The sequence below is a fragment of the Miscanthus floridulus genome, chromosome 3 (assembly GCF_019320115.1).
Source record: "Miscanthus floridulus cultivar M001 chromosome 3, ASM1932011v1, whole genome shotgun sequence".
Taxonomy (NCBI): domain Eukaryota; kingdom Viridiplantae; phylum Streptophyta; class Magnoliopsida; order Poales; family Poaceae; genus Miscanthus; species Miscanthus floridulus.
The window spans coordinates 5,791,059-5,863,147 of NC_089582.1; the positions used below are offsets into that span (position 1 = coordinate 5,791,059).

Consider the following 72,089-nt stretch of genomic DNA (forward strand, 5'->3'; position numbering starts at 1 on the left):
GCAGATCATGCAGGCCGTAGAAACAACAATAGACTCGATGACCCTAACTCATTACTAATATCAGTGGGCCATGAGGCAGAATCATGCGAGCCGTAATACAATAACAAGATCATGGGGCTAACATATCTTTCAACTTATCTCTACTTCAATGATCTCGTAATGTGAACTGTTTGTGAAAGCACTCGATATCGGCTAAACAGCCAATTCAGGCATAGCGCACAGTTAAGGTCATGCCTTCTCAGGAACGGGTCTACCAACCAACAATCCCCACTCTATGGTGCCAACAGTGGGGTGAGAGGCAGAATCCCATAGGCCATGATGATGGGCCATGGAACGGTTTTCATTAACTAATAGATCTACTCAAGATTGAACATGCCTTAACCGCATGCTATGCACGATTAAGATTGACACAAAATAGCCGATAAAAACATAACTCATTGCTTAAGATGTAGATTAGATCAGTTTTAGATTAGCAAACGATGAGTTAAACAAGATATAAGGCCGATCCAGATCAATCTCAATCGGGCAGAGTGATATTGTTGTAATTACATAAACAATGAAAGCAATAAGCAATATCGGTAACTTAATGAATCTACCAAAGACTGCCATGCTAAGGTAGAGCCGATAACTTGACCTTGATCTAATTCAAGCAGTGGGGTGTGAGGCAGAATCACACAGGCCATACTTGAATTAGACAAGAGTCGATAACTAGCCTATACCAGAGTCGCAGTGGGGGTCGACCGGATTGATGCAGCCATACGAACAGAGGTATAAACCATGACGGTACTTACAGACAAGCAGTGGAGGTCAACCGGATCGATGCAGCCATACTTGCTGAAGAACTAGCCGAGATCTACTCTACTCCCGCTCCTAAGGGGTGGCCAGAGCCGAAAAAAGTAATTGACTTTGTATTTGATTGGTTGATACTTTACAATAGCCGAGGTTTGGTATTTATACCCAGAGCCTAAACATGAATCCTACTCAAGCACGATTTGTTACAAACTTTAGCATAAAATGAAAACATTCCTAATTTAAGAGGACTCTAATCTTTCCCTTTTTGTAGAGTCCAACACGTTTTCGTCCTGGCGTCGAGCGTAGCCTCTGTCGTTATCTGCTAGCGCTGTCCGAAGGAAGCCAATTCCTAGATTTTGCATCTAATTCAGTAGTTTCTGATCCGCCCGCAACTGATCCCTTGATGATACGATCCTGGGAGCTTCTGGGTCCCTATGACTCTCCTTCCAAATTTTGGTGTAAACAAGTACTTTCTCTTTTGACACAACCACGTTGGGATGTTGTACATGGTCAAGATCACTGGCCAAGTGCTGTGGTCGCTCATCCTCTCATTGAAGCGATTCATTCCATCGGTGCTCAAGACAAACCGTACATTCCTTGGGTCATCGTTGAATTTTTTGTGCTTCTCATCGATCATTTGCCACTGACTACAATCAGCCGGGTATGCAATCTTATCATCATCCACCTTGCGCTCATCATCCCACCATGTTTCTTTAGGGTTTAGGAAGATACATCTCAAGCGGTCGGTCACTGGTAGGTACCACATTACCAAGACATGAATTCTTCTCTGCTTTGCATCATTGCCTAATGGAGTGTCCTCTAGGGGCTGAGATTCTTGTACCACCTTTTTTGTACCCTTCTTATTCCTCTTTTTCCCCGTGGAGGCTTCGTCCCCACCGTAAAGGTCATTGTTCTTGTACCAGTTGGCCCCACACCAGGGACATTTATCCAATGACTTGAATGTTTCGCCATGAAAAGGATACAGTGGTTCGGGCATGCATGGATTTTTTCAACCCCCATTGTCAATGGACTTATGACCTTCTTCACTTGGTATGTGTTGGCGGGAACTAAGTTTGGTTGTGGTAGCACCCATGACAGGAGACGCAATAGATAATTGAAACTACAGTCTAACCAGCCGTACTTAGCCTTCAGGATAAGTAGCTCAAGCACAAAACGTAGCAATGTCCAATGTGTCGGACAACCCTTTTCAACATCATACATAGTCTCCTTCGATGCTTTTGTCACCCTTTCCAAATTTTCTAGACCTTTTAGGCTCTTTAGTAAAATCTCTGGTCCAAGGACCCGAATCATTTCCTCCAAATCATCTTCATCACCAACACGTGCCCCCCAGCATTATTGGCACCACCTTCATCATTACCATCCCTACCACCAGCATCACCACCTGTTCATTGCCAAACTTAGGATCCATTTGTACATCAAGCTCTTCTGAGTATTGGGACAAGTATTCTAGGGTTCCGGCGTCGTCTTCTTCATCATCGTCGTCATTATCAACAACCATTGTTTCACCATGATGAATCCACACTGTGTAGTCCTCAATAAATACTCGCACAATCAAATGTTCTCTACTGATACTCATATCTGTCCATGCCATAAGGTTCTTGCAATCTTTGCAGGGACAAATAATTGTATCCTTATTCTCTGTCAACGTCGCTGCATGCTTCTCTGCGGCTTCAATAAATTTATCCACCTCTTCACGGAAACCTGCCTTGAACCTTAACGAACCATACATCCAAGACTTCTTGTACTCCATCTTTTAAAACACAACAATCAAAGAAAATACATTAAAGGACTACTAATTCAGATATATATGTAAAGGAATCAAATTAATAATTAATTACTTGACAATAATTCTATATACTTTAGATATATATAAATATAAATATAAAATAAAATTACATGAAGCATATCAAACACACACCATGGTAGAGGGTAATTAATTAATGACCTATTTATCAATAAATAATTAAAAATATATATTTATTAATTAAAATAAATAATTTCAAAGACAACAATTTGCAACAATTAATATTTTACCCACTACCTTTCATGCAAACCCTATTCCAATTTCATGAAACATAAATTTACAAAATTAAAATAAAAAAAAACCTAGATCTAGATCTAAATCTAAATCTACATGTACATGAAACATACATGAAACTAGGGTGTAATCTCAACTAAAATCAAGCAAGATCGACTAATAAATGGTGTAGTCTCATTTATCTAACTAATTTACACTAATAGCTTCAAAACTAGAGTCTAATTTGCTTCATACAAAGCTTAAGCACCATAGAAGAGAGAGAAAAACAAAACTCTAATTACGATCACTAATCAACCACTAAAAATTCAAATAAAGGCTTGGAATAGCATATTCTTACCTTGTACAACCTCTCCACCAAAGTATTTGAGATCAAACCCTCCCCCTTAGTATAGCAATTTTTGGGAAGAGCCCAAGGCCTCCCAACCTTTTTTGCTTGGGTTGGAGAGAGTGGCCCGAGGTGAAAGAAGGTGGCTGCTATATATACAATAGGCATTTGTAGGGGCGGCTGGTGATTCAGCCGCCCCCCTAAAAATGGACACAGCAGGGGCGGCTGGTAATAGTCGCCTCTACATACCAGCCGCCCCTACAAATCGACGCATTTGTAGGGGCGGCTCGTATTACCAGCCGCCCCTACTGTGCCATTTGTAGGGGCGGCTGCTGTGCTGGAGTCCGAGCACGCCACTATAGGGGCTGCTCCAATGCCAGCCGTCCGTAAAAAAAAAGCCCCATTGCTACAAATTGTTTTTCACGTAGTGAAGCATCCTTTTGTAAACTCAAATCCACTTAATTAAAATCCATGACTTTTTACAGAGTGGGAAATTCATGGCAGATATTATTTGAATAATAACTCATTTAGTTATTCACGGAGGGTTTTCCATCCCTAAATGTACCTTTCCCTTGCTTCCAAATTAGGCCTCAGGGAGATGCCTGACGATAAGGTTACAAATGGTGTAGTGACGAAGTGAACAGCCAGACTCCAGGCACCTGTATCACTTGTAAACTAGTAATATGACATAATAATGGAGTAGCGTCCATGTACCTGTATCACTTGTAAACTAGTAATGTAGTAGCTCCTACCTTTGGCTCGAAGCACTGGCGGAGCGTGACAAATAGTTAATAGATGGGGTCAATATCAGATACATAACGTCTACAAGTGGTTATGGAAATACATATGTAAGCCTAAGCACAAAGTGTTCTTCTGTCTCAAAGACAGGCTAAGCACTAGGAACACCCTGAAAAGAAAAAAACATGCATTTGGATTCCTACAACTGTGTCTTATGTCTACAAGATACTGAAGAAATGTGCCAACATCTCTTTCTGCGTGCAGTGCCCATTCCCAAAGCAATGCTGGGATCTGATACAGGTGATGGATATCCCTCTAAATGAAAATTTACCAGAGATCTCGGACTATCTCAAAGACATACTACATTCGCAATTCTTCATGGCAGCCATTGTGCTCATTTGCTGGACAATCTGGACAGTCAGAAATGACCTAATCTTCAAAGGAATTCAACCAACTATGGCACATGCTAGAAGAATGTTTTCTTCGGAGATGCTCTTGCTTTCGCATAGAGTTAAGTCAAATCTTGCCCATCAGTAGGATCAATGGATTCAAACCTTGGTGTAATTCGTAGGCAAAACCTTATTTTCTTTATTTCTTTCTTTGTCTCTTTGAGGCTTTTTTTAACCTTTGGACGACTTTTGTTTTTTAATTCATGCCATGTCTGGGTTTGTTTTTCTACATAGCATCAACACGAGCGTTGAGTAGTGAGCAGCTAGTCGCTGTTCAGTCCCGCTGCAGACGAGGTCTAGACAACCTGTAGTCCTTCAGCTGCACCTGCAGTCCTGGTTTCATGCAGTTTTAGGTGCAGAGATGCAACACCTTTGCAGTTATCAGTCTTGCAGTCCCATTGTCTCAGCTAAGGATGAAAACGGAACGAAAATATCCCGAACCAAACCGCATTGTTTTCTATATTTAATCCGATCGAATCCGCATTTTCTTGTCCGACTTTACCGTTTTCGCTTTCGCATTTCAGATGTTTAGTATTTCAAATGTAAAAGTAGAAAACGGTTTAGACATTTTTCGACTGTTTTCTATTTTTCTACTTTTAATTTGAAATATTCTGAATTAAAAATTCGGTTTAAACCGAATTTGGCCAACTGCACAGGTCATACAGCCCAATTACAGGTTGTTCACCATACTGCTGCGTTCTTTCTACTGGTGGCCAGCTGCCCTCTCTTATACACGGTGCCCAGCCTCATCTCTCTTCACCTCACGAGATGGTGCTAAATGTCAGGAAACCAACAGCATCTACACGAAAGCCCACCTGGGCCATAGCCCATCACGCTCATCGGTTTAACCCCCACCTGCAAAGTCAATCATTTGATAGTTTTTGCATCAGCCGAATAAATCTTTGTTACTCAAAAGAAAAATCTGAATAAATCTTTAAAATAAAATACTACATCTATTCTAAAAAGATTAATAAAATTATTCTGACTCAGTTCGAGTTCATGTTTCTATAATATGCACTTGTTAATTATTATATGCACTTGAACTTGATCATGTATGCACTTAGTCATGCACTTGGTCTACGGGTCGGTATTCCGTATTGAGTTTTCGTATATCGACCGTGTTCGACATAAATCCGCTCGAATTGGTTCGTCTTCGAAATTCTCGATAATTCGTAAGTTCACGTTCGTTTTCGTGTCCGGTTTTACCATTTTCGCTTTCGTTTTCGTATTTCAAATGTAAAAGTAGAAAACAATTTAGGAGTTTTTCGACCGTTTCCGACCGTTTTCATCCTTAGTTTCAGCAGCCTCATCATCAATCAAGCGTATACTACTACAAACTTCTCTCAGACAAAGAGGTGCGGGAGCCCACTTTTGCCCCAGTGGGCTCAGCCCTTGGCTCAAAGCCTAAAAGCATCGAGTGTATAAGTCCTACATTTGAAATCATAAGTCGTTTTGCCTTTTCTGGATTTATAGTTTTTTTTCAATATGTCTAAATATAACATATATTTAGATGCATAACAAATTTATGTACCAGAAAAGCCAAAATGACTTATAATTTGGAATGGAGCGAATAGTAGTTAGGATTACGACTCTCATCTCATGTGCGCACTTCCTCCTCCGCTAACAATGTATATGGTCGAAAAAATAAATAAATGTGATCGACGTGGCGATAAGTGCACTCACTAGGAGAATCATCAGCAAGACATCGAGGTACTTGGAACTGACAGTGAGCGCCACACTTCTCACTGTTGCCACCATCATCAGATACAAGCTGAAAACGATGGTGGAGAAGAACAAGAATCCCGCGGTCTTGGCTGCTTCGTATTTGTTTAGCCCCAAAGGGAAGTGCCCGCTGATGGTAATGAACATGGTGATCATGCTATCCAAGTTGAGGATAAGGGACGACAAGTCGAACATGAAGTCAAGATCTTGACTGATCGCTGTGTCGTCGTCCATGCTTTTTTGCCACAGTCCTGCAGGCCATATGTTGCATTGAAGGAGGATGGCTACAATCTTATTAGCAAGACCAAGAGAATAGGGTATCCGTAGTCCTTGTCGAATGAGACGAATATGACAAATGTCATCAGCAACAGATGGAACGATGATATATATACCAAAGCCCTTCCCCACCTTGGTTTCATCCTCCACGAAACCAAGTCAGCAATGATGGCCACGAAGAAGGCAGCTGAGGTGGCGATCTTGACGACAGTGTCTCCGGTGGAGTATAATTCTGAAGAAAAAAGGAACCCGCTGAATGTGGAAATGGCGAACCCGATAGCTTGCTGCGAGTATTTGGAGCAACGCTCCTGCTGCTCCACTATGTGATCGTATGTGGTCAGTATTTTTAATCTCAACATTCCGTACAAAACTTTGTAGTTCTGCAGCCCTGTAGGGGCTTTGGGAATTAATAAAATGCTTAGGCTTTCAAAATGGTTGCCAATTGGCCATACCAACAGCCAACTTCATTACAAATTAAAGACTACTGATGAGCTTGTGAGAAATTGGCTATTTTTGTGTCAAATGGACAAGAAACAGGTTGCAAGCAAACGTGTTGGCGCCAAGGACAGAATATCAAACTTTTTTGAAAGGATTACAAGATAGAGGAGTGTGTGTCACAAATGTTTTTGTTCTTTGACAAACATATATTGGACTGGGAGTTGCAACATTGCCAGAAGAGATAAGAAGAGGAGAAGAAAGATAGTTGGTTTGCCGATATTGTACGTCAAATCTGGCAAATTGATCGGCCGGGAGATATTGCTTGCTGGAAGAGAAGATGGAGAACAGGGAAGATGGTTCCTGCTCTGCTATATCTAGGAGTTGCTTGGACACCCTATGATTATAATAATCAGTTTTAAATAATCAAATTTTGATCCAAACAGGATTATTATAGGACGATGGATTATTATAATCACATGCCCTGAGTACCATAATTCCATAATCCAAGTGAGACCATGTTTTAGGGGATTATGGATATACTGAAAGTCTAACTTGGGCCCCAATTGATTGTTCAACTTGCCAAACTAGAGAAAAATATAGGAATTTCTCGCTTCAACAAACCATAACTAATCACCATAATCTAGGGACCCAAACAAGCTGATTGTTATAAACTTATAATCTATAATCCTAATTAAAATAATCATACGCATAATCAGGATTATAATATCGAGCTGAGATCCAAACAGGCCCTTTGTTTCTTTCAGTGATGATAGACTAGGTGTACATGTTGATTGAGTTGTGTAGTGCCCTAACTTTGAACTTGTTATTGGGCTAGAAGTGTCTGAGTTATTAACTACTGAGATGGCCTTATAACGCCATAAACGGTTGTGTTCATGCACGTGTCTTTTTTTTTTTGCTTAATACTTGGGATGAAATTCTGAAAGCCAAAGAGAGAGGGAGTGAGAGGGAGAGGGATAGTGAGTTAGTGAGAGAGAGACAGAGGGAGGTATACAAAGTGCAAATACAGTGTATATGTAAAACATGTGCAAATATAGTATATAATCAAATGCATGGAGAACAAGATCCCACCTTGCGAACCACATGAACCATCCGTTGGATGCGCTTGATGTGGTTAACAAGAACTCGAAGGCTCTTACTGGAGCTTTGGAGCAGTAGTTGCTGCGCCTACTGAACCCAAAGGAGAAGCTTGTGCTCACGGCCTGCTGAACAAGGGCTGACCATAACATTTCCGCCATGGTAGGCGGGTATGTTCAGTACAGTCCTGTCTTCTCCGCCTGCTGAGCATGAGATCCGACCGGACATGTAGGAGACTGTAAGGGTCCTCTTGGGAGAGGGAGCGGCGGCTATGGAGCAGGAGGGCTGCGGCTAGGGTTTGGGCGGCGCGGGGAGAGGGGCGGCAGGTGCAGAGAGGGAGAGAGGAGAGGTAGGGAAGGAGCAATCGCTCTTCTATTGCTTGATTAGATTGATTACATCCCCCTTGTATTTATAGTCCCTAATGGACATGTATCCCAAGCAACTATATGAGAGATCCTTGTAGATAGGATTCTCCCTTCCATAACTAATCAAACTCTAACATGGTAACTATCCAAACTCTATTACGATAACTCATTACGGAAGATGACAACGGCGAGGGCGACGGCGCCCCTCCCTAGCGCGCGTGGCCCCTCTAGGGTACGCTGGGGTTCTCCGGCGCCCCTCCTTGGGCCCTGCTCGGCTATCTCTAGGCTGGGGGGTCTCATCAGACGTATGACAGAGACAAATAAAACGAGCAACTTTAGTTTGACGAATAAATGAACTATACTTGCAGTGATATATGTGGCATGCAAGCGTAGCCCTTACCTTATTTTTCCTCTAGATCCATTGCTGTAGCCACCCGCTTGTAGCTTCTAGTAGTTCATGCCGATGACATCCTTGCTAGTATATATAGAGAAGGAATGAAGGGGCCCAGATATGGTGAGATCAATAACAGAGAGGTATTCAAAAAAATTAAATGGAGGCAGCTGATCCATCATTTTGAGCTCAATGTGTGGACAAGTTGAAATGGGCGGCTCCAATGTGTGATCAAGAACATACCTAGAAAGGTCAAGGAAATGAAGTGCAGAGGATGGTTCTATTCCTAGGAAGCTGCCGTGTAAGTTCTGAACGCTATGTAAAGCTTGTGATGGTTGTTGACCACTTGGCGGTCGGTGTTGGATGTAGCCCCATCACATTCACAGGCACCGCACACTACGTAAAAAATGATTTTTAGCAATGGTTCGAATTTTTTGTAGGGGTGGCTGGTGATGGAGCTGCCCCTACAGTGGCGTGCTCAGGTGCCCAGACACCAGCCGCCCCTATTAATGGAACAGCAGAGGCGGCTGGTGATACGAGCCGACCCTACAAATGGGGTCTAATTTGTAGGGGCGGCTCAATCACCGGCCGCCCTTGGAGTTGCTATTTGTAGGGACGGCTGGTGATTGAGCCACCCCTACAAATGCCCCCGTATATATAGCTCTGATTTGTAGGGGCGGCTCAATCACCAGCCGCCCCTATAAATGACCCACATATAAAACAGCTGCAGTACCTTCTTCCTCCTTGGGTCACTCACTCCAACCCATGAAAGAAAGGTGGGGAGGCCTTGGGCACCTCCCAAAAATTGCTCTACTAAGGGGGAAGGTTTTGGTCTCAAATCCTTTGGTGGAGAGGTTGTAGAAGGTAAGAAAATGCTATCCCAAAAATTATTCTCAAGTAATTATTAATTTGATTTATTTTTATATATATTTGAATAAGTAGTCCTTTAATGTTTGTTTTGTTGTTGTTGTAAAAGATGGAGTACAGGAACTCTTGGATGTATGGTTCGTTAATGTTCAAGGCAGGTTTTCGTGAAGAGGTGGATAAATTTATTGAAGCTGCAAAGAAGGATGCAACCACATTAAAAGAGAATAAGGATACAATTATTTGCCCCTGTAAAGATTGCAAGAACCGTATGGCATGGACAGATGTGACTATCATCAGATCACATTTGATTATGCGAGGATTTGTTGAGGACTACATAGTGTAGATTTATCATGGTGAAACGGTTATTGTTATTGACAAGGATGAGGAGGAATATGACGACGAAACCATAGAATCCCTGTCCCAATATTCAGCAGAGCTTGATGCACGAATGGATTTCGAGTTTGGCAATGAACAAGGTGGTGATGCTGGTGGTTGGGATGGTAACGATGAAGGTGGTGCCAATAATGATGGTGGAGCACGTGTCGGGGATGAAGATGATTTGGAGCACATGATTTGAGCCCTTGGACCAGAGATTTTACTAAATAGCCCGAAAGGTCTAGAAAATTTGGAAAGGGTGAAAATTTGGACCAGAGATTGTGTATGGTGTTGAAAAGGGCTGTCCGAGACATTGGACATTGCTACGTTTTGTGCTTGAGCTACTCACCCTAAAGGCTAAGTACGGCTGGTCAGACTGTAGTTTCAATGATCTATTTCATCTCCTGTCATGGGTGCTGCCACAACCAAACTTAGTTCCCGTCAACACATACCAAGCGAAGAAGGTCATAAGTCCATTGACAATGGGGTTTGAAAAAAATCCATGCATGCCCCAACCACTGTATACTTTTTCGTGGCAAAACGTTCAAGTCACTGGATAAATGTCCCCGGTGTGGGGCCAGCCGGTACAAGAACAATGGCCTTTACGGTGGGGACGAAGCCTCCACGGGAAAAAAGAGGAATAAGAAGGGTACAAAAAAGGTGGTACAAGAATCTTAGCCCCCAGAGGACACTCCATTAGGCAACGATGCAAAGCAGAGAAGAATTCCTGCCTTGGTAATGTGGTACCTGCCAGTGACCGACCGCTTGAGACGTGTCTTCATAAACCCTAAAGAAGCCGCACTCATGACATGGTTGGATGATGAGCACAAGGTGGATGATGATAAGATTGCACACCCTGCTGATTGTAGTCAGTGGCAAAGGTTTGATGAGAAGCACAAAGAATTCAGCGATGACCCAAGGAATGTATGGTTTGGCTTGAGCACCGATGGAATGAATCCCTTCAATGAGAGGATGAGCGACCATAGCACATGGCTAGTGATCTTGACCATGTACAACATCCCAACATGGTTGTGTCAGAAGAGAAAGTACCTTCTCCTCACTATTTTTATTTCTGGCCCTAAACAACCATGCATTGATATAGACGTGTTCCTCGAGCCTTTGATGCAAGAAATGGAGAGGCTATGGAGGCATGGGGAGCAGATGTACGATGCATTCCGAAAGGAGGACTTCATATGTAGAGCAATAATATTTGTTACTACCAATGATTACCCCGCGCTGTTTGCTTTGTCTGGATAGATCAAAGGAAAGACGGGATGCTTGGTTTGCTTGGATGGTACTACATGGGTGTACCTGGATGCATCCAAGAAGATAGTTTACCTAAGGAACCGACACTTCTTAAAGACAAGTCACAAGTACCACAGCAAATTGTTCTTTAGCTTTTATGACAACGCCCCGGAGATTGAACCCCCTCCGGAGAGACGTCATAACGGAGAACACGTGTATAGAGTGGTGAAAACATACGCATTGTCTATAGAAAGAAGAATCCGGATGGAACGAACAGAGATAGAAACACACCTCCAGTCGAAGGAGTACCTTTCAAGAAACAATCGATCTTCTTTCAGTATCTGTCTTATTGGCCAGACTTGGAGGTCCCCCATGCCATTGATGCTATGCACGTACAGAAGAATGTCTTTGAGAGCCTCATTGCTACCTTGATGGACACAGACAAGTCAAAGGATGGTCTGAAAGCACGGAAAGACATGGTGCAGCTAAACGTGATGCCACAGCTTCACCCGGTACCTGAGGCTAATGGAAAATACACTCTGCCCGCGGCGTGCTTCAACCTAACACCAGACGAGAAGAGAGCTATATGCACTTTCCTGAGGGGGATCAAAGTCCCGACTGGGTTTTCAGCAAATATGAAGAAGCTAGTGTTGATGAAGGACTTGTCAATAACACACTGCAAGGCTCACGATTGCCATGTGATGCTGACAGTGTTTCTACCTATTGCAATCAGGGCTATAAAGCCAGAGTTCTTGAAAATGGCCATCACCCGCATGTGCTACTTCTTTTTGAAGATCTCACAGAAGATGATTGGCAAGCAAGAGCTGAGTGACCTACATGAATTTGTGGTGGAGACACAAAACCAACTGGAGATGTGTTTACCTTCTGCTTTTTTTGATATAATGCCGCATCTCATGATTCACATTGTTCATTAGATACAGGCGCTGGGCCCTTGCTACTTGCATGAAATGTGGTCCTACGAGCGGTTCATGTCGGTTCTAAGTCGATACATGCATAATCGAGCATACCCAGAGGGCTCCATGATAGAGGGTTATAGTATTGAAGAAGTCATCAAGTGCTGTCAAGAGTACCTAAAAGTATAGAAAGGGATTGGTAAACCCGATTCTCATCACAAGGGTAGGCTAGCTAGGAGGGGCACTAGTGGTAGAAAAGTGTTCATCGACCATGATTACAAAGAGGTGAGTCGGGCGCATTACAGTGTCTTACAGAGTACACAACTGATGCAACCGTACATTGATGAACACTTGGCTATCATTATGGCAGAGAGAAATGGCTGTTCGGATGATTGGGTCATGAAACAACATAAGCAACGACTAACTACATGGTTGAAGGACCAAAACATACCGCCTGGAGAAACCATATACTCTATTACCATCAGTAGGTTGGTGGAGGGGCCATCGAGACAAGTGACATCTTGGAATGCTTATGACATCAATGGGTATACGTACTATACCTACGCAAAGGATAGTAAATATGTGAACCAAAACAATGTCGTTCGAATAGAGGCTCTCGATGGATTGGGGCGAAAGATCCAATACTTTGGCATCATTGAAGAGATATGGGAACTTGACTATGGAAGGGATATAATGGTGGCCCTGTTTCGATGCCGCTGGATCAAACAACACCAACTGAACGAGATCGAATTGAGAGTCCTGGACCTCTAGAATCTAGGCTACCAAGATGACCCTTGGGTGCTCGCTTCACGTGTCGCACAAGTTTTCTATATGTCTGACCCACAAAGTAACCTCCCCCCGAAGAAGAAGACAAAGCACGTGGTTGCCTCCAGGAAACAGCACATTATTGGACTTGATGGCATGGACGATGTTGAAGCTTACAATAACTATGATGAGATGCCGCTATTCACAGACTTTCCTAAGAAGATCAGTGTTGTGGAAAGAACCTCCCCCAAAGACATTGCCATGGGAACAAAAAGGTGTCAAGGGAAAAGTTGTTACAGCGGGCTAGCTAGTTGTTGAACGTGGAGTGTTTGTGTAAGTGTGTGTTTGTAAGACTTCATTTATGCATACATGTGAGACTATATATTTATGAATGTGTGTGAGACTACATTTATGCATGTGTGTGAGACTACCCTTTGCAACATCCAGATGACTCTATTTGAACATCCACTCTATTACTACTAAAACTTTATGAAATCAGTTAACACTTTATGAAATGATGAAATGACCAAAATAAAAGTAGGAGATTTAGTCATGTGTGTTGATTTGGTCATTCTTTTCATTTGACAAAGTTTGAGTACTTCAAATTTTCAAATTTTAAAAAATGACAAGTTCGAACGAGATTTTCAACCATTAAATGATTTCAGCTGAAAAAGTGATGAATACCAAAGTTGTATAACTCATCAAGATCTAGAACTTTTATTTTGATCATTTCTTCATCTGACAAAGTGATATTAAACATTGTTCACAAATCAACATGTTTCTCATATAATTCAGGAAACTATGAGTAATATGTGAATTTATGAACAATGTTTACTAATACTTTGTCACATGAAGAAGTGACCAAAATAAAAGTTGTAGATAGTGATGAGTTCAACAACTTTTATGTTCACGACTTTTATTGTTGAAATCATTTAAGGTTTCAAAATCTAGTTTGAAGTTGCCATTTATTGAAATTCAAAATTTCAACTGTTTAAATTTGGTCAAATGAAAATATGATCAAAATAAAAGTTGTACATATTGATGAGTTCTACAACTTTGGTATTCATGAGTTTTTCATCTGAAATCATTTACTTTTTCAAAATATTGTTTCAAGTTGAAATTATTTGAATTTCAAAATTTGAATCGTTCAAACAAAGTCACATGACAAGATGACCAAAATAAAAGTTGTACATGTTGATGAGTTATACAACGTTTATGTTTACAATATTTCATTTTATTTCATTTAATGTCATAAAATTATAGTCAAAGTTTTAAAATTCAAATTTTTAATTTTTGTTTTTTTGTTTTCTATATTATTTTGACTACAATTGTTTATATATATATTTATTCATATATAGAATAATACAAAATATTATATTTGTGCATATACACAATTGTTTTTATATTACTTTGTGTTTTTATGATATAAAAAATACAGAATTAATAATTTAAAAAAATAAAAAATATTTGTAGGGGCGGCTGGATCAGGAACCGCCCCTATAAATCATCCCAACTATAAATTCAAGGGCGCACGGGTGTTGTCTGTTGTTGGGCGCTCTCTTCTTCCTCCGACGCTGTCAGGCTGCCCCGCCGACGCCGCCTCCCGAACCTGTCCCGACGTCGGCCCGCGCCCCTTCCCCGCACCCGCGCGCCCCATCTCCGCACCCGCGCGCCCCCTCCCCGCACCCGCGTCCCCACCCCGCACCCGCGCACCTGCTCCTCCCAGCCCAAGGGTTTCCGACCGGCCGATGGCGATAGTTTTCGACCTTGAGGTGCCGCGGCGCACCCGTGCACCCCCTCCCCGCACCCGCGCGCCTGCTCCCCGCCCTAGGGTTTCCAACAGTGGGCGGCCTCCACGCACCTCCACTGGCGGGCGGCCTCCGCGCACCTCCACTGGCGGGTGGCCTCCGCGCACCTCCACCGGCGGCTGGCGGCGCGCCCCCTCCAACGGCTGGGCGAACCCCGCCCCACTTCGCCACCTCTTCACCGGCGACCATCACCCACCAGGTATGCCCACTCCCTTCTCTCCCCTTCCTTCCTTTGCGGAGCCGAGCACCCCAAACCCTAAGCAATTTGAACTTGGATCTGACCCGTTACAAGTAGTATATACATGATTCCTACTAGCTTCGAGTTTTCGCAAAAAATCATCGGGTGCACACATCCTAGGTTTACTCTTGTGTGCATCCATGCTACTGCTGTTAAGGTAATTAGGCCTACAATGTAGACTAGACTTTGGATGGAAGCAAAGTATAATTAGGCAATATTTTCAATTTCTATTATGGGCAGTGAAAACATAAACCTTTTTTTTATGTTTTCCATGTTCTGTTGTGCTGTTTGGTTAACTCAAGCTGTATGTATTTCACCCTATCATTTGGAATCATGGCTTGCTCAAACTTTGAAAAAAAAGGATGGCACGCATCATGAAAACCGTTGTACCTTTTCGCTCTACACAACTGTGGTTTGGTTTGATATGGTATACACGTGTTGGTTCACATCATAATGGATGGCTACTTCCAAGATGTTTATCTAGGAAGCACAGGACATGCTAAGTTGTATTTTTTTGGGGGGTTATATTAGATGTCCATGCATTTGAGATAGGTACACATCTCATATATGGGTCGGTGGGCTTTTCAGATAGCTTCTAGAAATGCATATTTGCAACACGCTCAGCAAAATGCTTCCCTATAACTCTATAAGACTGGAATAGATTCATCATAATGCCAAATACTGCTCAATAGGTGACCACTTTCTTCAGTCGGTTGACTGCCACTGCCTATATGCATTAGTAACTGCAATGGCAGGTCAATGGATCCTACATCCTGTTAAAATATGCTTTTTGCCTGCTTAGAGCAGCTGAATACTCCTGTACTACAGAAATCCCATCTGTTTACCATCCCCATAATTTTTGGGGCGCCTAATCTGTTAAGACTTCATATCAGATTGTAGTTAACTTGCGTTATTTTCTTATAGATTGATGCTGCCTTGATTGACCTTCATCAATTACATAAACTTCACATTTTGTTAGTCAGTAGTTTTTATCTCTATCGGTGTGGTGTGTAATTAGAGGCTTGGAGTAGTGTTTTCCTGTTTTCTATTTCCTTTCCTTTTCCTTCACATCCTCTATTTCAAAAAGGTTTTCATTGTATAGACATTTTTGTCCCTTCTTTAACACAGTGGTGTGCAGTTCTCCTGTGCATTTCAAGGAAAAAAACACCATATGACCAATCAACCATTCTAGCGAAATCTAGAAATTTATAAGGGTTAGTGATGCAATTGGCCCTCCTTCCCACAGCCTGATCAATAAAATAGCAGCAGAAGAATAACTAGAATTGAGTCCAGAAACTCACACATAACAACAGAGGTGCCTTTTTATTTTATGACAGCATAACATTGACGTCAGTTTTCCATGTTTTCATTGAAGTTGTAAAACATTTGAGTTCCAACTGTTAGATGATGTCCTTCAATCTACTTACAAATGATAAACGTTTTATGATCAAATCAAATTATGACTCAGATTTTTTGTAATGGTTTGTCCAAATAATCTAACACAGTGACACTGCTACTTGACAGCCCTGCTGAAGATGAGACCAACAGTGAATGTGAACCTCGTAGTAAAATTTCATGAAAAAGAAAATGTGATAGGCAGATGGACTACACATAATTCTAGTTTCAAGTAGCTTGAGCCTTAACCAAACAGTAACTGAAATATGCCTGACATGCTACACTGAAATAAAGCTTTTCCAATGTGGATCTGCTAGAAACTTTTTATTTCATATAATATTACCAGTTATTTATATTTCATGACTTTTTTGCCTATGCACTTACCAGTTATCTCCATTTCATATAATATTTGGATGTTGCAGCTACTGCATCCTATTCTTCATCCTACCTGCAATCTATTTGTCTGCAGCTTGCATCCTATTTGTCTACAATTATTAGGTGCAAGTGGCATCAATTTCAGCAAAAACGTAGTATTACGTTTTCTTTGTTTTATCATGATGTCTTGGTTTCCTATTTGGTGATTTTGAGTATTAGAAATGTGGTTAGCATGAGCGAAATCATTGATTTGCCCATGTACCAGTGGCTGCTGGCTGCTGGTTACTGGTTGGTCTCCTACAACTCTTATTACTACTACTTGGTGACTGCTGGCCAGCTGCTCCTACTACTACTGTACTCTCCTCTACTGCACTCTACTCCTCTCCTCTCCTCTACTCCACTCTACTCCTCTCCTCTCCTAAGCAGCTTTTGCTACTTCTACTACTACTCTACTACTTCCCTACTACTACTGTTTACTACTTCTACTTCTGTCTTCTATCAACTACTTGTACTTCTGTCAACTAATTCTACTACTTCCCTACTACTACTGTCTACTACTTCTGATTGTCCGATCTGCCTATCAGGTTCGGAAGATATTAAGCATATGATGTTCATGTGTGATCGAACAAAGTCAGTATGGCAGCAATTGCTTTTTTTGGGAAGCAGCACCTGCTTTTTTTTTTTTGCCAAATCTCTCCTCTCCACTATTTTTGCCACATTTCCTATCCTCTATGTTTGGGAAGCAGCAACAGCTTTTTTTACACCTTTTCCTCTCTATGTTTGTTAAGCAGCTGTTGCTTTTTTTTGCCAAATCTCCCCTCTCCTCTCCTCTCCTTTGTTTTGCCAATGATGAAATTGTCCAACTCCATACATTATATGGAATATGAGCTGATGATCAAGAACTTGTGAGGAACTTGGCATCATTAGCAGCCGCCCCTACATTACCTTCTCCTCTCTTCTCTGTTATGATGCCTTGCTGCTCCAAGTTCAAGATCAGATGATGATTGACATGTTTCTGAGGCCTCTACTACTGCTACTTCTCGTTTTTTTATATAGTATTGTTTTATAGGACTACTTTGGTTTATAGACCTTTTTTTATTTCTTATACCTTCTCGAGTACCTAAAGCACACTTTCTTGCATCTATTAGAACAAAGTGCAAAATAATGTCGCGGACACCAGACAGTGCGGATGCCCCGAGCATGATGAGCAGCCAACCTATGAGGAGCAAGCACTAGAGGACCAACTAACTCAGGAGCAGTTCGATAATGAGTTAGAAAAGGATCTAGAAGTGATGCTTACTCAGGAGTAGTGTGACGAGGAGGAAGGGGGAGCAGAAGGAAGAGCAGGAAAGGCTGCTGAAGGCGAAGAAGAAGAAAATGATGATGATGATGACTCAGAAGAGGGATATGTAAGTACCGAGGATCCTTTCCCACCTGAAGCCAGAAGGAGGCCAACGGAGGAAGATTTGGATAAGGATTTTGACCCGAACGAGGAGGTAGGGAAAAAGCCTTAGCTTGTAAATTTTGCTAAAGCTTTGGCTGTGTTACCTCTGCTAACACTTTGACCTATCGTATATACAGGTCCCTCCTGAAACTCAAAAAAGACGACGTCGACGTCCACGACATCTCGCTGGACAAGACGGAGTAGAGGAAAGGAGAGCAGAGGCAACAGCCACAGAGACAGATCACGATGCCTCTACTCCACAACCTCAAGAGACAACCACGACTACCAAGCCTAAGAGGAAACGAGGGGATAGAAAAGGAAATCTATATCCAGATAAGGCATGCTATGTGGTAATGGAAGTCGGGCCAGCAGGGGAGATCCTTGAGCCGAAGGAATTAAGAGGACGATTCCATAATGCGATCGAGGCCCTAGTAAAAGATAAATTGAACCCAGCAATCCCTAACTGGTAAAAATGCTTTCAGGATGATGGGAGAGTCATTTCGACATTGGAGGTCGGAGCTCAACACGAAGTATATCCAAAAGGGGTTAACTCCCTTCAACAAGTTCGACAAAATAACTCCTAGTCAATGGGAGGAGCTCGTGGCTCAGAAGACTAAACCAGAGGCATTGGAGCTTAGTGCCCGTAACATCGAGCTGGCGAAGAGGAACAAACACCATCATCTAGTCCCCGGTGGCTACTATGCCAAGGAAGAGTAGTTTAGGAAGATGGACGAAGAGGCCGCAGCTGCTGGGAAGATCGATGTGATGAATTTGAAGGTACGCTCAAGGAATTGGATATATGTGAGGAGTACAGAATCATCCAGCGGTAATCTTAAGTTTGATAAGCCGGAGACCCAAGAGGCAGTATCAAGGATACTGAAATATGCTGAAGACAAGGAGAAGGGCTCATTCAATCCTTCCAGAGAGAGGGACAAGCTTAGCCTTGGCTTGGGAAACAAGGAGCACACAGGCCGCACCAGGGGGCTAGGGAAAAGAATGACCTAGAAGCAAGGATTCGAAGAGGATAGGCACATGTACAAGAAACATGGAAGAGACTGGGAGACTAGTCTTGAGCTCCAAGTGAAGGCTCTAGTTGCGAAGGCGCTACAGGAGTAAGGACTATCTACGGAGCCACGGATATTAGTGACGCCGCTGGGAGAACTTGCATTAGTTGGTAGCCCTCCAAAAGTTCCTAGCAGCCAAGGTTCCACTGCAGCCACAACCCCCGTCGATCGCATACGGGAACCAACAAGTTGCACCTTGGTGTTTCTCAGCGGCCGGTATAACACTATGATGGAGGTGGCAACGGGTGTGGCACATCCTCTCGGTGGCTTACACCACAATAATAAGATACCGCTGGACTACACTTGGGTCGAGGTGCATACCGTGAAGCCCAAGTTCATGCAGTGGTGGATAGACTACGCAACTCCCGAGGGGCTGGTGTTACTCGGAGACGTTATTGGACAGTTCATCCTCTGGCACAAATGGGACATTATATTGATTACTTCTTCACCACCTCTGGCTCCCCCTCTTCACCGTCTCATGACCACCACATTCCTGAGATGCCACATTCTTCCCTGCCTCCTAGCGAGCATGTGCTTGATGAGATGCCACAACCTTCTCCATCTCGTACCGAGCAAGTGCATGATGAGATGCCACAGTCTTCTCAACAAGCACAGCCAATACATGAACAACGAGTGCCTCCTGAAGGTGATGCACAAGAAGACGAGGACGTGTCTGAATGGGAACTTCGAAAGAAGATTCCAATCAACATAAGGCCAGTTTATGTTCTGATGAAAGATGTATCGTCGGTGTCCAAGTGGTATTCCCATGACCAGTTCAAGCCTGAGAACCCAGTTAAAAAAGTCCCATCACGGGGTTCTGAGGAGGCCGTAACTAGCAAACTCCACCAAATTGCAAAGCAGTATCCAAATGTTGATGCCATCATATGGTCAAAGGATTGCCCGAAAACATATGAAAGAGGCAAGCCCTTCCTACCATACCGGGACATCCAGTGCCTACCACTTGGAATGAGAAGGTTCCATGATTGGTACTTGCGTATTCTCCCAACGAGCATAGATCTCATACAAGCATGCTTCCCCATTGGCACATTTGGAAGCCCAGCCGAGAAAATTGTCTTTAACTTCAATGACATGCAGACATGCTTTCACCTGGGAGAAATGGAAATGAATCTAATTCGCATGTGGTGCCTGTAAGTCCTTGTCCTCTTGATATAATATGAATGTAATCTTTGAATTTTGTTGTAACTAGCCCACGCCGTGATTTGTAGAATGCAAGTGTGAAAGCCGGGTATCTAGACCCTCAAGCTATAGCCCAAACAAATTTTAATTGCCCTAAACAGTGGACACTGGATGCCAAAGAGCTAGCTTGTGCAAAGACTCTTCGGGAGAAAGAGCGCATCCATACGGTGAAACTAAAGGAAGAGTCCCTTAAGGTTGCAGCATACATTACTCTGGCGTTCAAAAATCTACAACAACACTCTACTATATGGCTACCATATAACTTTGAGTAAGTTCAACTCTATACTTAAAGCTTTGTTTGATATATTTTATTCGATTCAAAAGAGCTTATCTAGTTCTATGATTAAATCCATGCAGCAACCACTGGATTTGAATAGCCGTCGATGTCGGGAGGAGCATGGCATGGGTCTTTGATTCAATAGATAGGGACCCGGCGACATACAAAGACTTCATATCGATTCTCAAGACGTATACATATCGATAATCCTCATTAGCTTATATATTTATATACATACTTGTAACGTTCACTTTTGGATACTAACAAGTTGTATTTGCTAAAATAATTTGAACAGGGCATTTAGGTTCTATGTCACTCATCAGCACGGAAGGCATGATCCAGCAAGGAAGGAAAAGCTGGCTATCAAAACACTATGTGCGGTAAGTGTAACTTACTTCTTTAGTACTCCGTTACATGGCTGTCAAAAGTATTACCTAACATTTTCATATGGAAAATACACAGTGCCCCGAGCAGAAGCCTGGGAGTGTATATTGTGGATACTATATATGTTCTATGATGAGTAACACCAGTGCCTACAGGAGACACCCCTTAAGGGTAAGTTTGAACCTCTTCATCAGTAGTATAAAAACTTCATACATGGTATGAAATACTAAACTGAAACTTGTTCTCTTATAGTGGAGAGAAGAGAAAGGAATGAAAAAAGACCCATACAAGGATGACCAACTCTTAGAGCTCGTCGGCGACCTTTGCAACTTCATATTGGACCAGATTGTACACATCAAAGGCGCCTACCATGACCGAGAGTCTGACTTAGGTAGAAATCCTCAGTACCAACACCTTCGTGAGACTGAAAGGCTAACTCTAGGACGTTGATAACAATGTGTATGGAATTTGTATATTTAATGATGGATTGTATATATTCTTATGAATTGGACTTGTAATTGTAGTTTATATAATACTATTGTGCTTGTAGTCGCGTTCGGAACGTTGGTCGCGGGGCGTTCGGCAACGCGAACGCGGTTCGGAACGTTGGTCGCGCGGCGTTCGGCAACGCGAACGCTGGATGGAAAACGCGGAAACAAACAGTTCTGGTCGAATTTGAATTGTAAATTTGAATTTTTTTTTTGTGGGAAAACGTACTGTAGGGGCGGTTCTAGATTGAACCGCCCCTACAAACAGGTATTATAGAGGCGGCTGGCACTATAGCCTTGTAGGGGCGGCTGGTACTACAGCCGCCCCTACAAATTGATTTGTAGGGGCGGCTGGTAATACGAACCGTCCCTACAAATAGATTTGTAGGAGCGGCTCAATCACCAGCCGCCCTTACAAATCGATTTATAGGGGCGGCCTGAGAACCGCCCCTATAAATGCATGATTTGTAGAGACGGTTCGGTAGGGGCAGCTAGCCAAACCGCCCCTACAAAGGGTTACCAGCCACCCCTAAAAATGTTTTTTGTAGTAGTGCCAAATGCTTTGGTCAGTCTTCCCGATTACTACCTTTTGGACACTCTACGTGGATGCAGTTAATTATGGGCTGTTTTCATCTTTGTTATGGACAATTTGCCTGCGCTTAAAAACGTATGGATGATCTCCGGTATTATTCTTTTTTATTATGATTATTAGGGGTTGCACACGCCTCCAAACTAGAAACACGGTATCAATATTTTTAGAGAGAGAAGCAGATCAAAACACACAAGATGTGGATCTGAGTCGATCTGTAATTCTGTCTCAGTGTACTGTTGTGTAGGCTGAAACCAGGTGGAAAGAAGCTCAAGGAAATGTACAGGACAGATTCTAGGAAGTTGCATTGCACATCTTGTTGTGTACGATTGCTCAGGTGAAGGGACCGCATTACCGTGACACAGCAACCACGCTGCAATTGGAGTTGGAGCGAAGAATTATTGACCTTCTCCTTAATCTCGGGGCAGATTTTTTTTTTCATTTTGTGGTTGGATTCATCATTTTGTGCTACAAGTATGCAAATCAGGGGCTTGTTATTGCCCGGCAAATACAATATCAATTTTTTTCTTCATTTTGTGGCTAGATTCATCATTTGGTGCTACGAGTATGCAAATCAACTTGGCTGCTATATATGTTTTTTCAGGGAAGGGTGATATATATCTGACGTGCTCCAAAAACATAGTTTAATTATTAGGACAAAACTTAAGACAACATGACAGCCAAAATTGAATATAGAAACAATATTTAAAGGCTGCTCATTTTTTTTCTAGCTGCAGTTGGATCAAAAACCGTCCTAAAACTTGTTCTAGAGACAGAATTTGGTAGTATTGGGCTGGACTAAATGACTAGTAATCCGTATTATCTTTCACAGCAGAGAGTAATTATGCGACTATTTATGTTTTCAATCAAATACAAGCAATAGTATTGTATCAGATGGCAAGTCGTGTACTAGGGAAATTAGCGTACACAGTTGGCAGCAGCAAAACATAGGCATGTGCCATCTATCTATCTATCCATCCATCTATCTATCTATCTATCTATCTATCTATCTATCTATCTATCTCTACTATAAGGGACCAATTCGAAATATGCTCAGTCCACCCAGAAATTGCCCCCCACAGAGATGAACTTTCCTACGTCTATCCTAGTTCGTGCACCCAGAAAATCCCATCCTATAGAAATAAATGGCTCAGATCTATTGTCACAAAGCTTCCCTGTGATCCGATGGCCACAATTGTTTTGGTGGTGAAGCCAGGCTTCAGCAGGCTTCAACGCCGCGCGGGACGTGGCTTCAACACGCTCCACTCCTTCGCAATCCCGCGCTCTCCACCTCCGGCCCCATCTAACCGGCAGCGGTTCCATTCCACGAAATGTTCCCTCTGCTCGGCACCCTCGCTCTCTCCCTCTCTTCGCGCGTGCATGCCCGCCATGGCGAGCACCCAGTTCGCAAGCAGCTGCCGCCGCCTCCCGGATCCGCCAGACCGAGCCTCGCCGCGGCTCCCTTCTAAGGACAGCCACGCCGTGGAGCCCGCACCGTCGCTGCTGGCCGCGAGTGTCGCAGCGGACGCGGGGATACGGACGCAGCGCCGAGGCCATCGTGATCTCCGGCAGCAGCGGGAGGAGTACGACGACCGCGCTACCATGCTCACCTTGAACCTACGAAACCCTAGGTTTTGGGGCACGCATGGTTCGTGGAAGTCGGGGGGGGGGGGGATTTTTTTTGCTATGATGGCGGCGGTGACAGCGATCTGCGTGGATGACGAGGCAGCTTGCGCCGCCGCGGAATGCGCGAGGATTGAAAAGCTAGATCCCGCTGCCTAGGGATGTCGGCCATTGAGCGGACCGCCGCCTCCTCCATCTCCCGCCGGGGCTGGAGCTGTGCCTGCGCCCTGTGGTCCAGTGCCCTTACCCTCCTCTCCTCCTCACAGTACATCTCTACCCTAACCACACCACTACACCACAACACCAAGATTAGCGATGGACGGTCTGACGCTAAAAGCGGCTACAGCGACAGACAATCTGACTCTAAAAAGTATAGCGACAGACTTCTGCAGACGCTGTAAGCCCTGTCGCTAAAAATCTTTAGCGTCAGACAGTACTTTTAGCGTCAGACAATCCGTTGCCCTGAATTTTTTTAGCGACAGATAGTCCATTGCTACTTTTTGGCGACAGATGCTCTGTTACAGGACATATACCGACAGATCATCCAACAATTCATGTATTTATAGCGACAAATTGTTCTACAGGACAATATAAATATATAAAAAAAATAAATACGATGCGAAAATATGTAGCACATATCATACCCAGATTCAAGCTTAAGGTCCATCACATAAAGATATAAAAACACATACATCACATGGAGATCAATACATATATAACATACAATCTTGTCTTGCACACTACATCATCTAACAAGGTCTTGCACAATACATCATTTGGATCTGATACACTTGTAGAACTAGTAATCAGACTAGATACAGGAGGGCAGTCGAAGGTACCAGAACAGCTGGGGCATGATAAACGCAGTGGGTCACAACCACGATATCTATCATTAAAACACAAGAATATTTGAATAACTGAAATACTGCAACATTAACGAAATTGATATGTTAGAGGTTTACCTCTCATCTTCATCATCGATTACAGATAACAGCATCGTAGATGTATCTTGATTGCTAGACTCAGTCACTCTTGATTGTAACTGATCCAGGTAATAAGAATCAGCAAACTCTATATTGAAAGAAATGATGCCAATCATTTAAGATATCGAAGACTCAACAGAAAATACGCACCTTAGCCGAATCAAGTCCCAGACATTCTGCCAGACGAGCTGGACTAGTACCCTGAATGGAAGCACACAGACGAGAAACAACAGGATGAATCTGCAAAGGCAATTTAGAATCAGCAACATTGTATACACTATAGCATATGGAAAGACAACTGTATTTTTCCAAGAAGGGAAAAGGTATTGCAATTGTGAAGAACCTGTTGTGACAAACAATAGTCAATGTCAATCATCCACTTGTCAGGGTCTCTTTTTAACTCCTCAGGATGTCTAGCTCTCTGAGCTATTCCCATAGAATGTGTATTATCTGAGTCCTATACAGAATGGCAAGTACAGTTTAGGATCAGATAAATCAAGCTTCAAACAAAGCTAAACTGGGATGTTTTTCAGGCAAAAAATTATATATTTTCCTTTTTCCTGAAATTACACTGCAGGTAAACAAAAAGTTCTGACTACTCCCTCCGTTTATCCATATTCTTATCTTGTGAAGAAATGTTTCAAAATGTTAGTTCAGCAATAAAATCAAGATTGTGAGTGGTTGTAAAATGTGAATATCATTAAAGATATGTGTTGGTCTCTTTTTATAACTTTGATGAGATTTAGTGCTTTCTGGTCTGTATACATGATGAGCTTAGCCTTGGAGGCTTGGACAGATTGTGAAACAAGAGTACCAATCAGTGTCATATGACAGGTTGACAATCCAAAATTTTGCAATGTGGATAAGCAATTGATGATTTAGTGAGCATGCAAAACATAAAAGACATCATTTAGTAATACCTGCTGAGAGCAAATTATATAAGGGACTGTGTCACCAGCTGAGCAACCAGAGTAACCATTTTGCTTGAGTCTCAAAGCAACCTAAGGAACCAAGTTTACACATTTATTAGCTCATCACTTTTCTGGCTTGAAATCAGGACAAAACAAAACATGGATATGCAACTCTTACCTGAACATGAGGCTGATTTTTAGCATCTGGATAATCTTCTGGCGCTTTTGTTAAGCTCTTTGTGATAACATATTTTTCGAAGACCTTAATTTGAGTGAGTGAGTCTTAACTTCCTACCCATTTTGTTTTAATAAGAGCTAGATTGCATCGAATGGACTACAGTCTTTCATATTTAATTGCGGCTATGTCACTTAGTATTGTTGTGGTTTTCAACAAATAGTTGGAACGAAGAAGCTGCTAAACAGATTGGGGACTGCTACTGGTATTTAATTTTCCATATTTCCAAGACTCTCGAAGAATTTGTGTCAAAGGATGGTGCTTCACCCATGGCAATTGACTGTTTCAAGGAAACTGTAAGTACAAAGTTCATGACATACTAGAAACTAAGCGCGGCGTTGCCGCGCGCTTGTCTGTGTTGGGCCAGCCCGCATGCGTGAGTGAGTTTATACCGAGACAATTAGTGTGGGATCAACCCATTTGCTTGCATTACATCTTGATAGAAATGATTGTATACACATTGATGTAAATAATATGTATAAGATGGTTCTATTTGTAGAAGAAATATAATCATGACAACTCTAAGTACGTGGCAATAAAGTTGAGAATGCAGTTGCTTAACTTGTTGCATAGATAGTGAAGCATATTGATTTATGTAAAAGGTACAGATATTGTTGGAGTAAGGAAAAACTAAAGCATTGATTCGAGGTGTGTCTATAACTGAGAAGAAGAAGGCGTGTCTATAACTGAGAAGAGAAGAATAAACGGAGTTTTCTTATGTAAAGGTATTGTACCGCTCTTTTCTGGGATTGCAAGTGCACTTGCTTGCTCACCAGCAAGGACAACCGTAAAAAAATAGGGCTGATGCGCCTAATACCGAAATTTCAGATTTGCCAACATCCATCCTTGCTAGGGTGCATCACCGCTGACAACCTGAGGCTGTAAAACAATCTTCTCATATGTAAGGTGGTAACAGAATCTTATATCACCTATAAGCAGAAACAAAGGAAATTATATTGGTGAGGTATTATTGATCACATTTGGACCGGTAGTGGGAAGAATAACTTGAGAAGAATATTATGAAATTCCATTATTGAAACTGGTCATGTTTTGCTAGGCTCATGTAAAATTATTTTTATGTATTTAAAAGGTTAAGATCCATGCTTAGTAAAAGCAAGAAAAATTTGGTACAGGACATGTAAAATGATGTCGAGTTAGTGGTGAATACAACAAAACACTCTGGCATCAAGGTAAGGGCGCGTTTGTTTCTGGACGTGCTTTGCCTCGTTTTGCTGACACGGGAAACGATAACATTGCCCAGGCAAGAAAATTCATCGCCTTAATTTCAGTCCGTAAATGCTAAATGTTTTGCCACCTAACCTCATTTGGTCAGCAAAAGTTAAGATCCTGGCAATAAACATAATAACATTGCACGTAACAGTGCTGCCAAGGAATGTCTTCCAATATATCCTAACCATTTGAGTAGCAATTGCAAGACCATTAGATCATGCTTGAATAAAACTATGTTTATGTGCATTAGAGAAAAATAGCAGTATTCTTTTAACATAAGGGCGAGAGGGAGGGAGCAAGAGAGACACACTTTACAAAGGCAAAGGCAAGAAATCATTACCTTTCATAGATGATGAGAACATGTGTATAACATGTGGCATACTGACATGTGATGGGAATTGCAGTGGTTGTAACATATACACATCTAGGTTTCATCAGATGTTCAGGATTACAATGCTAAGCCGCTGTCAGCATTGAAGACGTTGCTTGTACTCTAAAAAGTAATAGTTCCTTCAGGTAACATCAATCTTAACAGTATAACTGAAAAGCATTACAAACAATAGACAGTAGTGCACCTTAGACTTGTTGTAGATTAATTTGTTTTTACTGTTAAGTTTTAAGACATGTTTTGCTCTGAGATGCCTATAATTAGATGAAAATGCACAAAGATCACACCTTTTATTATTTTATAGGAACAATGATGCTTGTTCATCACATCCACTACTGAAATTTGATTTGGGGATTAAAAATATAAGGAAATAGAAAGAATCCAAATAGCTGAAGATACCTTCCGACCCAAGTCTGCACGCTCAAGCTTTGACAGTGACAGTCCAATTCCACGAACTTCCTTCACGTCTGGAATGTGAGATTAAAAGCATGTTTCAGTGCATTTGAGAAAAATAGCAGTATTGTTTTAACATGAGAAATTATTAGCTTTCATTGATGATGAGAAAAATAGCATGTTTCAGTGTAAAATTATTTATAATATAGGGTACTTCACACTTTGCAATGGTAAAGCTGAGAAATTATTAGCTTTCATTGATGATGAGAACGTTTATAACATGTGACGTACTGACATGTGATGGGACTTGCAGTGGTTCTAACATATAGGTATCAAGGTTTCATCAAATGTTCAGGAATCAAATGCTCAGTCGTTGTTAGCATCGAAAACGTCACTCTTACTCTAAAAAGTGACAGTTCCTTCAGGTAGCATCAGGCTTAATAGTGTAACTGAAAAAACATCTACAAAGAATAGGCAGTAGTGCACATAATATGGTGTGAACACACCATAATGTCATTATTTTGTATACCTGGCTAGATTGCCTTGCAATATATTATCAGTGTAGCTATGGTATGATGAAAATAAATTAAAATTATATTTTACTGTTGGCTGTGATTTGAGCGCGTGCTATGATTACCAGAGTTTAGGTCGACAGATGATGCTCCATGTTGAAACAGCTTGGTCCTATATGTGGCCACTCTGAACTCCTTCCGTGGTGCAGAGTCTGCAAGTCAAATTGATTGGTAGCATTTCCTGCAGCACGAAGGAAAACCAATGGATATTTATGTACATGCATACTGAAGCTGGAAAGATAGCACCTGATGAGGTATACATAAGTAGCACAAAGGAATAGTTAGGTGATTGCAAGGCGCCGACCTGACGAAAAATTAGCAAGAAGAGCCCTTTTGGGCATTTCATCGAGCACTTGAAGGGCACAGAACACCAAAAGCAAAGGAAGCATCAGATGGGGAGCTCATGGTGCACAGAGATGAAGGAGAAACAATCGAAGACACACCACAGAGGAAATGGCAGTGTACCTCGCCGTGGACGGTAGATCAGGGCACGGGTGTCTGACTATATTTTTGGCGTGAGAAACATGGAGAACGTGTTTTGGACTTGTTTCCTACTAGGATAAGACCATCTCCCTCTCTATATATGAGAGGATCACGACCGATCAAGAATTGCAGCTTCTACACTCCACAAGTCGCTTGCTTGTAATCATGTACTTCATTTTATTGTCTAGGTGCTTGTTCAAATCTGGGTGCTTCATTTTATTGTTCTCAACTTCATATTTTTATATATGGATGTTAATTCAATTAAAAAAACTATGGGGCTTATGTTGGTTAAACTTTCTTAAGTTTAACTAGATTTATAGAAAATATTAGCAACACTTGTATTTCGAAAAAGGTTTATTGTAAAATATATTCACCAATATCTAATGATACTAGTTATGTACCATGAATATCAATATTTTTTATATATATATTGGGTCAAAGTTAAACATGTTTGACTTCTCGGTAAGCGGGAATGACACTTTTTACGTGATGGAGGGAGTACTATTTATTATTTACTCCATCCCAATACTACCGAATTCTGTCTCTAGAACCAGTTCTAGGATGGTTTTTTATTTAACTGTAACTAGACAAAAACGAGCTGGCTTTAAATATTGGTTTTAGACTTAGAAGTTTATGAACCTGGTTTTAGACAAAAGATGCAAAGAATTGGTAAACAGCTAATCATTTACACTAAGAAGTTAAGAGCTAGCAGTAAGTCTGTCTGTACTAGTGACAACTCGTCATTCAAACAATTATTTTGTAAGCAAACAAAAGAAAAAAAAATCATACTCTCCTTTTTTTTTGGGGGCGGGGGGGGGGGGGGGGGGGGGGCGTGGTGGGGGAAATCATACTCTCCTAGCCGGCCAATCTCGACGTACGTACGCTTATTACACGGCCCATGGGCCAAATGGACAGGCGTGGCCATCGTGGCACTGGTCCTCTGTTCGTTCCCGCTTCAGGCTCCTCCGCTGCTGCACGCTCATTGACCGGTGGCACGCCGCTGCCAACCGGCTTGACATTGACCTGCTGCCACTGGTTATGGTTCTTTTGATGCCTGGCTTTTCCAAGAAAAATCCTGCGACACCATGTCTGTAGATCCATAGCATCCTGTACTCCGTGAGCTGCGGCTGTCGCAAGAAAAAACTGGTTGCCTTGGACCTTAGCGTCTCTGCTCCATGTGCAACGCTAGCACCTACACGTTCCTGGTCGTCGTCCCCGTTTATCTCCAATGCGTAGCAACTCTCCTGCAGCTGCTGCTGCTGTTCCTTGTGCTTGTACACATGATGAGGCAAACAGCCAATTGTCAGGTCCAATGGTGCCCTTGTTCTTTTACCAGCCGCTTGATTGTCTGGCGACGACGATGAGCTCGGCAAGATGCAGCAGTCTAATGCTGAGCTGGAGCACCGGAAGAAGAAGTGGATGACTTGTTCCGGGAACATGCTGTTTGCACAGGGCCCGTGCAGGTTTGCTTGTTTGCAGCATACTGGATCCGGGCGTAGATATTGGGTGTCGTCGCCATACGACTCTTGGTCGATCTCAGCATGACACAGAGCATGTGCATCTGCATGGGAGGTGTACTCAACATCTGGTAGCAGGGTGAGTTCGCCCATTGCAGCTTCAGTAGTCGCAATCTTGAACTGAGAAGCCATCCACTGCAGGCAGACTATAGCTGTCCCAACAATATCCGTGCTCTCCGAGAGTCGCAGGATCAGCACCAGATTGAACGATTTGTCTGGCGTCGACGTCCTGGAATAGTCCCTGTACTGGTATATCAGCACCGTCTCGACGCCACGCCCTTCTAAGCAAAGTGGCTGCATGTACAGACGGCGTCGCAGCCGGCCGCTTCCGTGCAGTAAAACCTGATGCCTCAGGGTTTTCCCTTCAAGAAGAAGCCTCACAAGAGGGTTGCAAAAGGTGTGGTGCCGGAGTGAACACCCTGACTCCACGTCCCTTACGAACTTGCTGGCATGATCTGCAAACCATTCGAATCTTCGAACATCACCCGTCTTCAGGCCAGCAAAAGATGAGACGGAGGAGAAATTAGTCTTGGCACGAATGGTGACCCATCGACTACGCTTCGAATTCGCCCCCTGGGCTTGGGCGATCTCTTCCTGCGGGCGGTCTTCTTTCAGTGCCTGCAGCAGCTTGTGCTTGTTGAGCAGCTCCGCGGCCTCCAGGTAGGCACGCTTGATCATCTTCCTACGGTGGAGCAGGGAGACCTCCGTCACCGGCAGCACCGCCGTCCTCTCGAGGGCAAACTCCAGCTGGGAAACTGACATCTCCAGCCTCTCGGCGTTGGCCCCTTGAGACGCCTTCTCGTCTCTCCTGCCGAAGACGTAGGAGATGGCTTTACTCAAGCACTCCTGAACAAGAACTGAGCCCACCACTTCCGCCATGGCTATAGTGGATATATCTGGCTGGGTCTGAGGAGACAAATTAAAAAAACAATGGGCAAGAACGAAAACTACTTGAGGATTGCTAGAGCCCCTGCAGTGCCTATTCTCTGCCTCTCTCTCCCTCACACACAGCTGCTTCTTATAGAATAATTGGTTTTATGGCCAAGCATTTAGCTTTCGCTGGTCTGCAGTCTGCAGCACGGGGCGCCAGTGTCAAAAGGCTTAATTACGTACCCAATCGATCGGTTTACTGATTCAAACTCGCTCGTCATCATCAAGACTTGACTGTCTGGTTCTGCTCTGTAGCTAGTCGGACGGGATGATACAACCAAACCAGGACACGTCTCAGAAGAGTCCAGAAGGGCGCATACGCTACACTACTGATCTGTTTAGTACTATGGTTTGACGAATCATCCCGTTCTGATGTAAGATATGTCAAGATACATAACAAAATTTATGTAGAAAAAAAAGTCAAAGCGACTTATAATTTGAAATGAAGGGAGTAGCTTATAAGAAACGAATTTCCCGAGAAATCAAACATTTTTAACTTAACCAGTTATATATAAAAGAAAAATAATATTTATAATGTATAATTAGTATCATTAGGTAAATCATGAAATATATTTTTATAATTTTTTTAGTGTTACAAATATTTCTAATATTTTTCTATAAAACTAGTCAAACATAAGAAAAGTTTAACCAGCCGTATCTATAATGTCAATCTTTTTTGACGGAGGTAGTACTGTATATAATGGTGGACCAGCGCCCATCGACCGTCAAGGAAGAATAGAGGAATAGTTTCTCTATAGCATCATAATAGGAGAGTTTGTGTGTGTCAGTATCTCACGGATCCTAGACGGATCTGTATGTCGGTAGAATCTTCTTGGGCCTATTTTTTTGTCTAATAAATATTTCCTGGGCTCAGTTGTCAACTACTTCATTTTCTTTCAACATCAGTTCATAATTGCTTGCTTACGTCATTTCTAAATCGTGTCTACATCTGGACCCTGTAAGATCGGTAAGCCCCTCGCCAGCTGTGACGTCGCTGGAATTTCCCCGGCCTCTGCTAGTCCAGTTGATTCACAACAGGAAACGGCTGATTTGCCTGGAGCAAAAACATTTGCCGGGTGCTTTTTATCGGGCAACCGGCAAAGGAATTTTTTGTCGGGTGCCAGGCCTGGCGACACCCGGCAAAGAAAGGCCTCCGGCAAAGCAGCCTTTGCCGGGTGCCGGGCACTCGTCAAATTCCATCCATCGGCAAAAATTGGTCTTTGTCGGGTGCCGGCCACTCGGCAAAATATGGCCGCCGGCAAAGGTGGCCGGCTTGACGGCGGCCAGCGGCCGTCAGCCTTTGCCGGGTGCCACGCCGTTAGGCACCCGGCAAAGAATTTTTTAATTTTTTTTTTAAATTTCTTTGCCGGGTGCCCCATGACCTGGCACCCAGCAAAGGCTTCTTTGCCGGGTGCCCTGGGTGGCACCCGGCAAATTATTATTATTTTTTTGTTTTTTTGACCCCATTTTTTTGTGGGGACTTGCTACAGTAAATATATCCCTGTTTCAAAATTTGGGACAATTATGAGTTCTTTAACAATATTTCCTTAATTTTTTCCGTTTCATTGAATTTTTCCGTTTCATTGAATTTTTCCGACTATTCCAAATTTGAACTACAGGTACATGAAATAATGGAATTTCGTCATTCAAAAAATAGTATTCATGATATTTAGGCTATGTCGAGGCCGTATGCAGGAAGTGGCATGAAATGTCGCGCATCATGTTGTCGTAACATGACGATGTACTCGCGGGGGAAGTTTATTTAAATTATATAAAATCCAAACGATGTCCGAAAATCACAAAACTTGTCGATGTGTCTTGTTATCACATGTGGAGGCCCTGGTAAAAAATTGAGAAAGTTTCGAGCAAGTTGCGACGTCGGCTGCCTAAAACCCACACATCTCCATGTGATCACATGTGGAGATGTCTGGGTTTTAGGCAGCCGACATCGCAACTTGCTCAAAACTTTCTCAATTTTTTACCAGGGCCTCCATATGTGATAACAAGACACATCGACAAGTTTCGTGATTTTCGGACATCGTTTGGATTTTATATAATTTAAATAAACTTCCCCCGCGAGTACATCGTCATGTTACGACAACATGATGCGCGACATTTCATGCCACTTCCTGCATACGGCCTTGACATAGCCTAAATATCATGAATACTATTTTTTGAATGACGAAATTCCATTATTTCATGTACCTGCAGTTCAAATTTGGAATAGTCGGAAAAATTCAATGAAACGGGAAAAATTAAGGAAATATTGTTAAAGAACTCATAATTGTCCCAAATTTTGAAACAGGGATATATTTACTGTAGCAAGTCCCCACAAAAAAATGGGGTCAAAAAAACAAAATAATAATAATAATTTGCCGGGTGCCACCCAGGGCACCCAGCAAAGAAGCCTTTGCCGGGTGCCAGGTCATGGGGCACCCGGCAAAGAAATTTAAAAAAAAATTAAAAAAAATCTATGCCGGGTGCCATCGTCACCTGGCACCCGGCAAAGGCGCATGACTAAAAAGGCTGGCCCGTCCCAACCCTATCCTATTCCAGCAGACCAACCCCGCGACTGCGGTCCGCAGTCGCCGCCGCCGCGCTCCGCCGCGCCCGCGCGTCTCCCACGCCTCGCTGCTCTGCCACCCAGTCCCGGCGACCACGCGGCGTCGGCACCGGCGGCCCAGCGCCCGCGCGAGCCGCGCCCACACCCGGCGGCGCTCGCCCCGGCGGCCGGCCGGCGCTCTAGCCCGGATCCGGCGGCCCCGCCCCAACGACCCCGGCGGCGCTCGGCCGGCGCTCCTGCCTGGCCCCGGCGCCCCAGCCTCGCCGGCCGCGACGGCCACGCGGCCCCACCTCGCCGGCCGTCCCCGATGAGGGCGGCTGCCTGTGGTCTGGCCGCCGAGCTCCTCCCGCCGCCGGCCAGCAGTAGAGGAGGTAGGTGGAAGAAGGGAGGAGGAAGGAAGAAGAAGAAAAAAAAGGGGAGGAGGAAGAGGAGAAAAGAGAAGGGGAGGAGGAAGAAGAGGAAGAAAGAGAAGGGGGAGGAGGAAGAAGAGGAAGGTGCCGACCCGACCGCCTGTCGATCCCCGCGCCGTTCGGACCGGCCGTTGATCCTCGCGCTGCTGCGGTCATCCCCGCCGTCGTCGCCGGCCCTCGCTCTTGCCGTTCTTGCCGCCAAGGTAAGCCCTACCCTTATAGTGTTAGTAGTAGTAGTAGTTAGTAGTGTTAGTAGTAGTTAGTTGTAGTGTTAGTAGTAGTTGTTAGTAGTTTTAGTTGTAGTGTTAGTTGTAGTAGTTAGTAGTGTTAGTTGTAGGGTTAGTAAATAGTAGTAGTTAGTAAGTAGTAGTGGTTAGTAGTAGTAGTTGTTAATAGTTAAGTAGTTCTTACTATTAGCATTGTTAGTAGTTAAGTAGTTGTTAGTAGTAGTGTTAGTAGTAGTTGTAGGGTTAGTAGTAATTGTTGTTGTACTACTTCAATACTTTCATGTGCATGGAAAGAGAACTAAAGTACATGGCTCCTCTTGATATATTGGTGGTTGTTGGCCTTCGTGTCCATGTTTGGTATATATGTGGTTGTTGGCCTTCGTGCCATGTTTGGTATATATGTGGTTGTTGGCCTTCGTGTCATATTTTTTGTAGGTTTTGGGAACCTCCCCGTGCAGGGGAGGTGCTGCCGAAATTTTGAGTCGACACTAACCATTTTTGCCCTTTTTGCAGGAGGACCTGTGGGAGGGACTCGGCGACCCCGATCGTCTTCGTCGGCGCTGCGGGTCTTCCTGCATGACTCGCCACTACACCGACTCTCCACCGCCCCACTACTCGGACCTCACCGCCACCCTAGGTATAACCCCTCTATCCGTATGTGGTTTTTGGTTGCGTAACCTAGTTAGGTGTCTCCCGTTCGAAAGAGATACGGTCGGAGATATGCGGACCTTTGCATATCTGCGACCGTATCTATTTCAGATTGTCCACGCTTTTTGGACAGCCCGCGAATGTGTAGTTGAGGTTAGTTTTCATGCTCCGCTCCAGTTCGAGACGGTGTTTCGGCATCACCTCTCCGTTGTTCTCTGGATACACACTCTCCCTTGCAGGACGTGTATCGGGAGAACAGCGGGGAGGTGCTGCCGAAATTCCATCTCGGATAGGAGCGGAGCATGGAAACTAACCTCATCTACGCATCCGCAGGTGGGATTAGGACCTATCCTCACCTATTAGAGAGTAGGGACACCGCGTAGATGTAATTGATGGTCACCTGTGGTGATGTTATATATGCTAGAGGATGGAGGACCGTCAGTGGATGTACACGGGCCGGACAAGTCAGGGTGATGCCAGCTATGAATGGATGCAGAAGACCAATCGTTTCTTGAATCGTGCATTTGGCAAGGCCGCAAAATTCCCAAAAATGGCTTTGTGTCCCTGTAGCAAGTGTGGTAATAGGAGAATGCTAGACAAGGAACTCATGGGTACACATCTGCACAAGAATGGGTTTACGCCGAACTACACCCGGTGGGTCCACCATGGTGAAGCCGATTGTATGAGAGAGGAGGTGGTGAGACAACGCGTCGAGGCTTTCGATGCTGATGCTGGGGTAGCAGACATGGTAGATGACGTTCACCAAGCATAGTTTGCTGAAGGACGTGAGGAGGCGGAGATGCAGGCAGCCGTAGATGCGTTCAAGTACATGATGGACTCGGCACAGAAACCCCTTCACGCTCATTCTGAGGTCTCCCAGCTGGATGCCATAAGTCGCTTGATGGGGTTGAAGTCCGATTTAAACTAGAGTCGAGAAGGCTTCGATAAGGTGTTGGCCGTGGTTGGCACCCTGCTTCCAAAAAACCACGTGTTGCCAAAGACCATGTACGAGGCACACAAGCTCCTTAAAGCACTAAAGATGCCATATGAGCAGATACATGCTTGTCCGAACGGGTGTGTCCTATTTCGGGAAGAACTCAAGGAGGCAAAGTACTATCCGAAGTGTAAAGCCTCCAGGTTCCTAGAGGTAGAGTCTGGTGACGGTGGTGGCCAGAAGACCCAGCTTAAGATACCCGCCCAAGTCCTATGGCACCTTCCCTTCGTGCCGAGGATTCAAAGGCTATTCATGACCGAGGAAACCGTGAAACAGATGACGTGGCATAAGAATGGCAAACGCTACCATCCCAACAAGATGGTGCATCCATCTGATGGTGAAGCCTGGACCAGCTTTAATGACAAGCATCATTTGAAATCCAATGAGGCTCGTAATGTACGTGTCGCGCTGGCAACAGATGGGTTCAATCCTTATGGCATGATGTCTGCCCCTTACACATGTTGGCTCGTGTTTGTTATCACCCTCAATCTCCCCCCCTGGCGTCGCCTTTCAACGACATAACGTGATCTTGACATTGATAATTCCCGGGCACCCAGGGAGTAAGATGGGTGTGTTCATGGAGCCTGTGATTGATGAGTTGATCAAAGCTTGGAATGAAGGGGTATGGACATACGACCGAGCTACAAAGGAAAGCTTCAAAATGTACGTCTGGTACCAGTACTCCATGCATGACTTCCTGGCGTATGGGTTATTCAGCACCTGGTGTGTTCACGGGAAGTTCCCATGCCCAATATGCCAGGAAGCTGTGAGGTTCATTTGGTTGAAGAAGGGTGGTAGGTATTCATTGTTCGATCAACATCGTCAATTCCTAGATTCCAACCATCCATTCCGACAGGACACCAAGAACTTCAGGAAAGGTGTCGCAGTCACGGACCCTAGACCGCACTTGAAGACTGGTGCCGAGGTTCATGCTCAGATAGATGCTCTCTTGCCCAATGAAGAAGGTGGTTTTGTGGGATATGGTGAGCAACACATGTGGACTCATAAGTCCGGCTTGACGAGGCTCCCCTCTTTCGATGACCTTCTACTGCCCCATAACATTGATGTAATGCACACTGAAAAGAATAACACTGAGGCACTTTGGGCAACACTCATGGACACTGACAAGTCTAAGGACAACCCTAAGGCTAGAGTGGACCTAGCGACGTTGTGCGATAGACCACAGCAAGTGATGCGGCCTCCTGCAAACGGCAAGAATTGGAAAAGGCCTAAGGCCGATTTCGTCTTGAAACCCGAACAGAGGAGGGAAGTTACGATGGATCAAGGTGTTAATGTTCCCTGATGAGTATGCAGCGAACCTGAGCAGGGGAGTGAACTTAGGCACTATGCGAGTCAACGGCATGAAGAGTCATGACTACCACGTATGGATTGAGCGGCTTCTTCCGGCGATGGTACGAGGCTACGTTCCTGAGCATCTCTGGCTAGTGCTGGCAGAGTTGAGCTATTTCTTCCGCCAGCTTTGTGCCAAGGAGCTATCTCGGACTGTGGTTGCAAACTTGGAGAAAGTGGCACCTGAGTTGCTTTGTAAGTTGGAGAAGATCTTTCCACCTGGCTTCTTCTTGTCGATGCAGCATTTGATTGTGCACCTCCTGTATGAGGCACATATGGGGGGGCCCGTGCAGGCCTATTGGTGCTACCCAATCGAGAGATGTCTGAAGGCCGTTCGCAAAAAATGTAGAAATAAAGCCAAAATTGAGGCTTCCATTCTGGAGGAGGTGACAAACTTCACACAGCTATACTACACAGAGAACCTTCCTAGCGTGCATAATCCACTCCCTCGCTACAATGTTGACGAGAATGAATCCAACCTTAGCCTTTTCCAAGGGCAACTCGGCAGGTCAAGTGGATCGACCAGTAAGAGGTTGGAAAATGAAGAGTGGTGCATGATCATGCTATATGTGTTCCACAACCTACCCGAGGTGAAGTCGTTCATTGAGTAATTTCTCAAAGAACTTGTTTAAATATGCTGTCACTATTCTGCATCCAACTGATTCTTTCTCGTTTGCACAGGGAATTTATTCGTGTATCCTGGCATCAACCAAGGGATCCTACCCCACGGCAAACCGACACCCTTCTTTCACGGGGTCCAGGAGCAGAGAGGCCCGATTTCATTTCTTGGTTCAAAACAAAGGTATTGTCCAATTTACCTCGTACCTAGTTCAAGATTCCAAGTTTCACGTACTTAGTTCGGCAATCTTTCCTTCTTGCGCTTGCAGGCCCAAACCGATGCAACTATGAGTAAGGAGTTGAGACAAGTTGCAAATGGCTTCGACAGTAAGGTGAAAGCTTATTCAGGTTATGATGTGAATGGATATCGCTTTCACACAAGAAGGTACGAGCGAGCTCGGCCCCATCGAAAAACCACAAACAGCGGAGTTTGTACTCCCAGCACTGATGGCCTCGAGTATCATGGCATAATTGAAGATATCTATGAACTTGAATTTTATGGTTCGAAACCTCTTCGTCTCGTCATGTTCAAATGCCACTGGTTCAATCCTCGACTAATGAAACAGAGCCCTAATATTGGTCAAGTCGAGATTCGACACGATTCCATCTATCAAGGAAAAGATGTCTTTATTGTGGCGGATTAGGTCGTGCAGGTTTATTATTTGTCATACGCATGCCAAGGCAACAAGGCTCTTCAGGGTTGGTCTATTGTGCACCAGGTATCGCCACATGGTAGACTAGCTGTCCCAAACGATGAAGATTACAACTTCAACCCAAACACATATGATGGAGAGTTCTATCAAGAAGATGGGCTACAAGGGAGGTTGGTGATAGACTTAACCGAGGCGATTGGAATGGAAGTAGACAATGAAAGGGTTGATGACGAGGAAGAAGGAGATGAGGTGCAAAATGCCAAGGACATAGAAATGCTTGAGCGATTACATTTAGATGATGACGATGAAGGCAACATTGAACCTTCGGACAGTCTTGTTTATTTGGACAATTTTGATAGTGATGACGAGATATATGATCCAGATAATCCCAATAATGATGATTACTTCTAATACATGTAATACTATGTTATTTTGTAATCGTGTTTTGTTTATTTACTTAGCATCTATTTCTAATACATGTAATGATGTCTTGTTTGTTTCTTTTTAAATGCAGGTGATTGAGCAAAGATGGCGGGCGGCAGTGGGCCAAGGAACGTGAACTCGAGGTACTAGAGAGCACGTCAGGATGCAGATGCCGGAGAGAACGCATCGGACGGGAGGAGGCAGAGGGCCAGGAGCAGCAGCAGCGGGAGCGGCAGCAGGAGGGGCCAGCCTCCTCTAGTCAGGCCGCGTGACGTGCCAGAGGAGCGCCGGACCACGGACTCCTCGGAGGACGAGCAGGTTCTGGCGACGGACGAGGTTCGGGCGACGGACAGCGAGGGAGAGGCACAGGAGGGTGGCGAGGCCGGAAGTAGTTCCACTGCCTCTGCTGCGGCTAGCCCCTACTTGCGAGGTCCCTCAAAACTCCCTGGGCCTCCACTTCCTCCCCTACGCCCAGTGATCCGCCCCCAGGGGGATAGGTAACTAACTTTAGATTTAATCACAGCTACTTCATATAACCTGTTGAAAATTGTCAGAGAATCTAATAATGTTTGTTAATGACTTGTGCAGGCACTGGGAGGTTGTGTCGCCTGGTGACTCATGCAACCCCAACCACATCTTAGGGCTTCTGTGCAGGCACTATTACCCCAGCATTGTCACGCACAAGGGGACTGTGGGGCCGGCCAAATCGTGGGACCACTACAAATCTGCCCCCGACGCAGATTATGAAGACAAGCAGGAGCGGGTCAGGAGAGAGTTCTGGGTAAGTCTCGTTCGCACAACTTTGATCAATACATCGCATTCATTTGACACTTTTTGACATAATGAATTGATACATTGTGTCTGTCTGCAGACTTTTTTCAGGTGTGAAGAGGGACAGGAGGAGAGGGCGGAGAAGAACTTGGTGAAAAGTGCCAGGAAACGCATTAGCGACATGCACTACGAGGAGCGCCTCACTTGCATCATCAAGTACTACGCCGCGCGACTTGGTCAGAAAGTCAGCAAGACACAGGCAAGACAGATGCCTCTGACCCGGGAATAGTACATTGAGGTAAATGAAGAAGAATAATACTAATTCGTTTTGATATTAAGTAGCTTTCATTTGGTCGTCTTACATCTCAAATTCTTTATGACATGTAGATGATTCCATGGTGGTGCGAGTCCTTTGCCGACTGCTGGGAGATGATCGTGGACAGGTGGTTCACAGAGGGTTATATCCAGGAACACGAAGCCCACCGGGAGCGAGCTTTGTAGGCGACAGGCCCCACACACCACCAAGGCAGCCGCAGCCTCGGCGCGTACAAGCAAGCTTGGGTATGTGAATTCATTTTTAGTATTCTGACGCTCCATTCTGCATGTTACTTCTAATCATCTTGTTGTCTTTCTCGCAGTCGGCGTCGCATGGTGTCCAGCCTTTGTCCACGTTCATGGCGTATGGACTGGCCCGCAAGGGAAAGGCGACTTCCGTTGTCACCTTCAGCCCGGATGACCCACCCGAGTCGTACAGCAACCCGAGCGCCCACACCCGCATCAGCTCCTACGCGTCGGACGCAAGGTCGGTCCAGGGGCCAGACTGGGATCCGAGCACCGACGACATTGATGGCACGCCTGTCATGAGGATCGGACAGGGCAAGAAGCATGGGCGGTACTGTCTTGGCGATGGCACCCTCGAGTCTGGCTCTGTTTCCTCCCTCTCCCAGATCCGAGCAAGTACCCCGAGCAGAGGCCCGGCCATACGCCAATGGCCGTCCCCTTCACAGCAGCGGGTCGACGCACTCCAGGTTAGTCCAGTTTAACTCTTCGTACATTGATCTTTACATAACTTAGTTACCTTTACATTACTAAAACATTCGATTGAAATGTTGCAGGCCGATAACGAAAGGATGGCTCAGGAGCTGCGGGACCTGGCGGCGAGGACCGAGGTGGCCGAGCGGGCCGAGCGGGAGAGACAGGCCAAGCAGCTGGCGGAGATTACGATGTTCCTGCAGAACTTTGGGCAAGTGAACGGTGTACCTGTGCCGATGTTCGCTCCAGCGCCGCCGCCAGTTGTAGCTAGTCCAGTGAGTATGAATCCATATTGCTTCGACTAGTGCTTTCATTAGATGACCCACTCTAAGCGCCTGAATATCTTGTCCTTTATGCAGCCTCCATCGGCGGGTTCGAATGACCCATCTCAGGCGCAAGCAGGCGGTGCCGGGTTTCCTTCACCAGGCACTCAGTTTCCTCCCCACCTTTAGTTAGTATCTCTTTTTCACCGCTTGATGGACATGTGATGCACTGTGATCCACTATCGACTTGTTTCGATGGTAATTGGACCTATTATGTTTGTGATGTCGTGTATGTGAGGTATTGTATTCGCAATGTGATATATATGTGTGGGATTGAGTTTGTGATGAGATGGATGTGATATATATATGCTATATTGTCTTTGTGATGCTTCAGATGTGATATATATCTTTTATATGCTGTGTTTGTGATTATAGAATCAAAAAACAAAATAAAAAAAATTAATTTTTGAGGCTTTGCCAGGTGCCCTGACCCTAGCACTCGGCAAAGCTGGGAATTCTAAAAGGAATTCCCAGCTTTGCCGAGTGCCAGGGCCAGGGCACCCGGCAAAGTTTTTTCAAAAAAAAAATTCTTTGCCGGGTGCCCCATGACCTGGCACCCGGCAAAGAAATTACGAAAAAAAATAAAAAACTCTTTGCCGGGTGCCCCCGCGGTGCGACACCCGGCAAAGAAATTATAAAAAAAAATAAAAAAAATCTTTGCCGGGTGCTTCCCGGCACGGCACCTGCCAAAGAAAATTTGAAAAAAAAAATTAAAAAAATCTTTGCCGGGTGCCTCTGACATGGCACCCCGCAAAGCAAGGGATGACGGAGCCGGCGCCGTAACGACCACTTTTCTTTGCCGAGTGCCGGGTTTGCACTCGGCAAAGTCTTTGCCGGGTTTGCACTCGGCAAAGTCTTTGCCGACTAATTTTTTGCCGGAGGCTCTTTGCCGAGTGCTGCACCCGGCAAAGGCTTTTCCGAGTGCAAAGTAGCCTTTGCCGGGTGCATTCGGCACCCGGCAAAGCGCCTTAATCCAGTAGTGATTTGCCATTTTAAAATAAATCAACTGGCAGTAATTTCTAAATCAATACATCGGACTCTTAAATTGGCAGTAATTTTTTATTTATTTTAAATTATTCTCCCGTCACAGAAAGAAGCAGTTTTTGGTCATTGGGCTATCCTCGATTGGTGCCGACAACAGAAAGAAGCCTCCATGCCACGCTCATCAGATTACGTCGGGCATATGAAGAAATATCGTAGCAGGTTTCCTTGCTTCAACCATCTTTTTAAACTCAAATCCACTTACAAACCATGACTTTTTACAGAGTGAAAAATTCATGGCAGATATTATTTGAATAATAACTCATTTAGTTATCCACGGAGGGTTTTCCATCCCTAAGTATACCTTTCCCTTGCTTCCAAGGCCTCAGGGAGATGCCTGACGATAGGGTTACAAAAGGGACCGTGACGCCTAAGAGGGGGGGTGAATTAGTCAACTTAAAACTCTAACTCTAAACTATGCCTTCTTTTTCTATTCTTAATAAAACCTATGCAAAAGATAAACTATCTAAATGTGCAACTGCGGTTTTGCTAGTGTGTTGCTATCTCTACCGCAAAAGGAGTTATACTATCCGAACCGTCGCGGGCCTTGTTCCCTTCGGTACATGGTGGCGGCCACACCACAAACGCGGTTGGTGTGATCTCGCAAGACTACAAACCCCTCCAATGTACAACAATAGTGCGCGCAAGCACCAAGTGGTAAAAGGTATGTAAACCTCACTAAACACTAGGCCTAAACCTAGAGCAAGTGCATAAGCGGTGGTCTAATCAACCTAAACACTTCGCAAAGCACATACTCTAATCACCTAATGAATCACTAAGTACTATGCAAGTGGACATCACTAAAATGATGTATCAACATCCTTGGTATGTTTCCTCAGCTCCACTCTTCTCAAATGACCGGTTTGGGGGTCTATTTATAAGCCCCACTGATAAAGTAGTCGTTCGGGACGAAACCACCTTTCTGCTACTGACCGGACGCTGCTATCATCCTGATCGGACATGTCCGATCGTCCCGACCGTTGAAGCTAGCGCGTTGATCGGACTCAGAGCTGAGTCCGGTCACTGTCGATCGGACGCATCTAGTCGCGCTGGCGCCGCTCTGGAACCTCTCTGGACTCGATCGGACGCTGCAGTTCCTGTGTTCGGTCGATCACCCTCCACCGTCCGGTCAGTGCTAAGCTATTGCTGCGACAGTGAACAGTGCCATAGTTGCGTCCGGTCACTTGAATCCTCAGTGTCCGGTCGCTGCTGCTGACGCTGCCGTTGCCGAGCATCTTGATCGGACGCGTCCGGTCGCAATAAGGGCCGCGTCCGATCACCTCTGTGAAGCTTGTTTCTTCGCGATCTTGCGTCCGGCTTGGTTTCTATCTTCGTGCTTGGACTTTGCTTGATACCTTGGGTCTTCTCTTGTGCTTCTAGGGTCTTGTTTATGGTGTTAATCGTGGGATCATCATGCCGTCTTCGTCCAAGTCACGTCTTGCACCCTATTGAACTACAAAATAATTACTTGCAAATTCATTAGTCCAATTTGGTTGTGTTGGTCATCAAACATCAAAATCCAAAGTAAATGGGCCTAGGGTCCATTTTCTTACAATCCCCCCCTTTTTGGTGATTAATGACAACACGACCAAAACAAGCAAATAATAAATTTTTTAGAATTTAAAAACTATTTACTTGCTAGGATGCAATGCAAAGGGCAAGGTTATATGATGCTAAAAGATACCACATGTAAACATCTTTGGAAACTTATCTTGCCCTTGCAAATGTCCACATGTGGCTTTATGGATTTAAGCCTCTCCCTAACTCCATAATCCACTATCATTCCTTTTTTGGACCATTACCACTTATAAATTATTATGATCAGGCTTCCTTTTGTTCCTATAAATTCTCCCCTTTGGAATCAAACACCGAAAAATAAGACATTAGTAGCACAAGGGAGGGTCAAAACTTTGTGATCCTTTATATGTGGAGTGGAATAGGTCACAAAATTTGACTCTCACATTAAATAGACTAAGCTTCCCTAAATATATACATACATATGATGAATAATGTAGTTTATGCATAATTGACAAATTAATGCTCAAGGGAGTTTAATCTATATAATGCATGGAGAAAGCATATAAATACCAAAGTGAAATCAACATGATGATATCAGTTTAGAAATACCACATGTGAAAACTAATTTGATTTATACCACTTACAATAGGTGGTGAATATTTAAAGTATGATGCAACTTCGAAGACCCCAGTAAAGCCATCGGTCCCGGCGCCTTGTCCGCCGGCATCGCTCTTGGGAATATGTGGGCCATATGTAGAAACTCTGTAGCTGGTTTCCTTGCTCTAGCTGATACCAGAGAAGTTTTTCCTTCAACATGGTATCTGAGTCTGACAATAGGGTTTTCAAAGGTGTAGTGCCGGAGTGAACGCCCAGACTCCACATCAATCACAAACTTGCTGGCACAATCTCAAAACCATTCAAATTTTGCAACATCACCCGCGTTCAAGCCAGCATATGAGATGAGAGATGTGGACAGACTCTTAGAAGGTCTGTGGTTTGCATGCGCTTCAACCCCTTGGCTGGTCTCTTCCTGACCTGCATGTACCGCCTGCGCTTGTCGAGCCTGCAGTTCCATGTCCTCCACGTGGGAACATGTATGCACGTGTTCCTGCAGCCAAGCAGCGCGGCGTCTACCATCGGCAACTTTGCCGACCTCTCAAATACATGTTCCATGGCCTCTTGAACAAGGGCTCACTGAACACCGTCTCTGCCATGTGCACAATGATAGGATTGAAGTAAGTACAGTCTCTGTCTCTCCACATTCAGAGGAGAACGGAACGCTTATTTGATGACGTACACAAGAGAGAAAAATAACGAGTGATTGATTGGGTTTATTAATTGGTTTTTTTAGGGTCGATATGGGAAAGGCTCCGCACCTGGTTTCTTTAAAAAGCCTTCTTCAAAGCCAAAAGTACACTTAAAACTTCAGCAGTTAACTAAAAAATAGACCACCACATAAAGATGGAGACGTTCGACGTTTCTTTAATTGTGGCCCACTTTAGGGTCAGTTTTGTAGACCTCCAGCTTTAGTGAAACACTTGAGCTGTGGCTTCTATGGTGGACCAACACTGTGTGGCTCTAGTTTTTCTCGTTTGAAAAATGTTTGATAAAATAACTCCTTCTGGTCCTTAAAAAGCATCAAATGTATATAATGCCCTATTTATTCTTTATCTTTGTTCTTTTTTCCTTTAATTTATCAGCCATGGTATAGAGTTTTTCTCTCACAACAAATCAACGAACAACACTTTTCACCCTAGCTTTTCAGCGAAACGAACAGGGCATCGTTTCTCCTTATCCGAGTGAGGAACGACCGAACTCGTCTTCTCCTCCCCATGTGTGACACGCCTTTCTCCCTCTGCCTATCGCCTCCACACTTGGGCCGATGCTGCCTCCACATCCACATAGGCCATGTCAGTCCGTCTCCTCCCCACGCCGTCGCGGCCTCGCCCTGCCTTCTCTCCACGTAGCCACGTCCTCGCCCCACCTCCTCCTGACCCCACCATGCTTCCCCACGTTGCTGTGCCATCATCTGCCTCCGCACACCGGCCTCGCCTAGGCATGCCCTAGGGCAGATCCAACCACAGGCACACGCTGGGCCCACGGGAGTGAGAAGGAGCCGACCAAAGTTACTGTTTTCAAATCCTTCTCTCTCTCCGGAGGTCTAGAGAGTGTGTTTTTTGGAGCTTTGCTCGTGGAGCTGCTCGACAGGAGACTTGGTATGTGGAGCTGCAGAGTTGTTCGTGGAGCTCTACCAAACACTGCCTCAAACCTACTCCACAAGTGAGCACATGAGCCGTCTAAAGGATGGGTTTTTAGAGCAGAAGACCACAACAAACTCCATAGCACACCGGTACGCCACCAAAATTTCTCACCGGACATGCACACCAGAGTCCACCCCTCAACCTCTGTGCCTCCATCCGAGCAGGCCAAGCGGAAAAGTACATTCCGTGTAGTCTGATTTTTCTCTTCAAATTCAAAATAAGAACATTTTACTCCATTGAACATTCAAAACAATTCAAATTATATCTCTGCCCTGATTTGGAGGGGTTTGAGGGTGGATTTATCCTTCTTTTAGTTAAAAATTTGACAAATAAATAAGGTTTTTAAACCACAGAAAATATCTTTGACTTTTAAAAATTCTAAAACAATTTGGTAAATACTTGATAAAGTTTTTAAACCACAGAAAATATCTCAGCTTTTAAAAGTTCTGAAAAAAGTCTGAAGATAGATTGGGTAACATCAAATCCAAATGAAATATTTGGAGCTCATAAAAATATCTCTATATGCTTAAACAAAGATTTTTTTAAAAAAAAATGGAAAATTCTGAAAAAATCTAGAAATTTCCCAAAACATTCTAATCTATAAAAATATTCATAGTGTTCGGCCATTGACTCGATCTCCCAGTTAGCCCGATAGGCCGGTTCGGGCTTTGTCAGCAAGTTAGGATGAATTCTGTCTTGCGTTTATGCAGCATTACAGTCGTGAGTGCAATAATGAGATGAAATTAGATTAGTTCCTAGAGTTGAGGCATGGGTCTTATCTATAATACTGGAGTACCTTGAAAGGTTCAACTATTTAGCCCAATACACCAAAAATACATATATGAACAGATAATATATGGAGCACTTTATGAATTTGTGCAACAATGACTTAATTCAAATATTTGTTGTTGCAAAACAATCTTAAATGCTAAAATGGAGTGCACCATTACAAAGAGCTCGTCATGATTATCAAAAGATATATTATTTGTCTTATTTGCAGCTTATATGGAAAAAACGGGCTGGATCACCACCTCCTAATGAACCAGCCGGTTCATTCGTTCTTTACTAGTCTAATTGCATGGATGGTGTTCAAAGTGGACCAGGACGCTATAGTCTCTAGTTCAGTCTTTTGCATGTCGTACCGCTGGTTCGTTCGCTTGGCTGATAAGCCATGGCTGAAAGTACTGTTGGCTGATTTCTTGTGGGAGAAAAATAATGTTCGCTCGCTGAAAAAGTACGGATTATAAGACAAACGAACAGGGATTCTGCTCGCTGAGCAAGGCAAAAAAATAAAGCTAAATGCACTATGTAAAAAAGCCACATATCCACCGTCTCACCATAGACGCGTGTTCGTTTTTGTCACAATCGCGTATTAGTAACACACGTCTGTAGTATGTGCTTATTACAGACGTGTTTTTTGTGTGTCTGTAATAAGCCTTATTACAGACGCGTTATGGCGGTCTGTGATGTACCTAAATGTACGTCTGTGATGTGTTTTTTTTACATAGTGATGTTTGGCTATAAGTTAAGGCAGCTCCATCTCCCGCGTTAGTTCGTGCAACCACGCACTAGGAAACGGGAAGCCCAACTCCACCTTGTACTCCTCCGGTGCACGCTGCCGGCCGCATATCCATTAAAGGCAGCTCCATCTCCATTTCGGTCGTAGGCCATGCGCGCGCAGCACAGAGAGCTGATCGACGGTGATGACGAGTGGCGCTGCAGGGGACGATGCAGCCGCAGCCTGGTTTTGCTCGTTGGCAGCCTGACCCTGACGACGCAGCTGCTCCTCGCGTGCTTCGTCCTCGACCGAGAGAGCAACTCGTCAACGGCCTGGCTGCAGATCGATGTCGCCAAGCTGACAGCCATGATCAATGGAACAGCAGGTACGGTCTCGTGCATGTCCATGTCATTGTCATTCCCGTGTTGTGTATGCTAGCACTCTATAGCATATCCACAAAAATAAGCTCAGTCGTCACCTCCCTCCAGCACTGACTACGAACACTCCTCATGGCCGCGACGAGCTCCTCGGAGGGCTTCTCCCGGCAGGCATGGACCGGCGGTCGTGCCGGAGTCGGTACGAGTCGTGGCGGTACTACAAGCACTTCCCGTACGCGGCGTCGCCGCACCTCCAGCGCAAGCTACGCGCCTACGAGGCTCGGCACCGGCAGTGCGCCCCCGGCACGCCGCTCTACGTCAAGTCCGTCGAGCAGCTCCGGTCCGGCCGCAGCGCCGAGGGCATGGAGTGCAACTACGTCGTGTGGCTCCCATTCGACGGCCTCGGCAACCGCATGCTGTCCATGGTGAGCGGCTTCCTGTACGCGCTGCTGACGGACCGCATCCTCCTCGCTGTCTTGCCCCCGGACTCGGCCGACCTCTTCTGCGAGCCGTTCCCGGACACAACGTGGCAGCTCCCGGTGGTGGACTTCCCCGTCGCAAACTTGGTCCCGCCTCGTGGACAGGACATCGAGGAGTACATGCGGTTCCCCGTCACCAACCTGCTCGGCGTCGGGCAGGACATTGAGAAGTCGTACACGAGGCTCCTCGACGCCAAGGTGATCGGCCCTGCTGCGAACGCGACGGCGGGCGTGCCGCCGTACGTGTACCTGAGCTTAGGGTGGCAGCTCAAGGACCTGCTCTTCTTCTGCGGGGAGCACCAGCTGGTGCTCGCCAAGGTCAACTGGCTGCTGCTGTACAGCGACCTCTACTTCGCGCCGTCTCTGTACACGGTGGCCGAGTTCCAGGACGAGCTCAGGCGGCTGTTCCCGGCCAAGGAGAGCGTGCACCACATCCTGTCCCGGTACCTCCTCCACCCGACCAACCCCGTGTGGAGCATGGTCACTAGGTACTACCACTTGTACCTGGCTTCGGCGTCGTGGAGGATTGGCGTGCAGATCAGGATGTTCAGCTTCACCTCCATCTCGGCCGACGACATGCACAACCAGATCCTCGCGTGCTCCAGGCAGGAGCACATACTTCCGGAAACCGACGCTGACAATGACGAGGCTGTGGCGACCGGTGGCCATGGTTATGGCAGTGGCTCCAACAACTCTACGGCCATCTTCATCGCGTCGCTGTACGGAGACTACTATAAGAGGCTGAGGTCGAGGTACTCCGACCAGCACGCAGCGAAGGGCACCGGCGCGAGGGTGGGCGTGTTCCAGCGGACACACGAGGAGCGGCAAGCGACCCAGAACTTGGCGCACAACCAGAGGGCCCTCGCAGAGATCTACCTGCTCAGCTTCTCCGAGGCGCTACTCACGTCCGGGCTTTCCACATTCGGGTACGTGAGCAGCAGTCTCGCCGGCGTTCGGCCGGTGATCCTGCTCACCGCGTTCGACCACAAGGTCCCTGAGATACCATGCCGGCGTGCTGTGTCCATGGAGCCATGCAATCTCAAGCCGCCACAGGGCATGGAGTGCCGAGGCAAGCCCATGGACATAGAGGGCCTAGCACGCCACATCGGGGTCTGCGAGGATTTCAAGGATGGGGTCAAGTTTTTTGATTAGATATCGTGGCGTGATGGTGTTAATTTTAGGTTTCGTTTGGTACAGCTCTGCTTCACTATGATGGAGTTTTTTTTTTAGCATTGGCTCTACAACTTTGCATAGTTGATCTGGGAGAAGGAGCTGACGAATGCTACTCTTTTCAACTCCACCTGCTGTCCTTGGCGCCTTTGAACTGTATGGTATGGGCTTGGGTGACTGGTGGCCACGGGGGACAAATGCGGCAAAATTTGAAGTGTATGATATGGCTTGGGTGATTATAAGTACGTATATGGGCGTTTGGTGCCACACAAAGTCACAAATAGTATCAGCTAGATATCCAAAAAAGAAACATGCACACCAAACTGATTAAGAGACAACAACATGCCCCATTGGCAATTGTAATAGATAGACAATGGCCGGCAATGAAAGCAGCGAATAACGTACGTGCGGCAGCTGCATGATAGAGTCATGCATTATCTATCTGTTACCAAAATGGGGACCGGCGCTATTGCAGCAGCTATCGATCGAGCTCGTGCCAGCGTGCATGACAGCGTTGGCGGGACCGGCCGGCGCTATTGCAGCAGCTATCGACCGAGCTCGTGCCAGCGTGCATGACAGCGTTGGCGGGACCGGCCGGCGCTATTGCAGCCAATATCATGGAGCTAGGAAACAATAAATTGTAGCAAATTAATGGGAACCCAGCACGTTTCCATGGTACTCTTTGTTCCACGGAGATTCGAACCCATGACTTGTTGCCCCGCTGTTTGCCGAGTGCACTACCGGAGACCGGCTGTTTGCCGAGTGTCAAGTGGTTTGCCGAGTGTTGTTTTTCGGGCACTCCACAAAGACGTTTTTGTCGAGTGTTCTTTTTGACACTCGGCAAAAAAGCTTCTTTGCCGAGTGTTTTTTTTTTTGACACTCGGCAAAGAAGCTCTTTGCCGAGTGTTTTTTTTACACTCGGCAAAGAAAATTTCAAAGCACATTTTGAAGTAGTAAATTAATTCAAATGAAAAAGTTTCAACTACAAAGTTGTATAACTCATCAAGATGTACAATGTTTGTTTTGGTCTTTTCTTCATATGACAAAGTGAAAGTAAATTTGTTCACAAATCTAACATATCTCTCTTGTAGTTTATGAAACTACAAGAGAGATATATAAGATTTGTGAACAATGTTAGAACGACCATGTCGAATGAACAGATGACTAACCAACCAAAATAAACTTTGTATATCTCGAAAAGTTATGAAACTTTGTAATTGTCAACTTTTTTATTTGAAATCATCTTGTCATGCAAAACTGTGTTTGAATTTCAAAAATTTAAAATTCGAACTTTTCAAACGACATCGGATGGAAAAACAATCAAAATAAACTCTGTAGATCTCAAAAAGTTATGAAACATTGTAGTTGTCAACTTTTTGATTTGAAATCATCTTGTCATGCAAAACTATGTTTGAATTTCAAAATTTTAAAATTTGAATTTTTCAAACGACCTCGGATGGAAAAACAACCAAAATAAACTCTGTAGATCTCGAAAAGTTATGAAACATTGTAGTTGGCAACTTTTTGATTTGAAATCATCTTGTCATGCAAAATTGCGTTTGAATTTCAAAATTTTGAAATTCAAATTTTGTAAATGACCTCGGATGAAAAAACTTCCTAAACTAAAAGTGTAGATCTCGAAAAGTTATGAAACTTTGTAGTTTACAACTTTTTTATTTGAATTCGTTTAGGGCCTCAAACAAGCAATTTACACTCGGTTTAGTATAATTTGTTGGAAACTAAAACGGAATCCTGACACAAGTGGCAGTGTGGTGTAGTGGTAGAGGAGGTTTGCGCGCAGGGGGAGGTCGTGGGTTCGAATCTCGTCGGCCACGTTGCTGCGAAATTTACGCAAAAAAATGCTGGAGATGGTCAGGCGTTGGCCGGTGGGGGCCTCCACCGATTAAAAAAATTTCCATTTTTTTCCATTTTTTCCCGCACTCGGCAAAGGCTTTGCCGAGTGCCCGACAAAAAACACTCGGCAAATACACCTTTACCGACCCATTTTTTGTCGAGTGTCCTTTGCCGAGTGCAAATTGGGCTTTGCCGAGTGCCCCTGGCACTCAGCAAAGCCACTGAGTCCGGTAGTGGTGCCGGTCCTAGAATTTTGAGGGCCCTCTGGCGAATTCGTCGTGAAGGCCCTCTAGACCACATATAAAATCTTATAATATATAGGTGCTAATTTTTGTTGCAAAGCAAAAACAAATCCAGTGATATATTTTTAATTTAACATGTTTGATAGTTATCGAGGAACAATGAAAAAAAGTAGACTAAAACTAATATGATTACCACAAGGAAGAATAGAACTTCATAATATCCATTGCTTCTCATAAAAAGATACTTCTTCGGGCACTTCTTGATGCAGAATCATCAAGGACGGTATCAAGATCAATAGTGTCCACTTATGTATAGCACCTTCTAAGATTCAATAAATTGATCTTCTAGTTTTTTTTGTTTTCTTTCCGGAGATCCTGGCAAATATTTCTTAGGTAACATTCTAAGATTCTAACACCTAAATTAAAAGAAAAATATGATTATATGAGTAGGAGTCACTATGCCAGATTTGCACATCACTGCCGGCCTCATCACTGCTGGATTTGTGAGAACCGACAGTGATGTACCTTCACTGCCGGTTATTAGCTTGAAAATGAAAAAATGATTGGTGCTGGGCTAAAACCGGCAGTGAAGAACCTCATCACTGCCGGTTTGTGGTTTGAACCGACAGTGTTTTGGCGGTCACTCATCACTACCGATTGAAGCCACAAACCGGCAGTGATTGGGCTCTATCACTGTCGGTTCTAGCCAAGAACCGACGGTGATAAGCCTACAGCACAAAAGGCTGCAGTCGTCCTCTTCTTCCTCCTCTCTTCCATCCCGAGAACAGAGGCGTGCATTTGGACCCTTCCCTCCATTGTTGCGGCTGCTCTTCACCATGAAGCTAGTGCTTGGATTTTAAAGAATGGCTTGATCTTTTTGCTTTAAGGTTTGTAACAAACATCCACTCATTTGATTTTGTTGCTTAATTAGCTTCGTTTTGATGGCTACATTGCTTAATTCTCATTCTAGTTCTTTCTCCATTCTAAAGAGCACTTTTCCAATTGGACATTTGTGCAAGGCTCAAATTATGGTGAATCCATCATTCAAAAGGTTGGTGTCTATGAACACATTTAAATTCCTAGCTAATTATTCTATGGTGGTCAAGATCATCATTGTTAGTATGTGATGCTATAATTAGTTCTTAGAAGTAGAGTAGAATAGTTGTTCTTCAATATTGTGTAATAATTATTTTTACTACGATTTTCAATTTACAGGGCCGGGGCTACCAATTTCAATTTTTCAATAATTAGTGTACAATAATGTTTTCCAAAAATGGTACTTTCGAGCTACAATTGTTGTTCATGAAGCTCGATTTCTTATTAATTCTTTGTAATTGCTGTCTCAATATTTTTTTGTGCAGAGATGGATCGAGAGTGGTTGCATCTGTCCCGAACGAACAAGTGGTATATGCATGGCGTCAGCCAGTTTATCACCGATACCAAAGCCCATGGTAGGAATGGGAACCCTGTCTTCTACCCATGCAAAGATTGTAAGAATCATAGGAACTTTCGTCAAATTGAGTCTATACGATCGCACTTGATTACCAGGGGGTTCATGCCAAACTATACGATATGGACTATGCATGGCGTGGTTGATGTGAATGTTCTGCAGGAAAACGATGATGATGTGGACATGCCTGATGTAGCCATCCACGATACTAACGAGGAACCCAGTGTCAACATGGAACCTATGGCCACAGTTAATAATGTGTTTAGGAACACGCTAGCTGATGACACCGAGGATAACAATGGCATTTCTCAGCTGCTAGGTAATGTAGAGACCGGATGTCTTAGTGAAAGACAGCTGAGAAAGCTAGAGAAAATGAGACAAGATGGCAAAACACCATTGTATAGGAATTGTGCAATGAGCAAACTGGAAGCCGACATCATGCTGTTAGAGTTCAAATCGACAAACGGATTAAGCAATAAAGGCTTCGATCAGTTGTTAGGTATAATAAGGAAAATGCTCCCAGAAAAAAATGAGTTGCTAGAAAAGACATACTTGGCCAAACAAATGATCTGCCCCATTGGCCTTGAGGTTGAAAAAATCCACGCGTGTTCCAATGATTGCATATTGTACCGTGGAGAAAAATACAAAGACTTGGACAAGTGCCGCAAGTGTGAAGCTCCACGGTGCAAGGAAGGGTCGTCAGATGAGGGTACCAAGACCAGAGGAGGTCCCATAAAGGTCGTTTGGTATTTCCCTATAGCTCCCCGGGTGCATAGGCTGTTTGCATGTGCAAAGTCAGCCAAGCTATTGCGCTGGCATGGCGAAGAGCGTAAGAAAGATACAATGATGAGGCACCCCATTGATGGGCATGATTGGAGGACTGTCAATACTATGTTCTATAAGGACATCGGTGGAGAGGTAAGGCACCTTTGGTTTGCTTTGAGCACAGATGGGATGAATCCTTTCAACCAGGTTAGAAGCAATCATAGCACCTGGCCAGTGATGCTCTATATATACAACCTTCCACCTTGGGTCTGTATGAAGCAGTCGTACATCCAGATGTCACTACTGATCCAAAGGCCAAGATAGCCTGGGAATGACATCGATGTGTTTCTGGAACCAGTGATCGATGAACTAGTGGAGATGTTTGAAAAGGGTGTGCCAGATGTTTGGGACGAGTACAAAAAGGAACATGTCACGATCAAGGGAGTACTTATCGCTACAATCATCGACCTACCAGGTCGAGGTTCGTTGTTCGGAGAGAAGACAAAAGGCTATACTGGATGTATCGAGTGCTTGGACGACACTGATGCGGTAAATCTGATAAAATAACTCAAAGATAGTTTATATGGAACACTGTAGGATCACCCTTACCGCAAGAACAGAAAAGATTTCAATGGTACTATTGAGAAACTCTTAGCTCCAAAATATTGAGATGGGCCTGCGATACTTCGAGAACTCAACAAACTGGAGGTTGTCCTTGGGAAGGGGGACAATGCAGTAGCAGCGCCTGATGGGAGCGTTTGGAAGAAAAAATTGGTTTTCTAGAAACTACCTTACTGCCCATTTCTGAGTGTACGCCACTGTCTTGATCCCATGCACATCACTAAAAACGTGTGCGCTAACACTCTTAACACCTTGATGGACATCGGGGGGACATCGAAGGATTCACTAGCCACACGCCTAGACATGCAACACTTGGGAATCAGGAAGGAGCTGCATCCCATAGAGCTAGAGAATGGCCAGTTCGAACTTCCGGTTGCGTCATGGACATTGAAGAAGGAAGAAAAGCGTGCGCTTATTTGTTTCTTCAATGAACTCAAAGTCCCGACGGGCTACTGTGTGAACCCGAAGAGGCTAGTGAACATGAGAGAACTCAAGTTCAACTATGGCCCTATGAAGACCCATGACTGTCATGTCATTATGACTTAGCTGCTCCCTGTTGCCCTACGTGGTATCCTCCCCCAAAAGGTCCGCGCCCCAATCATAAAGCTTTGCTCGTTCTTCAATGCGATCTCAAGAAAGGTCATTGATGTGTCCACGCTAGAGCAGTTGCAGCGGGACATAGCCGAAACTCTCGTTAGGCTTGAGATGCATTTCCTACTGACTTACTTTGATATCTCATTACATCTGCTCATTCATCTTGTTGACCAAATTAGTGCCCTTGGCCCAATGTACCAGCATCAGATGTTTCCTTTCGAAAGATTAATAAAAGTTTTCAGGAGGTATGTTAGGAACAGATTCAGGCCGGAAGGGGCATGGTTGAAGGATGAGGATGGTCAACGGAGGAGGCCATTGAGTTCTGCACATATTATATGGACATCAAAAGGGTCGGAGTTCTAGAATCTTGTCATGAGGGAAGACTACGTGGCAAAGGAACGATCGTGGAGAAATATGTTACAGTAGACGACCCTGTTTCTTTCAGATAGGCACAGGTCGCTGTTCTCCAGCAAGTCGAGGGTGTGATGCCATACATTGACGAGCATAGGCAATCGCTGCAAACTCTGTATCCGAGCAGGTCATAGGCTTGGCTGGATAAAAAACATAAGGAGGAATTTGTCAGCTGGTTGCGACGTCGCTTGCTTGGAATAAAGTTCGGTAATCAACTGGATGCCTTAGCTAAGGGACCTTCAAGTACATATCTTAAGTACCAAGGATATGAGATCAATGGATTCATATTTTACATAAAAAAGCAAGATAGAAAGAGCACATGCCAAAATTGTGGTGTTCATTTTGATGTTCACGACGAGAACGGCAACGTGCAGGCGACATACTATGGTTTCATAGAGGAGATATGGGAGCTAGCCTACGGTTCGTTGAAGGTAGCTCTTTTTCGCTGCCAGTGGGTTCGGCTCGAGGAAATCAACACTGACAGCGAAGGGTTCACTACCGTTGATCTCACTAAGACCGCATACAGAGACGACCCCTTCGTCCTTGCAAGAGATGTTATGCAAGTCTTCTATGCAAGGGACAACAAGATAAAAGGAAGGCTAAAAGTAGTCCTAGAAGGGAAAAGAAAGATTGTCGGTGTCGATAGAGTGATGGACGAAGAGGACTATAGGAGCTATCAGGAAATGCCTCCATTCTGGGCGAACGTACCCCTACCTATCCTTCAAGAGGGTGATGAACCTGCTTACGTACGAATTGATCACAATGAGGCCCTCATTGTTGATGCACCTAAAGATAGTTAGATTATTGTTAACTATGTAATCATTATGCAGACGTTGTATCAGTAATTCGCACTGAATATTTAATTTATATTTTGGGCGCATCTCTACAATTTAATTATTGACTATGTAATCAAATATTAAGATGATGTTCACAAACACTATTATTTGATAATTATAGACCATTAATTAATTATCATAGAATTAAATAATCAAGACACAGATTTTTATGTTATTTTAGAATATAAACTAACTGCATTATTTCTATTAATAAATAAAGAAAGAAAAGCAAACTAAGCGAATTCCCTATCCTAGCTCAGCGGTTAAGGCCGCGCACTCTGTACTCTAAGACCCACGCTCGAATCCTAGGCGGGCCAAACTTTTTTGATTTTGCATTTATTATTTAGTAGTGCATTACGATGGGATAAAAGAAAAAAATAAAACCATTCTAATAGAACTCCCTATCCTAACTCAGCGGTTAAGGCCGCGTACTCTCGACCCCGTGACCCACGCTCGAATCTCAGGCGGGCCTAACTTTTTTATATTTTTTATAAAAAGGCTACGATGGCAGGCTCCAAACCAACAATGTTTTTTTATATTTTTTTACTAAAAGATGGCGGCAGGGCCCTTCACTGCCGGTTTTGGTTTTCAAACCGGCAGTGATAGCTTCTATCACAGTCGGTTGCTCAAACCAACATAGAAGGCCCAATTCACTGTCGGTTTTTAAACTAAAACCGACAGTGATGTATAGATGCTCCTCACATGCCAACAGTGCTCCCATGACCACAATAGTTGGAACACTGCTCCCACATACCCCGACAACTTTAGTTTATAAATAAAAATGTACCACGACTGCTAGCCCCTATAAAATGGCCCTCGGCCAGGAGCTAGCCTCTCCATGCATGTTAGTTTCAGCTGGGCCTTATCAGCCATGATACACTATTTTCCTCTCACAACAAACCACAGATATTGTTATGCATCGTAGTCCACCAAAATGGTGCACACATAAGGTACTAGAAGAATCCTACTAAAGATAGAGCAACGCCGAAGATTGGAGATGCCACGAGGTTCACAGAGCCATCCATTATGGTGCTGAGCTGAATCCGATGTGCTCTAGACTGTACCGAGAGAAAGGCCATGTACAGCAGAGGCATGGATTCATCGATGCCACCTTATCATCTCCAATCAGTATAGCTCGTAGACCACCTCGGTGATGTTGTTTGAACCCTAGTTGGTGCAAGAAGAATGCTACTGAGGTGGTTAAATTATAATGTGTTGATACACATTGATGGTAACATTGACATGTACGCAAATAGGTCTTTGTTATCGTATATGGAATTTTAGTGTAAGGTCTATGTTATCGTATATGTAACTTATTTCTAATTTTTTGTAATTTTTTTATGTATTTCATTACTATCTAAATAAATATATCGTTCTTGTTAAAACTTTCCCACTGTAGTATCTAAATAAATATATCCTTTACATATATGCACCTTCACTGTTGGTTCTATTTAGAAACCGACAGTGATAGCCACCTTCACTGTTGGTTCTATTTAAAAACCGACAGTGATGTCCATGCCCCCTATATAAAATAAACTACCGGCCACATACATCGATCCCATCCACCCACGAACTCTCTCAGTCTCATTTCTCACATTTCACTCTCACTTCTCAAGACATCCACTCTCTCTCTACGTGATTTCTTTATGGCTCCTGCATTTTTCAATGGTATTGATATGTTGTCTTCTCCAATATTCTATCTATATTCATTTGATCTATATTTATATTCATGTTTCTTTGCATTCTACATTTATATATATTCTTACTCCTTGCATTCGATCTATATTTAATTATGTTGCCACATTTTACTTGGAAGAATTTTTTGTGCATATATTTTATGTTGATATTTTTTTGCATTTTATCGATCAGGTGGTATGAACAACGGACCTCCCCCACCACAAGAACCAGGTTTTCACCCTAGCGATGAGCCATTCGCTCCTAATGTGGCCATTCCACGGTTTCCTATTCCAGCTACTGTATGAAATATTTTCCAACATCTTTTATTTTTTGATGCTAACAAATAAGTGTAATTAGTTTAATATCATTGTTGCATGCATATATGTCGCAGACTATATCCTCAATAGATTCGCTGTGAATAGCACTTAGCTGGTTCTTTATCTCGGACATCGTCGAGAACACGGCATCTAATGCAAGTGGTCAGCTATAGATGTGTGAACTCAGTTTTTTCATCCCTATGAGGGGTTCAAATCATCGGAACTGTATCCATGGGACGGGAATACAGAGCCCGGACGTGATAAGCGCCCAATTAAGTGCCGTGCACATCTATTTAGAGGCACTTCGACGTATTTGCTATGATATGCCTGATTTTTTGCACTTCAAGGCACTTGCTTTGAATGCTGGTGATATCCTCATCCCACAAGCAAGCGAATGGTTTGCGAGCTACAACCATACGGATGTAGTAAAATGGTCACTTATACTTGAGTCGTGGTTATTTGTTGTTTATTATTGTAATAACATTCTTTAATTTTTTTTCTTTTTCTCCAGATGTAGATTACGCTACAGGACCTTACCTATACTGCATGTGGCTTGTGGGCCGTTCTAGGACCAAGCTATGGAGCAACTCGGGTACGATTGGGACTTCTGCAATGGAAACCTCAGCCAGCTCACTATAGAAGGACGCCAGTACTGCATAAGGATTACTAACAGGGGCAGTGGTCGTTCAGTAGGTTACATCTAAGGCCGACCATTCTTTTGGTATTGTGAGACACGAGAGAATGCACTTATACGGGCATTGGACTTCATCGATACAAGTGGATACATAATCCGTGACATCAATTACCATATATGGCTATAGAGGCATGTTAGTGTGCGTGGCCCGATCAATCTCGGCAGTGATTCCAATAGTAATGAATGTTTATTTAGCTAGGTTTTCAAGGTCGTAGTTTAATTGGGTTCTATTTTTAATATGTACGGCTTTGTGTGTTTAATTATTATCATGCATGTAATTTGTGTAATATTTATTGGGCAACTAGAAATATACATTCTGGTGTTGTATTGGTCTCAAAATTATTCTCAGGCTAGCACATGCCACGTGTGAAGGAAACACCAAGTTTGGGATTTTTCGGAGATGATTTGCTACTTTGTGAGGTTTAATTGAATTTTCGTGCGACAACAACTATTAATTATAGGTTGAACTGAGTCTACCCACGAAAAGATCCAGAATGGTGCCAAACTTTTACACAGGCTCTAATGTCCCCTAGGGATAAGAGTTTTGTGGAGGTGGATGAAAAAATCTATTGGGTCCAAGATGAAATTCACCCTCTTTTGTCTCATTTGGCACAGAGAAAAATATAATAAATAAAAAAAATGATCAGGAAAACCTAAGATCCTGTGTGGGGTCTTAATTTGGGTGTACATGCTTGCCAAAAAAATTTTAAGCCATTTTGACATAGGCGGGGTATACATGCTTCACAGAGGTGCATGTGCCCTTTTATCGAACCATGACTATACACATAGGTTATCAAGGTTTCTGTGGTTCATAGGCATTCCGGTGTCGTATTGGTCTCAAAGTTTTCCTTAGCCTTGCACATGCCACGTGTGAAGGAAACACCAAGTTTGGGATTTTTCGGAGATGGTTTGCTACTTTATGAGGTTTAATTGAATTTCCGCGCGACGAGACCGTTTAATTATAGGTTGAACTGAGTTTACCCAGAAAAGATCTGAAATGGTGCCAAACTTTTACACAGGCTCTAATGTGCCCTAGGGATAAGAATTTTATGGAGGTGGATGACAAAATCTATTGGGTCCAAGATGAAATTCACCCTCTTTTGTCTTATTCGGGACAGAGAAAAATATAATAAATAAAAAAACTGCTCAGAAAAACCTAAGATCCAATGTGGGGTCTTAATTTAGGTGTACAAGCTTGCCAAAAAAATTTCAAACCATTTCGACATAGGCGGAGTATACATGCTTCACAGAGGTACATGTGCCCTTTCATCGAACCATGACTATACATATAGGTTATCAAGGTTTCAATGGTTCATAGGCATTCCGGTGTTGTATTGGTCTCAAACTTTTTCTTAGGCTTGCACGTGCCATGTGTGAAGGAAACACCAAGTTTGGGATTTTCCGGAGATGGTTTGCTACTTTCTGAGTCTGCCTACGAAAAGATCCGAAATAGTGCCAAACTTTTACACAGGCTCTAATGTGCCCTAGGGATAAGAATTTTGTGAAGGTGGATGAAAAAATATATTGGGTCTAAGATGAAATTCACCCTCTTTTGTCTCATTCAGCACATAGAAAAATATAATTAATAAAAAAATGATTAGAAAAACCTAAGATCCTATGTGGGATCTTAATTTGGGTGTACAAGCTTGCCAAAAAAATTTCAAGCCATTTCGACATAGGAATACATATGCTTCTATTTATTCAATATATAAAAGAATTTTTTTAATATATATAAACATCATTGTCGGTTTTAAAAAACCGGCAGTGATGAGAAGAAACCGACAATGATGCTTGTTATCACTTTCGGTTTATTTTGAAAACCGGCAGTGATATATAAAAAATTAAAAAAAATTGTGCCAGCCCTCGGGTTTGAGCTCTGGTCTCAGGCTACAGAGTTCAGACACTTAACCGCTGTGCTATTATAGGATGTGTGCCAAGGTTTATTTATTTTATCTTTTTGACCTTTAGACCGCTTAATAAATTATAAAATTAAACCCAAAAAAATTGGGCCGCCCGGGATTCAAACACAGGTATCGGGTGCTAAGTTGCGGGGTCTTAACTGTTGAGCCAGTAGGAGGTATTCGAAAGAAGTGGAAAAGATATGTTACTTATGCTGTAACCGCTACACGGCAATCACTGCCGGTTTAAAGAATGGCCCGACAGTGATATACTCCCATCACTGTCGGTTTAGACTTACAACCGGCAGTGATGTACCCCAATCACTGTCGGTTTATAATTAGAACCGGTAGTGATGAGCTCTGGTATAAAAGCCCGGTGTGGGTTGAAATTATCCAAATTCATTTCAACCTCGCGCCAACCGTTCTTAGCTCCGCGCTCCTCTTCTTCGATGTCGACGCCCGTGCACCGCCCCACGCCGGAGCACCTATCCACCGCCCTCCGCGCCGCCATTCCCAGCCCCATGCTCCTCTTCTTCGACAACGATGCCCGTGCACCACCCCACATCGGAGCACCCGTCCAGCGCCCCCCGCACTACCGTTCCCAGCCCCGCGCTCCTCTTCTTCGACGTCGACGCCCGTGCACCGCCCCACGTCGGAGCACTCCACACGCCGTCCACTGCCCCATGCCGGAGCACCGCTGAGGCCTTCAGGAGCGTGCGGACAACTGCTTTTCCATCCCCACGGTGAGTGCGTGGCTCACTGCCCGCTAAGTGTTTGATGAAATAAAATGCCCCACGGTTGTTGTCTTCCCAATAGCAGCCGATTCCTATTCGATTGAGTTACATGCTGTTACTCCTTAGTTTAGATATCCTTATATGTACATGCTGTTACATAAACCAGTTAGTTTTCCCAGAAGAGATTATGCTACCTACTGATTTGTTGAGGATCTAGTAATCATGGCCCTAAACTATTTAAGAATCATTGGTGTTATTTGCATGTTGTCGCAACAAGCTATTCCCTCGAGTCACAGCTAAGTGACCTTTTGCGCTGTGTGCAGTCTAAGTATTTAAACATTGATCATCAACACCTCTTGACATAGTTAGATTGAATATGTGACAATGATATGAGCATATCTGTCTCGAATAGTAGTTGCATAATGTTATGATATCTCTGTACTTTGTAATTATTGCAAGCAATGGAAACTAGCAGTCAAAGGTACATGTTAATGACTGTGGACATCTTATTTGTGAGGGTATGGAGTGTTCTGTTTGTGTAAGAGTTAGAGAAGAATTTTTGTCTTGCTTAAGCAATGATGGATTCTTGTCAAATGTGTACAGGTATAATCGCTATAGGTAGAGTGTCAATTGATTTTGATGGAATGTATAGCATGCTTAAAGAAAGGCATCTATAGATGTTTGTTCCAGAAAAAAAAGTTAAAAACAACTTTTAAAATTGGCTCGGCAGCAGTAGCAAGTATGATTACTAAACCACATTGATCTTCGAATAATAAACAGTCCAATTATTGAGGTAATTTTTTATCATGTCAAGGATAAAGAACATTAAATAGATTTAGTTTGGCCATATAACTTGAATAATAACTCTTGTTCAGTGAGTTACCATTACCACTTACCACATGCCTAATTTACTTAAATGTATAGGCAACTATGGCATGGTATGTAGTGCATGTTGGTCACATGCCTAGATTTTATCGAACTTGGGAAGATTGCTATGCTCAAGTCAATCGCTACCCTGGTAATTTGCACAAAAAATACAACACAGAAGCTGAAGCTTTGAGGGCCTACTATAGTCATCCGGTCTACCTTGCAAACCTTGGGCAACCGGCCTACTATGGTCCAATAAATGCAAACCATGGCCATCCGCTGACACTGGAGATCGAAGAGAAGCCACCCGCTGGAGATGTGAAGATTAGGAGAATTGCTCCTTGGTCTTGGAAAGATATCATGCTTTTATTTATGGCTATGGTCATCGCTTTTCTTATTTGGAAGTTGATGTAGGCTTAGTTTCATAGAAGAGTAGGTGGACTTTGTTGTATGTGGTCAATCAAACAATGAATTTGTTCTAGGTGAACATATGCTATTATTAGACTTTGTTCTATGTGGACTTATTATTAGACTTTTCATTAAATATATTATATATATATGAATATATGCTATTAGTAGTTGTCAGCGGCCAAAATTAATCACGCTTGTGTCACAGCCATGACTCATCGTCGCATGTTACCCCATCACCGAAGAACTGATCGGCAACAAGAAGCGGCTGATATCGCTGGGACGAGAGAGCCGCATGATCCGACAAATGGTGACGGTGTCAATCAGGTCGGTGAGAACGAGCAGCCATGGACCCCGTCCAGCCTGCTCGATCTGGGTCAAAATGACCAAGATGGCCAAGTAACTTTGGTATCATGTGACTATGTAGCCACACATGCTAATCAATTGAGAGGGTCATAGCTTACTTGGTGTCTCTAGCAGGAGCCTCCACCGATCGAGGAGCCAGACAGTTCGAATAGCAGGAAGGCCAGATCCAAGTGAGGCGTGTCAAAGATTCCTGTTGGTAGGAATGCACACTGGCACATTACTGAGTTCGATGAATTCGGGGATCCACTCTCACCGCCTATAGCATTGACCAAATACAAGACTATCCTTGGGTTACTTGTTAGGGACTTCATCCCGATTAAGTACAGGAAGTGGATTGGGAAAGATGATGACCGGTTGAGGGTTCCCAAAAGCGAGAAGGATTACATATGGGATGTCAAGATCCTAGAGTATTTCACTTTCCTAGCCGAGTATGATAGGGAATTAGTCAAGAAAAAAGAAAAAGAAATCATGGGGACATGCTTCAAGAATTTCAAGAGGACATTGTACAAGAATTTTGTCCTCCAAAATAAAGAGCCAGATTTCGATGGTGGACAGTTTAGCAAGCAGAAGGATTTCTAGTAGGATTTCAAGGAATACAGGTTATCTGAGGAGTACTTAGAACTAAGCAGGAAGAATAAGGAGAATTCGCAGAAAGCGATGAATCCTCATCATCTCGGCTCTCGTGGCTACGCCAAAAAGATGCCAGAATTTGAAGTAGAACTTCAAAAGATGGATCGCCTTGCTAAGGAAGGCGCTCAGATTGAGACCGTCGATTGGGAGCCTAGATCGGTATTTTACTGTATGGGGAGAAATATACGGCACGCCGAGGATGGGAGCTTTAGCTCCTCAAATCAACACATGAGCGAACTGATCCAGAGTATCTCCTAGGTAACTGAGGAGGTGAGGCAAGGGACTCGCACTTCTAATAGGGAGAAAGACGTGCTCACCCAAGCACTCAGAACCAAGGAGCACCCTGGTCGCACTAGAGGAACTGGTGTTGTTCCTTGGAAACTAGCATTCCCCCAAGAATCTAACACTTACCGGAGCCGCTCGAGGGGTAGAGTGAAACATGAGGCATAGTATTTGAGGAGACTAAAAGAGATGGAAGACAGAATGGAAGCACGGATTGAGGCGACCGTTGAAGCGCGAGTCGAGCAAATTTTGCTATCTAAGGGGTCAGTAGTACCACAAAACCCTACTACTACCGTTAGCTCACAGTTTAGGGGTCGCAACAGCTGTGGATCGACCCCGCTCGACGAAGAAGAGGTGAATGTGCCTCATCCGGTGGACGACATCACTGAACCCGTCAATGTCAGGTTGTACATCCATCAGGAATGGACAAAGGACAAGGTGGCGCTCGGCTAGGCCTGGCCTACGGGAGACGGGACAATTAATGGCCGTCCAATTCTATTGGGGTATGCTCGCGTCACCATTGATAGAATACTTGATAAGAAGTATAACAAGATACCCATTGAGTACCCCGTAGCGGAAGACAGGCCAAAACTTGGTCAAAACAAGGGCTCTCAAGTGGCCTAGCACAAGCGCTTCATTAAACTTGACCATCAATTGTCCTCTGATGATGAGGACGACTGCAAGTCTTCGCCCACCCGCGATGATCACTCACCATCTCTCAACAGAGATCACTCCCCTCCTCATCTAGAGCCATCACCCCCGATAAGACAGAGGTCTCCTTAGCCCCGAGAAAAGAGACTCCTCCTCCTCCACACCCCCTCCTCCATCTTCATCAGCGCCGAGAAAATAGAATTCTTATCGTCATCCTCCTCCACCACCTCAGCCCAAAACAAGATCAAGGACATCCTCGTAGTCGCAGAAAAGGTCCTTGGATTCGGTCGCTAATGCTCCCAAAGTGGACCAACAGAAAAGAAAAAGGTCATTCAGTGGCAGCGTTAGCACCTTGATGAAAGAAAAATTTATAGCACACATCTCAAAGAAAGATTATGTTAGTTTCTTCAATCTCTGTGCCTCACTGCCTTCGTTTTTATTGAAGTCTGAATTAGAAAGGCAAACACAGAATAAATACGCTACAACAAGAGACGAAGAAATACACAATAAAGATTTAAGGAACATACAGAAGTATGTCGAAGACAGCCCAGGATTAACCATGGAAGAGGATGTGACCATCTATTATGATGTACAAGGGACGGCAACACCGGCAATGAAGTATGAAAGGGGCAATCTTTTGGTTCCCGATCATGATTATAAAAATCTGACAACATATATGCGCTAGTTACATGAATATTACATGGCTCAAGCAACAGAGACGGACGACTTTGATTTTGAGGTTATTATCTGTTCGTCACATGTTTTCCATTATCCTGAAGAAGAGAAGTTCAATGTCAAGTGGGAGTGCTTGTTCCAGCTATACCAGAAACTCTCTCTCGATGTTCAAGTGTTGATGCTGTGGACTATGTAAGTACCTACACGCACGATTTTACAATTAACTACTCTCCCGAGACACAAATTGTTAACTTTTGAGCACTTCTCATGATTTTATTTAGGTGTATAGCAAAATTTTGCATTCTAAAAAGCAAATGGGATTACATAGGCTTCTTGGACCCCATGCGAGTTAATGAGAGGACATGTCTAGGCCTCTATGGATGTGATATGGAAGACTTGAAATAGAGATTGATTGCTGTTTTCGATGAATTCACGATGAAGAAGAAAATCCACATACTTCTAGCCTACAACTGCTAGTATGTGTTCTCGGCTTTTAATTTTATGCTTCTTTTTTCGTTAAGATTATTCGATAATTAGGATTATGTGATTGCAGCAACCATTTCGTCTTCATTTGTGTTAATCTTGCCAAAAATCTGCTCGAGGTGTGGGACTCGAAGAAAAAACCATTTCATCATCTAGATGCACTGGTGGCAGTGCTGAATTAGTAAGCGATCCTAATAACATATTATTTTCTAATCACACATATAGCTTTCTAATGTTTCTTCTTTTAATGTTGCTCAGTGTCCGAAGAAGACTTATCGGTGGGATGCCGGTCCCATTCAAGGTTGTTGAAATGGAGGGGAAGTACCTATCACAGCCGGCGGGAAATAATGAATGCGGGTTTTATGTAATGTGGGTAATGCTTCGCTACATCGGCGGGAAATCAGAAGATGCCGATAAGTTGGTGTGTATAATCCCCATTTCATTTGGATGTGATGTGGAATAATTCAACAAAATAATTTACTGTTCCTCTTTGGATATCATCTTTTTTAAACGACAGTGCAAGAAATATAACCACGAAAGACTGTTAGACATGGAGATCATCGCACTGCAATCGGAGCTGGCAAAATTCATCTTAGCCGAGATATTGGAAAAAGATGGAGTATTTTCCATTGCACAATCCGTGAAGTACAAGGACCAGTATGGCCCAGAGCGGCTCGCCAGATTATTGTAAGAAGTCCGAGAAGCATGTGTGAAGTCCAAGAACATTTCTTTTTTATTTTGAGGGATCGAGACGTGGATAAGAACATTTGAATTGTAATCGTAACATTTGTAATATTTAATATTGATGGACCTATCGTCTACGTAGCGTATATAAAGCGAAACCCGATTCCACAAAAAAATATAAATTAAAATAAATTATAAAATAATAAAATACGAACGGGCCATCACCGTCGATTAGCAACAAACCAACAGTGTTGTCGTAACCATCACTGCCGGTTAGAAACAAACCGACAGTGTTGGCTTGCTCAACACTGCCGGCTTGAACCATGAACCGACACTGATAGTTACGACAACACTGTCGGTTTGATTCATGAACCGACACTGATATTTTCTACAACACTGCCGGTTTGATCCATGAACCGATAGTGTAGGCTTACTCAACACTACTGGCTTGAGCCAAGAACCGACACTCTTGAAGCAACCGTCACTGTCGGTTGGCACTACAAACCGGTAGTGTTGTTCAACTGGACACTGTCGGGTGGAGCCAGGAACTGACATTGTTTTTTGTAGATCAGTGTCGGTTTTTAAGGACCGGCAGTGATGTCAACCCCCCATCACTACCGGTATGCCACTGTTGGTTCAAAATCTGGCAGTGAAGTGGGTTTTTGAACTGGCATTGATGTCCAGATCTGGGGTAGTGAGTACTAGAAGTCTAAAATAATTAATTTGGATTAAAAACGATCATGGGAAAAAATACCTAGGTGCTAGGGCCTGATCGGCGGATGAACTGATGAAGTGATGATTGATAAACTGATGATCGGCTGATCAGCCTGATCGCGTCGTCGTCGAGTCGAGCCTATGAGTGCGCCGTTTCCGTGTTTCCAGCTCTCCGCGGCGGCCGAAGGCGGCGCGGCGCAGCTCTGTCTCGGACTCTCCGTGACTCCCTGAGATCGTGACCCTTCACCCTAAGGTGCTCGCATACGTAGTAGACTCGCGCACTGGGGAAGCAAGCGCTCGGCGCTCTGATCCTGAATGTCTCGGGCTGCCTATCAAGTGCCATCGGACTATAGGGCCGGGGTCTACAGTATACCTGGGTCTGGGCCCCTCTCTCCCCTGGGCCCTCGGCCGTCGCACCTCTGGCACCTCTCCAGGGCTGGCACTGATAATCACGAATTGCATGTTTTCGTCTCTATATATAGTTTCAAATGAAAATAAAGGTTTTAGCTACAAATTCTTTACATCTTGCTGAACACTATAACTTTGGTGTAGCGTGTCTTCATCCGAGACTTAATGATTTAAAGAGGTGCCAGATTCTGAATTAGTTGCCAGATTTAACTAAACAATGGAATATAGAAAATAGGTTCTTTACAGGTTGAAAATGATTTAAGGCCCCTATGTTACAGATTTCTAGATCCGCCCCTAGTCCCCCTGCCTTCTACGTATCCTTTCCCTCACAATATAGAAAGAAATAACCTTTATATATAGCTCCTTTTTGCTAATGTGACATTAATATATTAAACTCTTTAAAGCTCCTAGAATCCGCGCAAGGAGAACGCCCCTGGTTACTGTTCACAGACGATGCTCCAGTGCAGATCCGCCACGTCGTGTTGCTCCGACCGAGATGCGGTCTTTAATTTCTTGGTCTGCTCAGTTTTTTTTTGAGCAAATCTTGGTCTACTCAGTTGAGGGCTGACCCAAGGTTCGTGCGTGTGCAGGCCTGTTTTTGGGCTTTCGTGGTTTCGTGGCCCATCCTTGGCCTTGCTGGCTGCCTCCGCCTCCGTCTCTCCGTCCGTCCTCTTCCTTTCCACCGGACGCGCTTCCCTGAGGGCATCCGCGTGGCCTCTGCTAATGGCGTTTTGACGCCTGGCACTTTTTACTGGCCACCATCGGTTGGTTTGTTCAGCGAGTATCGGCTTACCCTCGGTCCTTTGCTCCTGTAGGCCCGGCATAAACAAAACAACCAAATCAGGCTTCTCCACGTCCACAGCATCATCTCTTCCTCGCTCCCTCCGTCGCCTTCTCGCTCCCGCCGTCGCGGCTTCGCCTCGCCCTGGATCGGCGCCAACGCCGCCCGGCTCCACCGCTCTCAACCGCTAGAGCCGGAACGTCCCCCCTTCCATGCTGATGCGGCCGCAGGCCCCGCCGTCGCTTGCGCGCGTGGATGCGGCGGCTGCCCTTGATGGCCGCTGCGTGCGCGGATCGAGTACGGAGAGGCACCCATGGCGTCCTCTCCCCCGGCGGCACCGCGTCAGCGCCGGAAGATGCGGCGGACGGCTTTGCTGGCGGCTGCGTGCACAGATCCAAGATTGAGACACCACCACAGTGTTCAGCTGAGACGCTGGCTGCCTTCCTCATCGTCAACGGCTTGCGATTCGCATCCTCCGCCTCCCATTCACCTTGCACCCGATGCGCTTTACGGTGAATCCGGCCTCATTCGACACCCCTCTCCACTAGCATCTGAATCTCCATCGTCAAACATGCCAACGCCGTTGTCTCGACCAGGTACGAGTTTGTGACCCCCGAACCAAAATCTTCGCTGTTGATTCATGCGCAAACGTCGACTCAAACTGGTGGGCGGGTTTGTCCAGGTCAGACATCCGCAAGCCCGCACATACTATCAGCTCAGCAAATGTGGCGGCTGTGTTGTCCATGAGGCTTGCCATTCAGCCATTGTAGTCCCATCGCCGGCCGGGGGAGATGACAGGACGCAAAAACAACAGGTAAACATGTTCTACATCATTCTGTTAGCTGTTCCTATACTTTCTTATCGTATTCTAACACCCTTGGGCCGCTATGATGTCGAGTTGTGGTATGTGGACCGTCAAACTTCGACCGATTTCTTTGTGGGCATGCCTCCAGGATTGAGATTTATTGCAAATTGCTTCCACGAACTTTGTAGAGCTGAGTTTTTCATTGGGACAAGCTTTGACTCTTATCCATTTGAGATTCTTCCTATCTCTACATTAGTTACCAGTGGTTTTCTTCTTTTGCCTACATCGTGTGCAGCTAATTGAATGAACCCATCCTGCTCTAAAGGTGGACATGCAGATATATGTAAGTGTGGATCTAAATGCTTCTATCCTGAGACTGCAGCATTCTATAATCTTGATGAAAATGCAATCATCAGCTGCCTTCTGGAGTTCTAGCAGCACAGCTGAAACTGCTACTGTCCATATGAACTTAGTATCCTCTTCCCTTATATCAAACATACAAAAATAATATTGTTGTTTTCTTCTTCTAACTAAAATAGTTTATGGTTTTAGGCATCAGCTCTATCAAAGAATGCCGATCCCTTATATAAAAAATACAAAAATAATATTGTTGTTTTCTTCTTCTAACTAAAATAGTGTACAAAATGTTCTTTCTGCTTATATTTGCAATGGTGAGTCCTAAACAAATATCTTTCCTGTTAACGATTCGAGCGGAGCATAAGATTTCCAGGTTTACAGATTAGATGAACATAGAAATGTAACATGTACCAGGCTTAGTATCATTTATCGACATGCATGTCACACATAAACATAGGTTACCATTGATGTGGGGTTTGCCCATAAAATTTGCAGACTTTTTATGTTTTCATGCCACTAGACTGCCTATTCTTTTTTTGCCAACCTTCCAGTGGGATGTTTCAGATACTGGATTGTTTGACCACCAGGCAAGGAAGGTGCTTCAGTAGTCACTGTAGGCTCAACGCTTTGAGCGAAAAAAAACAGGTTTTCTCATGTGTGATTATTGGGATGGTGAAAACCACCGTATTCTTTATTTTCAAATTCAGCCTCCTTTTCGTTGTAAGACTGCAGGTCCATGGCCTATGGTCATGCTGAGGTGTTTATTCATAGAAGTCTCCTTTTCCATTATCTGTCTGTTCCCGCAAGATCGTGGTGAAATTGGCATTTTACTTCTTGGTTCCTACTAACTAAAGTTGTCTCGCCGCTGTACTGAAAGTAACTATCTTTGTATTGTGCATTTAGGTCTCAGATTGCCAGCCTGATCATTATCTTCCTATTGTGCAATAGAAGGAACTGGGTCACCGTTGCAAGTCTGTAAGATTATTGGCGATACGTGCAGGTCTACAGCATAATGAAGGATTCTTTTTTGTAACCCTTATGTTGGTATCATTTTTTTTCTTCCATGGGCATAATTCGACCCTCATCAGACTCAGGAAACCTGCTGTATTCCAACAAGGTATCTGATTTGTGTCCAGCTTGATTCATTGATAGTAACGTCGACTGATAGTTTTATAGTCACATTTGTTCAGTTTGAATATAAACATCTTTACCACTATGTTGGCCATTCTGACCAACAAATGTTTGTTTTTTAATCGTGTTAAACAAAACAGTAAGAAGTCCAATTTAGTGTACTGACGTATACAGCATTAGCGGGCGCAGCGAAGCGCGCCGAACATCCTAGTAGAATACATTTTACGTCAGTTGGGCTCTCTTTGAAATGGCTTTTGTTATTAGGGATTCTCCACCGGCTCAATCAAAAGCCCTGCCAAACGTGCACACATAAAAACCTTTTGAAGCTAAAACAAATTTAAAAACGATGAAACTAAAGTCATTTTTGCCTGCAAGCTCCATGTTGTAGTAGAGGTGGAAGAGGTGAGAAGAGTAGCTACAATCTTCTCGCCTCTCCCACCTTTAAGGCTATGTTTGGTAGGGCTTAGGTTTCTTCAAAAGCAGTGATGCCAAAAAAAGCTACCTGTTTATTAAAGGGAGTAATTTGAACCAAATGTTAGTTTAGGAGGTCATATGGACATAGGCCAAACTTTGGGAGGCGTAATTTGGACTTGCTCCAAACTAAAACATCAAAGTTTTTTTAGGATAGAGGGAGTGCTGGTTTGCAAGACCATAGTCTAGAATTATTATACTTGCGTACGCTGGTGGGCTATCAACCACATGCTCAAGAGCTAAAACTCAACGGCCTTGGGCCAGAAAAATGGGCTGGAAGAGCTGCTGTAGTGTTGAGATGTGGGCCGATTGATAGGAATCCCTCGTTGGGTTAAATGTCGTTTTGCGCTGGGCTTGATGACTGTTTATGCAAAAAAGAAAAAAAAAGTAAGCTTAGTGCTATGGAAACATTTTTCAAACCCAATTCTGGTTAAGCAATGAATTATGGTTAATTACTCATAGCAGCTCATTGATTTGTCAAGTTGTCTATCTCTCGCTGAAAGATTTGGTACATAGTAAAGCATTTTAGTGTACAAAAAGCAGAATTCTTTTTGGCTATTTGTGCGGATGTAAGAAAATGGCAACAT

The 72,089-nt window shown here is 44.1% G+C and overlaps 1 protein-coding gene and 2 long non-coding RNA genes across 4 annotated transcripts; 2 read left to right on the forward strand and 1 right to left on the reverse strand.

Annotated features, from left to right (window-relative positions):
• Positions 1–26,548: 26,548 nt before the first annotated feature.
• On the reverse strand, positions 26,549–28,802 carry LOC136544842 (uncharacterized). 2 transcript variants are annotated; one of them, XR_010780846.1, is made up of 4 exons: positions 28,715–28,802; positions 28,476–28,591; positions 27,845–27,912; positions 26,549–26,706 (listed from the first exon to the last, which is right to left on the reverse strand). It is a non-coding gene; the product is annotated as an uncharacterized lncRNA (long non-coding RNA). The 2 variants fall into 2 exon arrangements; XR_010780845.1 differs by having other exon boundaries at positions 28,476–28,746.
• Positions 28,803–33,853: 5,051 nt separating this feature from the next.
• Positions 33,854–49,753, forward strand: LOC136543031 (uncharacterized). The gene is made up of 7 exons (XM_066535606.1): positions 33,854–34,274; positions 39,396–39,723; positions 39,815–40,007; positions 40,098–40,256; positions 40,636–40,926; positions 47,839–48,055; positions 48,159–49,753. The coding sequence occupies exons 1-7, from the start codon at positions 33,854–33,856 to the stop codon at positions 49,676–49,678; spliced, it is 3,129 nt and encodes a 1,042-aa protein (XP_066391703.1). The 3' UTR covers positions 49,679–49,753.
• Positions 49,754–69,427: 19,674 nt separating this feature from the next.
• On the forward strand, positions 69,428–70,689 carry LOC136544845 (uncharacterized). The gene is made up of 2 exons (XR_010780847.1): positions 69,428–69,552; positions 69,692–70,689. It is a non-coding gene; the product is annotated as an uncharacterized lncRNA (long non-coding RNA).
• Positions 70,690–72,089: the final 1,400 nt, after the last annotated feature.

Bases quoted from the DNA above. Each gene is read 5' to 3' on its own strand.
- LOC136543031 (XM_066535606.1), top strand. From the start codon at position 33,854: ATGACTAAAAAGGCTGGCCCGTCCCAACCCTATCCTATTCCAGCAGAC. The intron at 34,275-39,395 runs GTAGGTGGAAGA...GTCAGGATGCAG, and splicing joins GCCGGCCAGCAGTAGAGGAG to ATGCCGGAGAGAACGCATCG. The intron at 40,257-40,635 runs GCAAGACAGATG...TCTTTCTCGCAG, and splicing joins AGAAAGTCAGCAAGACACAG to TCGGCGTCGCATGGTGTCCA.